Below are 72,089 nucleotides of genomic sequence, written 5' to 3' on the forward strand. Positions count from 1 at the left end.
ATCTCATTATTTACTGTTGTCCCTGGGTAGTATATCATTATTTACTGTGGTCCCTGGGTAGTATATCATTTTTTACAGCGGTCCCTGGGTATTATCTCATTATTTACTGTGGTCCCTGTGGAGAATATAATTATTTACAGTGGTCTCTGGGTAGTATATCCGTATCTACCATGGTCCCTGGGTAGTATCTCATTATTTACTGTGGTCCCTTGGTTGTATATCATTATTTACAGTGGTCCCTGGGTAGTATATCATTTTTTACAGTGGTCGCTGGGTATTATCTCATTATTTACTGTGGTCCCTTGGTTGTATATCATTATTTACTGCGGTCCCTGGGTAGTATATCACTTTTTACAGTGGTCCCTGGGTATTATCACATTATTTACTGCGGTCCCTGTGGAGAATATCATTATTTACAGTGGTCTCTGGGTAGTATATCCGTATCTACAATGGTCCCTGGGTAGTATCTCATTATTTACTGTGGTCCCTGGGTTGTATATCATTATTTCCAGTGGTCCCTGGGTAGAATATCATTACTTACAGTGGTCCCTGGGTAGTACGTCATTATTTACAGTGCTCCCAGGGTAGTATAATTATTTATTGTAATCCCTGTGAAGAATATGATTATTTACAGTGGTCCCAGGGTAGTATATCATTATTTACAGTGGCCGTGGTTAGTATATCATTATTTACAGTGGTCCCAGGGTAGTATATCATTATTTACAGTGGCCGTGGGTAGTATATCATTATTTACAGTTGCCATGGGTAGCATATCATTATTTACAGTGGTCCCCTGATAGTGGATGATTATTTCCAATGGTCCCGATGTAGTATTTCATTATTTACAGTTGTCCCTGGGTAGAATATCATTATTTGCAGAGCTCTCTGATTAGAATATTATTATTTGCAGTGGTCCCTGGGTAGAATATCAATATTTATAGTGGACCATAGGTCGAATATCATTATCTTCTGGTCCCTGGGTCGTTTGTTATTATTTACAGTGGTCCTTGGGTAGTATATGAATATTTGCAGTGGTCCCTGGGTAGAATATCATTATTTACAGTCGTCCCTGGGTAGTATCTCATTATTTACAGTGGACTCTGGGCGGTATATCATTATTTACAGTGGTCCCTGGGTACACTATCATTATTTACAGGGGTCCCTGGGTAGTATATCATTATTTACAGTGGTCCCTGGTTAGTATATCAAATTTACAGTGGTCCCTGGGTAGAATATCATTATTTACAGTGGTCCCTGGGTAGTAGATCAATATTTACAGTGGTCTCTGGGTAGAATATCATTATTTACAGTGGTCCCTGGGTATTTTATCATTGTTTACAGTGGTCCCTGTGTAGAATATCAGTATTTACAGGGGTCCCTGGGTAATATATCATTATTTACATTGGTTCCTGGGGAATGTCTCATTATTTACAGTGGACCCTGGGTAGAATATCATTATTTACAGTGGTCCCTGGGTAGAATATCATTATTTACAGTGGTCCCTGGGCGGTATATCATTAGTTACAGTGGTCCCTGGGTAGAAAATCATTATTTACAATGTACCCTGGGTAGCACATCATTATTTACCGTGATCCCTGGGTAGTATATCATTATTTACAGTGGTCCCTGTGTAGTATACCATTATTTACATTGGCTGTGGGCAGTTATCATCATTTACAGTGGTCACTGGATAGTATTTCATTATTTACAGTGGCGCCAGGGCAGTATATCATTATTTTCAGTGGACCGTGGGCAGTATATCTTTATTTATAGTGTTCCCTGGGGAGCATATCATTACTTACAGTGGACCATTGGTATCATGTCCAATATACAGTCGTCCCTGCGTTGTATATCATTATTTTCAGTGAGCCACTGGTAGTATTTCATTATTTACAGTGGTCCCTGAGCAGTATATCATTATTTACAGTTGTCCCTGGGTAGGATACCATTATTTACAGTTGTCCCTGGATAGTATATCTTTATTTACTGTAGCCCCTGTGTAGTATATCATTTTCAACAGTGGTCCCTGCGTAGTATATTGTTATTTACAGTGGTCCCAGGGTGGTATATCACGATTTACAGTGGACCCTGGACAGTATGTCATCAATTATAGTGTGCACTGTGCAGTACATCTTTATTCACAGTGGTCCATGGGCAGTATATCATTATTTACAGTGGTCACTGGGCAATATATCATTAAGCACAGTGGTCCCTGGGCAGTATACCATTATTTTCAGTGGTCCCTGTGTAGTATATCATTATTTACAGTGGTCCCTGGGCAATATATCATTAATCACAGTGGGCTCTGGGTAGTATATCATCATTGACCGCGGTTCCTGGGAAGTATATCATTATTTACAGTGGTCCCTGGGTAGTATGTTATTATTTACACAGGTCACTGGGTAGTATATCATCCTTTACAGTGGTCCCTGGATTGCTTATCATTATTTACAGTTGTCCCTTGGTGATATATAATTATTTGCAGTGGTCTCTGGACGGTATATCATTATTTATAGTGGTCCCTGGGAAACATATCATTATTTACAGTGGACCCAGTGTAGTGTAGTATTATCTACAGTGGTCCCAGAGTGATACATCATGATTTACAGTGGTCCCTGGATAGTATTTCATTACTGACAGTGGTCCCTCGGCAGTATATCATTATTTACAGTGGTCCCTTGATAGTGGATGATTATTTACAATGGTCCCTATGTAGTATATCATTATTTGCAGTGCTCTCTGATTAGAATATTGTTCTTTGCAGTGGTCCCTGGGTAGGATATCATTATCTACACTGGTCCCTGGGCCGTTTGTTGTTACTTACAGTGGTCCTTGGGTAGTATATGAATATTTACAGTGGTCCCTGGGGTGTATATCATTATTTACATTGAACCGTGGAATGTATATCATTATTTACGGTGGTCCCTGGGCAGTATACCATTATATACAGTAGTCCCTGGATAGTAAATCATTATTTACAGTGGTCCCTGTATAGTATATCATTATTTACAGTGGACCCTGTGTAGTATATCATTATTTACAGTGGTCTCTGGGGAGTATAACATTATTTACAGTGGACCCTGTATAGCAAATCATAATTTACAGTGGTCAAAGAACAAAGAACAAAGAACAAAGAAATGTACAGCACAGGAACAGGCCCTTCGGCCCTCCAAGCCCGTGCCGACCATACTGCCCGACTAAACTACGATCTTCTACACTTCCTGGGTCCGTATCCTTCTATTCCCATCCTATTCATATATTTGTCAAGATGCCCCTTAAATGTCCCTATCGTCCCTGCCTCCACTACCTCCTCCGGTAGTGAGTTCCAGGCACCCACTACCCTCTGCGTAAAAAACTTGCCTCGTACATCTACTCTAAACTTTGCCCCTCTCACCTTAAACCTATGCCCCCTAGTAATTGACCCCTCTACCCTGGGGAAAAGCCTCTGACTATCCACTCTGTCTATGCCCCTCATAATTTTGTATACCTCTATCAGGTCGCCCCTCAACCTCCTTCGTTCCAGTGAGAACAAACCAAGTTTATTCAATCGCTCCTCATAGCTTATGCCCTCCATACCAGGCAACATTCTGGTAAATCTCTTCTGCCCCCTCTCTAAAGCCTCCACATCCTTCTGGTAGTGTGGCGACCAGAATTGAACACTATACTCCAAGTGTGGCCTAACTAAGGTTCTATACAGCTGCAACATGACTTGCCAATTCTTATACTCAAAGCCCCGGCCAATGAAGGCAAGCATGCCGTATGCCTTCTTGACTACCTTCTCCACCTGTGTAGCCCCTTTCAGTGATCTGTGGACCTGTACTCCTAGATCTCTTTGACTTTCAATACTCTTGAGGGTTCTACCATTCACTGTATATTCCCTACCTGCATTAGCCCTTCCAAAATGCATTACCTCACATTTGTCCAGGTTAAACTCCATCTGCCATCTCTCCGCCCAAGTCTCCAGACAATCTAAATCCTGCTGTATCCTCAGACAGTCCTCATCGCTATCCGCAATTCCACCAACCTTTGTGTCGTCTGCAAACTTACTAATCAGACCAGTTACATTTTCCTCCAAATCATTTATATATACTACAAAGAGCAAAGGTCCCAGCACTGATCCCTGTGGAACACCACTGGTCACAGCCCTCCAATTAGAAAAGCATCCCTCCATTGCTACCCTCTGCCTTCTATGGCCTAGCCAGTTCTGTATCCACCTTGCCAGTTCACCCCTGATCCCGTGTGACTTCACCTTTTGTACTAGTCTACCATGAGGGACCTTGTCAAAGGCCTTACTGAAGTCCATATAGACAACATCTACTGCCCTACCTGCATCAATCATCTTAGTGACCTCCTCGAAAAACTCTATCAAGTTAGTGAGACACGACCTCCCCTTCACAAAAACGTGCTGCCTCTCACGAATACGTCCATTTGCTTCCAAATGGGAGTAGATCCTGTCTCGAAGAATTCTCTCCAATAATTTCCCTACCACTGAAGTAAGGCTCACCGGCCTGCAGTTCCCGGGATTATCCCTGCCACCCTTCTTAAACAGAGGAACAACATTGGCTATTCTCCAGTCCTCCGGGACATCCCCTGAAGACAGCGAGGATCCAAAGATTTCTGTCAAGGCCTCAGCAATTTCCTCTCCAGCCTCCTTCAGTATTCTGGGGTAGATCCCATCCGGCCCTGGGGACTTATCTACCTTAATATTTTTTAAGACACCCAACACCTCGTCTTTTTGGATCACAATGTGACCCAGGCTATCTACACCCCCTTCCTCCAGACTCAACATCTACCAATTCCTTCTCTTTGGTGAATACTGATGCAAAGTATTCATTTAGTACCTCGCCCATTTCCTCTGGCTCCACACATAGATTCCCTTGCCTATCCTTCAGTGGGCCAACCCTTTCCCTGGCTACCCTCTTGCTTTTTATGTAAGTGTAAAAAGCCTTGGGATTTTCCTTAACCCTATTTGCCAATGACTTTTCGTGACCCCTTCTAGCCCTCCTGACTCCTTGCTTAAGTTCCTTCCAACTTTCCTTATATGCCACACAGGCTTCGTCTGTTCCCAGCCTTTTAGCCCTGACAAATGCCTCCTTTTTCTTTTTGACGAGGCCTACAATATCACTCGTCATCCAAGGTTCCCGAAAATTGCCGTATTTATCTTTCTTCCTCACAGGAACATGCCTGTCCTGTATTCCTTTCAACTGACACTTGAAAGCCTCCCACATGTCAGATGTTGATTTGCCCTCAAACATCCGCCCCCAATCTATGTTCTTCAGTTCCCGCCTAATATTGTTATAATTAGCCTTCCCCCAATTTAGCACATTCATCCTCGGACCACTCTTATCCTTGTCCACCAGTACTTTAAAACTTACTGAATTGTGGTCACTGTTACCGAAATGCTCCCCTACTGAAACATCTATTAGCCTATTTGACTAATGGTAAAGTTATTGAAAGTGTGGATGAGCAGAGGGATCTAGGTGTCCATGTACATTGATCCCTGAAAGTTGCCACCCAGGTTGATAGGGTTGTGAAGAAGGCCTATGGAGTGTTGGCCTTTATTGGTAGAGGGATTGAGTTCCGGAGTCGGGAGGTCATGTTGCAGCTGTACAGAACTCTGGTCCGGCCACATTTGGAGTATTGCGTACAGTTCTGGTCACCGCATTATAGGAAGGACGTGGAGGCTTTGGAGCGGGTGCAGAGGAGATTTACCAGGATGTTGCCTGGTATGGATGGAAAATCTTATGAGGAAAGGCTGACGGACTTGAGGTTGTTTTCGTTGGAGAGAAGAAGGTTAAGAGGAGACTTAATAGAGGCATACAAAATGATCAGGGGGTTCGATAGGGTGGACAGTGAGAGCCTTCTCCCGCGGATGGATATGGCTGGCACGAGGGGACATAACTTTAAACTGAGGGGTAATAGATATAGGACAGAGGTCAGAGGTAGGTTCTTTACACAAAGAGTAGTGAGGCCGTGGAATGCCCTACCTGCTACAGTAGTGAACTCGCCAACATTGAGGGCATTTAAAAGTTTATTGGATAAACATATGGATGATAATGGCATAGTGTAGGTTAGATGGCTTTTGTTTCGGTGCAACATCGTGGGCCGAAGGGCCTGTACTGCGCTGTATTGTTCTATGTTCTATGTTCTATCTACCACCTGGCCGGGCTCATTCCCCAATACCAGGTCCAGTACCGCCCCTTCCCTAGTTGGACTGTTTACATATTGTTTTAAGAAGCCCTCCTGGATGCTCCTTACAAACTCTGCCCCGTCTAAGACCCTGGCAATAAATGAGTCCCAGTCAATATTGGGGAAGTTGAAGTCTCCCATCACCACAACCCTGTTGTTTTTACTCTTTTCCAAAATCTGTCTACCTATCTGCTCCTCTATCTCCCGCTGGCTGTTGGGAGGCCTGTAGTATACCCCCAACATTGTGACTGCACCCTTCTTATTCCTGATCTCTACCCATATAGCCTCACTGCCCTCTGAGGTGTCCTCTCGCTGTATAGCTGTGATACTCTCCTGAACAAGTAGCGCAACTCCGCCTCCCCTTTTACATCCCCCTCTATCCCGCCTGAAACATCTAAATCCTGGAACGTTTAGCTGCCAATCCTGCCCTTCCCTCAACCAGGTCTCTGTAATGGCAACAACATCATAGTTCTAAGTAGTAATCCAAGCTCTAAGTTCATCTGCCTTACCCGTAATGCTCCTTGCATTAAAACATATGCACTTCAGGCCACCAGACCCGCTGTGTTCAGCAACTTCTCCCCGTCTGCTCTGCCTCAGAGCCACACTATCCCTATTCCCTAGTTCTCCCTCAATGCTCTCACCTTCTGACCTATTGCTCCCGTGCCCACCCCCCTGCCATACTAGTTTAAACCCTCCCGTGTGACACTAGCAAATCTCGCGGCCAAGATATTTATGCCTCTCCGGTTTAGATGCAACCCGTCCATCTTATACAGGTCACACCTGCCCCGGAAGAGCTCCCAGTGGTCCAGATAACAGAAACCCTCCCTCCTACACCAGCTGTTTAGCCACGTGTTTGTCTGCTCTATCTTCCTATTTCTAGCCTCACTGGCACGTGGCACAGGGAGTAATCCCGAGATTACAACCCTCGAGGTCCTGTCTTTTAACTTTCTGCCTAGCTCCCTGAACTCCTGCTGCAGGACCTCATGCCCCTTCCTGCCTATGTCGTTAGTACCAATATGTACAACGACCTCTGCCTGTTTGCCCTCCCCCTTCAGGATTCCCTCTACCCGTTCGGAGACATCCTGGACCCTGGCACCAGGGAGGCAACATACCATCCTGGAGTCTCTTTCACGTCCACAGAAGCGCCTATCTGTGCCCCTGACTATAGAGTCCCCTATAACTATTACTCTTCTGCGCTTTGACCCTCCCTTCTGAACATCAGAGCCAGCCGTGGTGCCACTGCTCTGGCTGCTGCTGTTTTCCCCTGATAGGCTATCCCCCCCGCCAGTATCCAAAGGGGTATATCTGTTCGAGAGGGGGACAACCACAGGGGATTCCTGCACTGACTGCCTGCCCTTTCTGGTGGTCACCCATTTCTCTGCCTGCACCTTGGGTGTGACCACACTTACATAACTGCGATCTATGACGCTTTCCGCCACCTGCATGCTCCTAAGTGCATCCAATTGCTGCTCCAACCGAACCATGCGGTCTGTGAGGAGCTGCAGTTGGGTGCACTTTCTTCAGACGAAGCCATCCGGGACGCTGGAAGCCTCCCGGACCTGCCACATCTCACAGTCAGAGCACAGCACCCCTCTAACTGACATTGCGTCAATTAATTAAAATTAAAATTTGTCTTTTTTTTTTATAAATACTTTTTTTTTTAAATTACAAAGTTACTGTCAACTATCTGTTTCCTCGCACTAGATTTCTAATAGAAATGCGATAGCTAACTATAATATTCTCCGATCTCTGGCTTAGATATCCTCTAAATTATAATTAAGTTATTATGTTTAATTAGTTCCCAAATACTCAAAAAATTTTAGATTCGAATCCCAACCAGCCACTCAGGTCACAGCTTTTCTGTGATGTCACTTCAGTTTCCCCCCGACACACACAATTTGAAAAAAAGGTATAAAAGTAAAAATCACTTGCTTACCTTCTGAGATGTTCTCAGGTTCTCTCGCTGACAGAGACTGCTCCTCCACCTCCAATCCTTGACCTGCACAATGCTAATAATATAATAATATAATATGGCACTTACCTTACACCAATGGGTCTTATTATTAGGTTAGAGGAGGAGGGTGGGTGGGAGACACTACACGTGTAGTGTCTCGGGTTTCCTCTCCACCAGAATTTATTGGTTGGGGGGGGGGGGAACTTGCCAGAGGTCGAACTTCCGGTTCCCGCCGAAATCCAAAGGGCTGCTCCTGTAAAGGTAAGAATTTTAAAGTCGCTACTCACCTCCCAGAAGGCCCCTGCGCACCGCTGCCGCCGAAATCCAAAGGGCTGCTCCTGTAAAGGTAAGGTTTTTAAACACACTACTCACCTCCAAGAAGGCCCCTGCGCACCGCTGCCGCCGAAATCCAAAGGGCTGCTCCTGTAAAGGTAAGGTTTTTAAACACACTACTCACCTCCAAGAAGGCCCATGCGCACCGCTGCCGCCGAAATCCAAAGGGCTGCTCCTGTAAAGGTAAGTGGTTTTAAACTCACTACTCACCTCCAAGAAGGCCCCTGCGCACCGCTGCCGCCGAAATCCAAAGGGCTGCTCCTGTAAAGGTAAGTGGTTTTAAACTCACTACTCACCTCCAAGAAGGCCCCTGCGCACTGCTGCCGCCGAAATCCAAAGGGCTGCTCCTGTAAAGGTAAGGTTTTTAAACTCACTACTCACCTCCAAGAAGGCCCCTGCGCACCGCTGCCGCCGAAATCCAAAGGGCTGCTCCTGTAAAGGTAAGTGGTTTTAAACTCACTACTCACCTCCAAGAAGGCCCCTGCGCACTGCTGCCGCCGAAATCCAAAGGGCTGCTCCTGTAAAGGTAAGGTTTTTAAACACACTACTCACCTCCAAGAAGGCCCCTGCGCACCGCTGCCGCCGAAATCCAAAGGGCTGCTCCTGTAAAGGTAAGTGGTTTTAAACTCACTACTCACCTCCCAGAAGGCCCCTGCGCACCGCTGCCGCCGAAATCCAAAGGGCTGCTCCTGTAAAGGTAAGGTTTTTAAACACACTACTCACCTCCCAGAAGGCCCCTGCGCACCGCTGCCGCCGAAATCCGGCGTCCCTGGATAGTATATCATTATTTACTGTGGGCCCTAGGTTGTATATAATTATTTACAGTGGGACCCTGGTAGTGTTTCATTATTTACAGTAGTGCCTGGGGAGTATATCATTATTTACAGTGGTCCCTGTGTATAATCTCATTATTTACTGTGGTCCCTGGGTAGTATATCATTAAGCACAGTGGTCCCTGTGTATAATCTCATTATTTACTGTGGTCCCTGGGTAGTATATCATTATTTACAGTGGTCTCTGGGTATTATCCCATTATTTACTGTGGTCCCTGTGGAGAATATCATTGTTTTCAGTGGTCTCTGGGTAGTATATACGTATCTACTATGGTCCCTGGGAAGTATCTCATTATTTACTGTTGTCCCTGGGTAGTATATCATTATTTACTGTGGTCCCTGGGTAGTATATCATTTTTTACAGCGGTCCCTGGGTATTATCTCATTATTTACTGTGGTCCCTGTGGAGAATATAATTATTTACAGTGGTCTCTGGGTAGTATATCCGTATCTACCATGGTCCCTGGGTAGTATCTCATTATTTACTGTGGTCCCTTGGTTGTATATCATTATTTACAGTGGTCCCTGGGTAGTATATCATTTTTTACAGTGGTCGCTGGGTATTATCTCATTATTTACTGTGGTCCCTTGGTTGTATATCATTATTTACTGCGGTCCCTGGGTAGTATATCACTTTTTACAGTGGTCCCTGGGTATTATCACATTATTTACTGCGGTCCCTGTGGAGAATATCATTATTTACAGTGGTCTCTGGGTAGTATATCCGTATCTACAATGGTCCCTGGGTAGTATCTCATTATTTACTGTGGTCCCTGGGTTGTATATCATTATTTCCAGTGGTCCCTGGGTAGAATATCATTACTTACAGTGGTCCCTGGGTAGTACGTCATTATTTACAGTGCTCCCAGGGTAGTATAATTATTTATTGTAATCCCTGTGAAGAATATGATTATTTACAGTGGTCCCAGGGTAGTATATCATTATTTACAGTGGCCGTGGTTAGTATATCATTATTTACAGTGGTCCCAGGGTAGTATATCATTATTTACAGTGGCCGTGGGTAGTATATCATTATTTACAGTTGCCATGGGTAGCATATCATTATTTACAGTGGTCCCCTGATAGTGGATGATTATTTCCAATGGTCCCGATGTAGTATTTCATTATTTACAGTTGTCCCTGGGTAGAATATCATTATTTGCAGTGCTCTCTGATTAGAATATTATTATTTGCAGTGGTCCCTGGGTAGAATATCAATATTTATAGTGGACCATAGGTCGAATATCATTATCTTCTGGTCCCTGGGTCGTTTGTTATTATTTACAGTGGTCCTTGGGTAGTATATGAATATTTGCAGTGGTCCCTGGGTAGAATATCATTATTTACAGTCGTCCCTGGGTAGTATCTCATTATTTACAGTGGACTCTGGGCGGTATATCATTATTTACAGTGGTCCCTGGGTACACTATCATTATTTACAGGGGTCCCTGGGTAGTATATCATTATTTACAGTGGTCCCTGGTTAGTATATCAAATTTACAGTGGTCCCTGGGTAGAATATCATTATTTACAGTGGTCCCTGGGTAGTAGATCAATATTTACAGTGGTCTCTGGGTAGAATATCATTATTTACAGTGGTCCCTGGGTATTTTATCATTGTTTACAGTGGTCCCTGTGTAGAATATCAGTATTTACAGGGGTCCCTGGGTAATATATCATTATTTACATTGGTTCCTGGGGAATGTCTCATTATTTACAGTGGACCCTGGGTAGAATATCATTATTTACAGTGGTCCCTGGGTAGAATATCATTATTTACAGTGGTCCCTGGGCGGTATATCATTAGTTACAGTGGTCCCTGGGTAGAAAATCATTATTTACAATGTACCCTGGGTAGCACATCATTATTTACCGTGATCCCTGGGTAGTATATCATTATTTACAGTGGTCCCTGTGTAGTATACCATTATTTACATTGGCTGTGGGCAGTTATCATCATTTACAGTGGTCACTGGATAGTATTTCATTATTTACAGTGGCGCCAGGGCAGTATATCATTATTTTCAGTGGACCGTGGGCAGTATATCTTTATTTATAGTGTTCCCTGGGGAGCATATCATTACTTACAGTGGACCATTGGTATCATGTCCAATATACAGTCGTCCCTGCGTTGTATATCATTATTTTCAGTGAGCCACTGGTAGTATTTCATTATTTACAGTGGTCCCTGAGCAGTATATCATTATTTACAGTTGTCCCTGGGTAGGATACCATTATTTACAGTTGTCCCTGGATAGTATATCTTTATTTACTGTAGCCCCTGTGTAGTATATCATTTTCAACAGTGGTCCCTGCGTAGTATATTGTTATTTACAGTGGTCCCAGGGTGGTATATCACGATTTACAGTGGACCCTGGACAGTATGTCATCAATTATAGTGTGCACTGTGCAGTACATCTTTATTCACAGTGGTCCATGGGCAGTATATCATTATTTACAGTGGTCACTGGGCAATATATCATTAAGCACAGTGGTCCCTGGGCAGTATACCATTATTTTCAGTGGTCCCTGTGTAGTATATCATTATTTACAGTGGTCCCTGGGCAATATATCATTAATCACAGTGGGCTCTGGGTAGTATATCATCATTGACCGCGGTTCCTGGGAAGTATATCATTATTTACAGTGGTCCCTGGGTAGTATGTTATTATTTACACAGGTCACTGGGTAGTATATCATCCTTTACAGTGGTCCCTGGATTGCTTATCATTATTTACAGTTGTCCCTTGGTGATATATAATTATTTGCAGTGGTCTCTGGACGGTATATCATTATTTATAGTGGTCCCTGGGAAACATATCATTATTTACAGTGGACCCAGTGTAGTGTAGTATTATCTACAGTGGTCCCAGAGTGATACATCATGATTTACAGTGGTCCCTGGATAGTATTTCATTACTGACAGTGGTCCCTCGGCAGTATATCATTATTTACAGTGGTCCCTTGATAGTGGATGATTATTTACAATGGTCCCTATGTAGTATATCATTATTTGCAGTGCTCTCTGATTAGAATATTGTTCTTTGCAGTGGTCCCTGGGTAGGATATCATTATCTACACTGGTCCCTGGGCCGTTTGTTGTTACTTACAGTGGTCCTTGGGTAGTATATGAATATTTACAGTGGTCCCTGGGGTGTATATCATTATTTACATTGAACCGTGGAATGTATATCATTATTTACGGTGGTCCCTGGGCAGTATACCATTATATACAGTAGTCCCTGGATAGTAAATCATTATTTACAGTGGTCCCTGTATAGTATATCATTATTTACAGTGGACCCTGTGTAGTATATCATTATTTACAGTGGTCTCTGGGGAGTATAACATTATTTACAGTGGACCCTGTATAGCAAATCATAATTTACAGTGGTCAAAGAACAAAGAACAAAGAACAAAGAAATGTACAGCACAGGAACAGGCCCTTCGGCCCTCCAAGCCCGTGCCGACCATACTGCCCGACTAAACTACGATCTTCTACACTTCCTGGGTCCGTATCCTTCTATTCCCATCCTATTCATATATTTGTCAAGATGCCCCTTAAATGTCCCTATCGTCCCTGCCTCCACTACCTCCTCCGGTAGTGAGTTCCAGGCACCCACTACCCTCTGCGTAAAAAACTTGCCTCGTACATCTACTCTAAACTTTGCCCCTCTCACCTTAAACCTATGCCCCCTAGTAATTGACCCCTCTACCCTGGGGAAAAGCCTCTGACTATCCACTCTGTCTATGCCCCTCATAATTTTGTATACCTCTATCAGGTCGCCCCTCAACCTCCTTCGTTCCAGTGAGAACAAACCAAGTTTATTCAATCGCTCCTCATAGCTTATGCCCTCCATACCAGGCAACATTCTGGTAAATCTCTTCTGCCCCCTCTCTAAAGCCTCCACATCCTTCTGGTAGTGTGGCGACCAGAATTGAACACTATACTCCAAGTGTGGCCTAACTAAGGTTCTATACAGCTGCAACATGACTTGCCAATTCTTATACTCAAAGCCCCGGCCAATGAAGGCAAGCATGCCGTATGCCTTCTTGACTACCTTCTCCACCTGTGTAGCCCCTTTCAGTGATCTGTGGACCTGTACTCCTAGATCTCTTTGACTTTCAATACTCTTGAGGGTTCTACCATTCACTGTATATTCCCTACCTGCATTAGCCCTTCCAAAATGCATTACCTCACATTTGTCCAGGTTAAACTCCATCTGCCATCTCTCCGCCCAAGTCTCCAGACAATCTAAATCCTGCTGTATCCTCAGACAGTCCTCATCGCTATCCGCAATTCCACCAACCTTTGTGTCGTCTGCAAACTTACTAATCAGACCAGTTACATTTTCCTCCAAATCATTTATATATACTACAAAGAGCAAAGGTCCCAGCACTGATCCCTGTGGAACACCACTGGTCACAGCCCTCCAATTAGAAAAGCATCCCTCCATTGCTACCCTCTGCCTTCTATGGCCTAGCCAGTTCTGTATCCACCTTGCCAGTTCACCCCTGATCCCGTGTGACTTCACCTTTTGTACTAGTCTACCATGAGGGACCTTGTCAAAGGCCTTACTGAAGTCCATATAGACAACATCTACTGCCCTACCTGCATCAATCATCTTAGTGACCTCCTCGAAAAACTCTATCAAGTTAGTGAGACACGACCTCCCCTTCACAAAAACGTGCTGCCTCTCACGAATACGTCCATTTGCTTCCAAATGGGAGTAGATCCTGTCTCGAAGAATTCTCTCCAATAATTTCCCTACCACTGAAGTAAGGCTCACCGGCCTGCAGTTCCCGGGATTATCCCTGCCACCCTTCTTAAACAGAGGAACAACATTGGCTATTCTCCAGTCCTCCGGGACATCCCCTGAAGACAGCGAGGATCCAAAGATTTCTGTCAAGGCCTCAGCAATTTCCTCTCCAGCCTCCTTCAGTATTCTGGGGTAGATCCCATCCGGCCCTGGGGACTTATCTACCTTAATATTTTTTAAGACACCCAACACCTCGTCTTTTTGGATCACAATGTGACCCAGGCTATCTACACCCCCTTCCTCCAGACTCAACATCTACCAATTCCTTCTCTTTGGTGAATACTGATGCAAAGTATTCATTTAGTACCTCGCCCATTTCCTCTGGCTCCACACATAGATTCCCTTGCCTATCCTTCAGTGGGCCAACCCTTTCCCTGGCTACCCTCTTGCTTTTTATGTAAGTGTAAAAAGCCTTGGGATTTTCCTTAACCCTATTTGCCAATGACTTTTCGTGACCCCTTCTAGCCCTCCTGACTCCTTGCTTAAGTTCCTTCCAACTTTCCTTATATGCCACACAGGCTTCGTCTGTTCCCAGCCTTTTAGCCCTGACAAATGCCTCCTTTTTCTTTTTGACGAGGCCTACAATATCACTCGTCATCCAAGGTTCCCGAAAATTGCCGTATTTATCTTTCTTCCTCACAGGAACATGCCTGTCCTGTATTCCTTTCAACTGACACTTGAAAGCCTCCCACATGTCAGATGTTGATTTGCCCTCAAACATCCGCCCCCAATCTATGTTCTTCAGTTCCCGCCTAATATTGTTATAATTAGCCTTCCCCCAATTTAGCACATTCATCCTCGGACCACTCTTATCCTTGTCCACCAGTACTTTAAAACTTACTGAATTGTGGTCACTGTTACCGAAATGCTCCCCTACTGAAACATCTATTAGCCTATTTGACTAATGGTAAAGTTATTGAAAGTGTGGATGAGCAGAGGGATCTAGGTGTCCATGTACATTGATCCCTGAAAGTTGCCACCCAGGTTGATAGGGTTGTGAAGAAGGCCTATGGAGTGTTGGCCTTTATTGGTAGAGGGATTGAGTTCCGGAGTCGGGAGGTCATGTTGCAGCTGTACAGAACTCTGGTCCGGCCACATTTGGAGTATTGCGTACAGTTCTGGTCACCGCATTATAGGAAGGACGTGGAGGCTTTGGAGCGGGTGCAGAGGAGATTTACCAGGATGTTGCCTGGTATGGATGGAAAATCTTATGAGGAAAGGCTGACGGACTTGAGGTTGTTTTCGTTGGAGAGAAGAAGGTTAAGAGGAGACTTAATAGAGGCATACAAAATGATCAGGGGGTTCGATAGGGTGGACAGTGAGAGCCTTCTCCCGCGGATGGATATGGCTGGCACGAGGGGACATAACTTTAAACTGAGGGGTAATAGATATAGGACAGAGGTCAGAGGTAGGTTCTTTACACAAAGAGTAGTGAGGCCGTGGAATGCCCTACCTGCTACAGTAGTGAACTCGCCAACATTGAGGGCATTTAAAAGTTTATTGGATAAACATATGGATGATAATGGCATAGTGTAGGTTAGATGGCTTTTGTTTCGGTGCAACATCGTGGGCCGAAGGGCCTGTACTGCGCTGTATTGTTCTATGTTCTATGTTCTATCTACCACCTGGCCGGGCTCATTCCCCAATACCAGGTCCAGTACCGCCCCTTCCCTAGTTGGACTGTTTACATATTGTTTTAAGAAGCCCTCCTGGATGCTCCTTACAAACTCTGCCCCGTCTAAGACCCTGGCACTAAATGAGTCCCAGTCAATATTGGGGAAGTTGAAGTCTCCCATCACCACAACCCTGTTGTTTTTACTCTTTTCCAAAATCTGTCTACCTATCTGCTCCTCTATCTCCCGCTGGCTGTTGGGAGGCCTGTAGTATACCCCCAACATTGTGACTGCACCCTTCTTATTCCTGATCTCTACCCATATAGCCTCACTGCCCTCTGAGGTGTCCTCTCGCTGTATAGCTGTGATACTCTCCTGAACAAGTAGCGCAACTCCGCCTCCCCTTTTACATCCCCCTCTATCCCGCCTGAAACATCTAAATCCTGGAACGTTTAGCTGCCAATCCTGCCCTTCCCTCAACCAGGTCTCTGTAATGGCAACAACATCATAGTTCTAAGTAGTAATCCAAGCTCTAAGTTCATCTGCCTTACCCGTAATGCTCCTTGCATTAAAACATATGCACTTCAGGCCACCAGACCCGCTGTGTTCAGCAACTTCTCCCCGTCTGCTCTGCCTCAGAGCCACACTATCCCTATTCCCTAGTTCTCCCTCAATGCTCTCACCTTCTGACCTATTGCTCCCGTGCCCACCCCCCTGCCATACTAGTTTAAACCCTCCCGTGTGACACTAGCAAATCTCGCGGCCAAGATATTTATGCCTCTCCGGTTTAGATGCAACCCGTCCATCTTATACAGGTCACACCTGCCCCGGAAGAGCTCCCAGTGGTCCAGATAACAGAAACCCTCCCTCCTACACCAGCTGTTTAGCCACGTGTTTGTCTGCTCTATCTTCCTATTTCTAGCCTCACTGGCACGTGGCACAGGGAGTAATCCCGAGATTACAACCCTCGAGGTCCTGTCTTTTAACTTTCTGCCTAGCTCCCTGAACTCCTGCTGCAGGACCTCATGCCCCTTCCTGCCTATGTCGTTAGTACCAATATGTACAACGACCTCTGCCTGTTTGCCCTCCCCCTTCAGGATTCCCTCTACCCGTTCGGAGACATCCTGGACCCTGGCACCAGGGAGGCAACATACCATCCTGGAGTCTCTTTCACGTCCACAGAAGCGCCTATCTGTGCCCCTGACTATAGAGTCCCCTGTAACTATTACTCTTCTGCGCTTTGACCCTCCCTTCTGAACATCAGAGCCAGCCGTGGTGCCACTGCTCTGGCTGCTGCTGTTTTCCCCTGATAGGCTATCCCCCCCGCCAGTATCCAAAGGGGTATATCTGTTCGAGAGGGGGACAACCACAGGGGATTCCTGCACTGACTGCCTGCCCTTTCTGGTGGTCACCCATTTCTCTGCCTGCACCTTGGGTGTGACCACACTTACATAACTGCGATCTATGACGCTTTCCGCCACCTGCATGCTCCTAAGTGCATCCAATTGCTGCTCCAACCGAACCATGCGGTCTGTGAGGAGCTGCAGTTGGGTGCACTTTCTTCAGACGAAGCCATCCGGGACGCTGGAAGCCTCCCGGACCTGCCACATCTCACAGTCAGAGCACAGCACCCCTCTAACTGACATTGCGTCAATTAATTAAAATTAAAATTTGTCTTTTTTTTTTATAAATACTTTTTTTTTTAAATTACAAAGTTACTGTCAACTATCTGTTTCCTCGCACTAGATTTCTAATAGAAATGCGATAGCTAACTATAATATTCTCCGATCTCTGGCTTAGATATCCTCTAAATTATAATTAAGTTATTATGTTTAATTAGTTCCCAAATACTCAAAAAATTTTAGATTCGAATCCCAACCAGCCACTCAGGTCACAGCTTTTCTGTGATGTCACTTCAGTTTCCCCCCGACACACACAATTTGAAAAAAAGGTATAAAAGTAAAAATCACTTGCTTACCTTCTGAGATGTTCTCAGGTTCTCTCGCTGACAGAGACTGCTCCTCCACCTCCAATCCTTGACCTGCACAATGCTAATAATATAATAATATAATATGGCACTTACCTTACACCAATGGGTCTTATTATTAGGTTAGAGGAGGAGGGTGGGTGGGAGACACTACACGTGTAGTGTCTCGGGTTTCCTCTCCACCAGAATTTATTGGTTGGGGGGGGGGGGGGGAACTTGCCAGAGGTCGAACTTCCGGTTCCCGCCGAAATCCAAAGGGCTGCTCCTGTAAAGGTAAGAATTTTAAAGTCGAAACTCACCTCCCAGAAGGCCCCTGCGCACCGCTGCCGCCGAAATCCAAAGGGCTGCTCCTGTAAAGGTAAGGTTTTTAAACACACTACTCACCTCCAAGAAGGCCCCTGCGCACCGCTGCCGCCGAAATCCAAAGGGCTGCTCCTGTAAAGGTAAGGTTTTTAAACACACTACTCACCTCCAAGAAGGCCCATGCGCACCGCTGCCGCCGAAATCCAAAGGGCTGCTCCTGTAAAGGTAAGTGGTTTTAAACTCACTACTCACCTCCAAGAAGGCCCCTGCGCACCGCTGCCGCCGAAATCCAAAGGGCTGCTCCTGTAAAGGTAAGTAGTTTTAAACTCACTACTCACCTCCAAGAAGGCCCCTGCGCACTGCTGCCGCCGAAATCCAAAGGGCTGCTCCTGTAAAGGTAAGTGGTTTTAAACTCACTACTCACCTCCAAGAAGGCCCCTGCGCACTGCTGCCGCCGAAATCCAAAGGGCTGCTCCTGTAAAGGTAAGGTTTTTAAACTCACTACTCACCTCCAAGAAGGCCCCTGCGCACCGCTGCCGCCGAAATCCAAAGGGCTGCTCCTGTAAAGGTAAGTGGTTTTAAACTCACTACTCACCTCCAAGAAGGCCCCTGCGCACTGCTGCCGCCGAAATCCAAAGGGCTGCTCCTGTAAAGGTAAGTGGTTTTAAACTCACTACTCACCTCCAAGAAGGCCCCTGCGCACTGCTGCCGCCGAAATCCAAAGGGCTGCTCCTGTAAAGGTAAGTGGTTTTAAACTCACTACTCACCTCCAAGAAGGCCCCTGCGCACTGCTGCCGCCGAAATCCAAAGGGCTGCTCCTGTAAAGGTAAGGTTTTTAAACTCACTACTCACCTCCAAGAAGGCCCCTGCGCACCGCTGCCGCCGAAATCCAAAGGGCTGCTCCTGTAAAGGTAAGTGGTTTTAAACTCACTACTCACCTCCAAGAAGGCCCCTGCGCACTGCTGCCGCCGAAATCCAAAGGGCTGCTCCTGTAAAGGTAAGGTTTTTAAACACACTACTCACCTCCAAGAAGGCCCCTGCGCACCGCTGCCGCCGAAATCCAAAGGGCTGCTCCTGTAAAGGTAAGGTTTTTAAACACACTACTCACCTCCAAGAAGGCCCATGCGCACCGCTGCCGCCGAAATCCAAAGGGCTGCTCCTGTAAAGGTAAGTGGTTTTAAACTCACTACTCACCTCCAAGAAGGCCCCTGCGCACCGCTGCCGCCGAAATCCAAAGGGCTGCTCCTGTAAAGGTAAGTGGTTTTAAACTCACTACTCACCTCCAAGAAGGCCCCTGCGCACTGCTGCCGCCGAAATCCAAAGGGCTGCTCCTGTAAAGGTAAGTGGTTTTAAACTCACTACTCACCTCCAAGAAGGCCCCTGCGCACTGCTGCCGCCGAAATCCAAAGGGCTGCTCCTGTAAAGGTAAGGTTTTTAAACTCACTACTCACCTCCAAGAAGGCCCCTGCGCACCGCTGCCGCCGAAATCCAAAGGGCTGCTCCTGTAAAGGTAAGTGGTTTTAAACTCACTACTCACCTCCAAGAAGGCCCCTGCGCACTGCTGCCGCCGAAATCCAAAGGGCTGCTCCTGTAAAGGTAAGTGGTTTTAAACTCACTACTCACCTCCAAGAAGGCCCCTGCGCACTGCTGCCGCCGAAATCCAAAGGGCTGCTCCTGTAAAGGTAAGTGGTTTTAAACTCACTACTCACCTCCAAGAAGGCCCCTGCGCACTGCTGCCGCCGAAATCCAAAGGGCTGCTCCTGTAAAGGTAAGGTTTTTAAACTCACTACTCACCTCCAAGAAGGCCCCTGCGCACCGCTGCCGCCGAAATCCAAAGGGCTGCTCCTGTAAAGGTAAGTGGTTTTAAACTCACTACTCACCTCCAAGAAGGCCCCTGCGCACTGCTGCCGCCGAAATCCAAAGGGCTGCTCCTGTAAAGGTAAGGTTTTTAAACACACTACTCACCTCCAAGAAGGCCCCTGCGCACCGCTGCCGCCGAAATCCAAAGGGCTGCTCCTGTAAAGGTAAGTGGTTTTAAACTCACTACTCACCTCCCAGAAGGCCCCTGCGCACCGCTGCCGCCGAAATCCAAAGGGCTGCTCCTGTAAAGGTAAGGTTTTTAAACACACTACTCACCTCCCAGAAGGCCCCTGCGCACCGCTGCCGCCGAAATCCGGCGTCCCTGGATAGTATATCATTATTTACTGTGGGCCCTAGGTTGTATATAATTATTTACAGTGGGACCCTGGTAGTGTTTCATTATTTACAGTAGTGCCTGGGGAGTATATCATCATTTACAGTGGTCCCTGGGCAGTGAGTATTAACAGTGGTCCCTGGGCAGTATATATTTATTTACAGTGGTCCCTGAGTAGTATAAAATTATTTATCGTAGTCCCTGGTGAGTATATAATTATTTACAGAGGTCCCTGGGTAGTATATCAATATTTACAGTGGTCCCTGGGGAGTATATAATCTTTTAAAGTGGACCCTGGGCAGTAAGTCTTTATTTACAGTGGTCCCTGGGCAGTATATCTTTATTTACAGTGGTCCCTGAGTAGTATAACATTATTTATAGTAGTCCCTGGTGAGTATATAATTATTTACAGTGGTCCCTGGGCAGTCTGTCATTATTTACAGTGGTCCCTGTGTATAATATTATTCTTTACATTGGTCCCTCGGTAGTATATCATTATTTACAGTGGTCACTGGGCAGTATATCATTGTTTACAGTGGCCCCTGGGCAGTATATCATTATTTACAGTGGTTCCTTGGTAGAATATCATTAGTTACAGCGTTCCACGGGCACTTCACCATTATTAATAGTTTTCCATCGGTAGTATAATATTTTCTGCAGTGGCCCCTGGGTAGTAAATCATTATTTACTGTAGTCCCTGGTAGAATATCAGCATTTACAGTGGTCCCTGGTCAGAATGTCATTATCTACAGTTGTGCCTGGGTAGTCGATTATTATTTGCATTAGACTCTGGGTAGAATATCATTATTTACAGTGGTCCCTGGGCAGTTTATCATTATTTTCAGTGGTCTCTGTGCAGTATATCATTATTTACACTGGTCCCTGGGCAGAATATCATTATTTACAGTGGTCCCTGGTTAGAATACCATTATTTGCAGTGGTCCCTGGATAGAATATCATTATTTGTAGTGGACCCTAGGTCGAATATGAATATTTACAGTGGTCCCTGGGTAGAATAACATTATTTACAGTGGTCCCTGAGTAGTATCTCATTATTTACAGTGGTCTCTGGGCGGTATATCATTATTTACAGTGGTCCCTGGGGAGACTTTCATTATTTACAGTGGTCCCTGGGTGGTATATCATTATTTACATTGGTCCCTGGTTAGTATATCAATATTTACAGTGGTCCCTGGGTAGAATATCATTATTTACAGTGGTCCCTGGGTAGTAGATCAATATTTACAGTGGTCCCTGGGTAGAATATCATTATTTACAGTGGTCCCTGGGTATTTTATCATTGTTTACAGTGGTCCCTGTGTAGAATATCAGTATTTACAGTGGTCCCTGGGTAATATATCATTATTTACATTGGTTCCTGGGGAATGTCTCATTATTTACAGTGGGCCCTGGGTAGAATATCATTATTTACAGTGGTCCCTGGGTGGAATATCATTATTTACAGTGGTCCCTGGGCGGTATATCATTAGTCACAGTGGTCCCTGGGTAGAATATCATTATTTACAATGTACCCTGGGTAGCACATCATTATTTACCGTGAACCCTGGGTAGAATATCATTATTTACAGTGGTCCCTGAGTAAAATCTCATTATTTAAATTGCCTCTGTGCTGTATATCATTATTTTTAGTGTTCCCTGCATAGTTTAACATTATTTCCAGTGGTTTCTGGGCAATGTATCATTATTTACAGTGGTCCCTGAGTAGTCTATCATTATTTACATTCGTACCTGGGTCGTATATCATTATCTACAGTGGTCCCTGGGTAGTATATCATTCTTACAGTGGTCACTGGGTAGTAAATACTTATTTACAGTGGCCCCTGTGTAGTATGTCTTTATTTACAGTGGTCCCTGGGCAGTGTACCTTTATTTAAAGTGGTCCCTGGGTAGTATATCATTATTTACAGTGGTCCCTGGGTAGTATATCATTATTTACAGTGGTCCCTGGGGTGTATAATCATTATTTACAGTGGTCCCTGGGTAGTATATCATCATTTACAGTAGTGCCTGGGGAGTATATCATTATTTACAGTGGACCCTGGGCAGTAAGTCCCTGGGCAGTATATCTTTATTTACAGTGGTCCCTGAGTAGTATAACATTATTTATAGTAGTCCCTGGTGAGTACATAATTATTTACAGTGGTCCCTGGGCAGTCTGTCATTATTTACTGTAGTCCCTGGTAGAATATCAGCATTTACAGTGGTCCCTGGTCAGAATGTCATTATTTACAGTTGTGCCTGGGTAGTACGTTATTATTTGCATTTGACCCTGGATAGAATATCATTATTTACAGTTGTCCCTGCGTAAAATATCATTATTTAAATTGGTCCCTGTGCTGTATATCATTATTTTCAGTGTTCCCTGCATAGTTTAACATTATTTACAGTGGTTTCTGGGCAACGTACCATTATTTACAGTGGTCCCAGGGGAGTATATAATTTTTTTGCAGTGCGCCTGTGCAGTATATCACTGTTTGCTGTCGTCCCTGGGCAGTATATCTTTATTTACAGTGGTCCCTGAGTAGTCTATCATTATTTACATTCGTCCCTGGGTAGAATATCATTATTTACAGTGGTCCCTGGGTGGTATATAATTATTTACAGTGGTCACTGGGTGGTATATGATTATTTACAGTGGTCCCTGAGTAGTCTATCATTATTTACATTCGTCCCTGGGTAGAATATCATTATTTACAGTGGTCCCTGGGTGGTATATAATTATTTACAGTGGTCACTGGGTAGTATATCATTATTTACAGTGGTCCCTGGGTGGTATATAATTATTTACAGTGGTCACTGGGTGGTATATGATTATTTACAGTGGTCCCTGGGTTGTATATCTTTATTTACAATGGTCACTGGGTAGTATATCATTCTTTACAGTGGTCACTGGGTTGTATATCTTTATTTACAATGGTCCCTGGGAGTGTACCTCTATTAACAATGGTTCCTGGTAGTATATCATTCTTTACATTGGTCACTGGGTAGTAAATAATTATTTACAGTGGCCCCTGTGTAGTATGTCTTTATTTACAGTGGTCCCTGGGCAGTGTACCTTTATTTAAAGTGGTGCCTGGGTAGTATATCATTATTTACAGTGGTCCCTATGTAGTATGTCTTTATTTACAGTGGTTCCTGGTAGTATATCATTCATTACAGTGGTCCCATGATAGTATATCATTATTTAATGTAGTCCCTGGGTAGTGTATCATTATTTACAGTGGTCCCTGGGTAGTGTATCATTATTTACAGTGGTCCCTGGGTAGTTGATCATTATTTACAGCGGTCCCTGGGCAGTATTTTATTTTTACAGTGGTACCTGGGCAGTATGTCATAATTTACAGTGATCCCTGATCAGGATATCAGTGGTCCATGGGTAATATTTCATTATTTGCAGTTGTCTCTGGTTAGAATATCATTATTTACAGTGGTCACTGTGTAGTATATCATTATCTACAATAGTCCCTGGATAGTATGACTTTATTTACAGTGGTCCCTCGGCAGTATACCTTTATTATCTGGTAGTATCCCTGGTAGTATATCATTATTTACTATGGTCTCTGATTAGAATATCATTATTTACAGTGGGCACTGTGCAGTATATCTTATTTACAGTGGTTCCCGGGTTGTTTTTCATTATTTACAATGGTCTCTGGGTGGTATATCTTTATTTGCAGTGGTCCCTGGGTGGGATAACTTTATTTACAGTGGTCCCTGGGAAGTAAATCATTATACTGTATCATTTAGTGGGCAGCACGGTATATTATTATATCATTTAGCACCACTATATCATTTAGTGTGCAGCACGGTACCATAGTGGATAGCACAATTGTTTCACAGCTCCAGGGTCGCAGGTTTGATTCCCGGCTTGGGTCACTGTCTGTGCGGAGTCTGCACATCCTCCCCGTGTGTGCGTGGGTTTCCTCCTGCTGCTCCGGTTTTTCCCACAGTCCAAAGATGTGCAGTTTAGGTGAATTGTCCATCATAAATTGCCTTAGTGTCCAAAATTGCCTTTAGTGTTGGGTGGCATTACTCGCTTATGGGGATAGGGTGGAGATGTGGACTTGGATAGGGTGCTCTTTCCAAGAGCCGGGCAGACTCGATGGGCCGAATGGCCTCCTTCTGCACTGTAAATTCTATGATCTATGATTTACTGTGGTTCCTGGGTAGAGTATCATGATTTCCAGTGTTCACTCGGTGGTATATCATTATTTACAGTGGTACCTGGGTAGTATATCTTTATTTACAGTGGTACCTAGGTACTATGTCATTATTTACAGTGGTCCCTGCGTAGAATGTCATTATCTACAGTTGTCCCTGGATAGTATATCTTAATTTGCCGTTGTCCATGGGTAGTATATAATTATTTACAGTGCTCCATGGGTAGAATATCATTATTTACAGTGGTCCCTGGTAGTATCTCATTATTTACAGTGGTCCCTGTGTAGAAAGTCTTTATTTACAGAGTTCCCGGGCGGTATATCTTTATTTACAGTGGTCACTGGGTAGTATATCATTATTTACAGTGAATCCTGGATAGTATATCACTATTTGCAGTGGTCCCTGGGCAGTATATCTTTATCTACAGAGGTCACTGGGTAGTAAATCAGTATTTACAGTGACCCCTGTGTAGTACATCATTATTTGCAGTTGTCCCTTGGTTGAATATCATTATTTACAGTTGTGCCTCAGTATTATATCACTATTTACAGTGGTCCCTGGACAGTGTATAATTATTTACAGTGGTCCCTAGGCAGTATTACCTTATTTACAGTGGTCTCTGTGCAGTATATCTTTATTTTTAGTGGACCCTGGGTAGTATATCATTATTTACAGTGTGCCTTGGTAGTATATCATTATTTACAGTGTGCCCTGGGTAGTATGTCATTATTCACAGTGGTTGTGTGCAGTATATCATTATCTGCAGTGGTCCCTGGGTAGTATATCATTATTTACAATGATCACTGGAAAGTATATCATTATCTGCAGTGGTCCCTGGGTAGTATAATCATTATTTACAGTGGTGCTTGTATAGAAAGTCTTTAATTACAGTGGTTCCTGGGCGGGATACCTTTATTTACAGTGGTCACTGAGTTGTATATCATTATTTACAGTGGACACTGTGTAGTGTATCATTATTTACAATAGTCCCTGGGTGGTATACTTTTATTTACAGTGGTCCCTGGGTGGTATTTCTTTATTTACAGTGGTCACTGGCTGGTATATCAATATTTACAGTGGTTCCTGGGTAGGTTATTGTAATTTACAATGGTCCCTGGGTGGTATACCTTTATTTACAGTGGTCCCTGGTTGGTATTTCTTTATTTACAGTGGTCCCTGGGTTATTTATAAATATTAACAGAGGTCCCGGCGTACAATATCATTATATACAGTGGTCCCTGGGTAGAATATCATTATGTACTGTAGTCCTTGTGTAGAATATCATTGTTTACAGTGGTCACCGGGTGGAATATCAATATTTAAGTGGTCCCTGGTAGTCTATCATTATTTACAGTGGCTCTCTGCAGTATATCATTATTTACATTTGCTCTGTGCAGTATGTCATTATTTCCAATGATCACTGGGTAGTATATCATCATCTGCAGTGGTCCCTGGGTAGTATATCATTATTTCCAGTGGTCCTTGTGTAGAAAGTCTTTATTTACTGTGGTTCCTGGGCGGTATTCCTTTATTTACGGTGGTCACTGGGTAGTATATCATTATTTACAGTGAACCCTGGGTAGTATATCACTATTTCCAGTGGTCCCTGGGCAGTATATCTGTATTTACAGATGATGTGGAGATGCCGGCGTTGGACTGGGGTGAGCACAGTAAGAAGTCTTACAACACCAGGTTAAAGTCCAACAGGTTTGTTTCGATGTCACTAGCTTTCGGAGCGCTGCTCCTTCCTCAGGTGAATGAAGAGGTATGTTCCAGAAACATATATATAGACAAATTCAAAGATGCCAAACATTGCTTGGAATGCGAGCATTAGCAGGTGATTAAATCTTTACAGATCCAGAGATGGGGTAACCCCAGGTTAAAGAGGTGTGAATTGTACCAAGCCAGGACAGTTGGTAGGGCTTTGCAGGCCAGATGGTGGGGGATGAATGTAATGCGACATGAATCCCAGGTCCCGGTTGAGGCCGCACTCATGTGTGCGGAACTTGGCTGTAAGCTTCTGCTCGGAGATTCTGCATTGTCGCGCGTCCTGAAGGCCGCCTTGGAGAACGCTTACCCGGAGATCAGAGGCTGAATGCCCTTGACTGCTGAAGTGTTCCCCGACTGGAAGGGAACATTCCTGCCTGGCGATGGTTGCGCGATGTCCGTTCATTCGTTGTCGCAGCGTCTGCATGGCTCGCCAATGTACCACGCTTCGGGACACCCCTCCCCAGCAGCCGAGATCCCTCCCCCCTCCCCCAGCAGCCGTGGCCCCCCTCCACCTCGTCTAGCAGCCGCGGTCTCCCTCCACCTCCCAGCAACTGTGGCTCCCCTCCACCAGCAGCCGCGGCCCCCCCCTCCCCCTCCTCTAGCAGCTACGGCCCCCCTCCCCCTCCTCTAGCAGCCGCGGCCCCCCCTCCTCCTGCCCAAGCAGCCGCGGTCCCCCTCCCCCTCCCCCAGCAGCCGCGGTCCCCCTCCCCCTCCCCAGCAGCCGCGGTCCCCCTCCCCAGCAGCCGCGGTCCCCCTCCCCTCCCCCAGCAGCCGCGGTCCCCCTCCCCCAGCAGCCGCGGTCCCCCTCCCCCAGCAGCCGCGGTCCCCCACCCCCGCAGCCGCGGTCCCCCTCCCCCAGCAGCCGCGGTCCCCCTCCCCCAGCAGCCGCGGTCCCCCTCCCTTCCCCCAGCAGCCGCGGTCCCACTCCCCCTCCCCCAGCAGCCGCGGTCCCCCTCCCCCAGCAGCCGCGGTCCCCCACCCCCGCAGCCGCGGTCCCCCTCCCCCAGCAGCCGCGGTCCCCCTCCCCCAGCAGCCGCGGTCCCCCTCCCTTCCCCCAGCAGCCGCGGTCCCACTCCCCCTCCCCCAGCAGCCGCGGTCCCCCTCCCCCTCCCCCAGCAGCCGCGGTCCCCCTCCCCCAGCAGCCGCGCTCCCCCTCCCCCAGCAGCCGCGGTCCCCCTCCCCCAGCAGCCGCGGTCCCCCTCCCCCAGCAGCCGCGGTCCCCCTCCCCCAGCAGCCGCGGTGCCCCTCCCCCAGCCGCCGCGGTCCCCCCTCCCCCAGCAGCCGCGTTCCCCCTCCCCCAGCAGCCGCGGTCCCCCTGCCCCAGCAGACGCGGTCCCCCTCCCCCTCCCTCAGCAGCCGCGGTCTCCCTCCCCCAGCAGCCGTGGTCCCCCTCCACCAGCAGCCGCGGCCCACCTCCCCTCCCCCAGCAGCCGCGGTCCCCCTCCCCCAGCAGCCGCGGTCCCCCTCCCCCAGCAGCCGCGGTCCCCCTCCCCCAGCAGCCGCGGTCCCCCTCCCCCAGCAGCCGCGGTCCCCCTCCCCAGCAGCCGCGGTCCCCCTCCCCCAGCAGCCGCGGTCCCCCTCCCCCAGCAGCCGCAGTCCCCCTCCCCCAGCAGCCGCGGTCCCCCTCCCCCAGCAGCCGCGGTCCCCCTCCCCCAGCAGCCGCGGTCCCCCTCCCCCAGCAGCATTGTCTCGGGTCGGACAGTTTGATGGTGCTGTTTATTTGATGTCTGTATAATGTTTATTTGGATCTGTTTTCCCTGAGATTGCCTGTCCTGCCCGCTCTTCCCGCGGGCAGGGTGAGGCAGCGCCCGCCGCTGGCATTGGCCTGGAGCTGGGACACAACAAAGCAAAACAGACCAGAAGTAACTGATGGACAAAACAAAATGTGGGGAGTGCCCCAAACCGCGGGTGGAGCACAGCCCCAACAGAACAGGAAAAGAGACCAAACCTCACCCAATACCCGCCCAATGAAAGTGTGAGAATGGGGGTTGGTCCGGCAGCCCACCCCCTGCGGGGCCCAGCCAGCCCGGAAAGCTTCGAGTGTGCCCGTGGGCAGCGCCTGCCCCCGCTCCAGGGACCCCCGGCCGCCACCCAGCCCTTCCCACGGCACCCACAGCCCGGCCCTCCGCCACCCAGCCCTTCCCACGGCACCCGCAGCCCTCCGCTCCGCTATCCAGCCCTTCCCAAGGCACCCACAGCCCTCCCCACCCAGCCCTTCCCCCGGCACCCACAGCCCTCCGCCACCCAGCCCTTCCCACGGCACCCACAGCCCTCCACCACCCAGCCCTTCCCACGGCACCCACAGCCCCCCGTCACCCAGCCCTGCCCACGGCACCCACCGCCCTCCGCCACCCAGCCCTTCCCACGGCACCCACAGCCCTCCGCCACCCAGCCCTTCCCACGGCACCCACAGCCCGGCCCTCCGCCACCCAGCCCTTCCCACGGCACCCACAGCCCGGCCCTCCCACACCCAGCCCTTCCCACGGCACCCACAGCCCTCCGCCACCCAGCCCTTCCCACGGCACCCACAAACCTCCCCACCCAGCCCTGCCCACGGCACCCACAGCCCTCCGCCACCCACCCCTGCCCACGGCACCCACAGCCCTCCCCCACCCAGCCCTTCCCACGGCACCCACAGCCCTCCGCCACCCAGCCCTTCCCACGGCACCCACAGCCCTCTGCCACCCAGCCCTTCCCACGGCACCCACAGCCCGGCCCTCCGCCACCCAGCCCTTCCCCCGGCACCCACAGCCCTCCGCCACCCAGCCCTGCCCACGGCACCCACAGCCCGGCCCTCCGCCACCCAGCCCTGCCCACGGCACCCACAGCCCTCCCCCACCCAGCCCTTCCCACGGCACCCACAGCTCTCCGCCACCCAGCCCTTCCCACGGCACCCACAACCCTCCCCACCCAGCCCTGCCCACGGCACCCACAGCCCTCCGCCACCCACCCCTGCCCACGGCACCCACAGCCCTCCCCCACCCAGCCCTTCCCACGGCACCCACAGCCCTCCGCCACCCAGCCCTTCCCACGGCACCCACAGCCCTCCGCCACCCAGCCCTTCCCACGGCACCCACAGCCCGGCCCTCCGCCACCCAGCCCTTCCCCCGGCACCCACAGCCCTCCGCCACCCAGCCCTGCCCACGGCACCCACAGCCCGGCCCTCCGCCACCCAGCCCTGCCCACGGCACCCACAGCCCTCCCCCACCCAGCCCTTCCCACGGCACCCACAGCCCTCCGCCACCCAGCCCTTCCCCCGGCACCCACAGCCCTCCCCACCCAGCCCTTCCCACGGCACCCACAGCCCTCCCCCACCCAGCCCTTCCCACGGCACCCACAGCCCTCCCCACCCAGTCCTTCCCACGGCACCCACAGCCCGGCCCTCCGCCACCCAGCCCTTCCCACGGCACCCACCGCCCTCCGCTCCGCCAGCCACCCGAATGGAGATTGGCGGAGGTGCGGATTCCTGAGCAGCGCCTCCCTTACGACAGCCGCCACTCCTGACGGGGGAGAGCTCCGGCGCCTGGAGACCGTGTTCCAGACTTTGAGGAGGTCCTGCTACAAGACGGGCAGCGCCAACAGAGAGTTCCGAAGACCCTGCTGGCCCACAGACAGGAGCCGCACGTCGTAGTTCAGGCCGAGCCCCTGGGGGGAGAAACCCGTCGCCAGGGCCCCACCGTGGAGGAGGCTCAGCGTACAGGTAACGCTGCAGAGTCTGAGGGTGGAAAGTGGCAGTCTGGGTGCGGAGGCACACCAGCGCCTGACCGCCCTCCGCCATCGGGAGACTCCAGACCTCCGCAGCGACCCCGTGCAGTCGATTGTCCCGGAGGAACCGAAGCCGGGCTCTCTGGATGGTGGGACAAAGCCAGGGGGGGGAGTCAGTGACCAGCCGGGACCACAGCATGGAGGCGATCAGCTGGTTTATGACGAGAACTCGGCCCCTGGGGGACAGCACTCGGAGCCGTCCTGTCCAGCGTCCCAGGCCAGCGGTGACCTTGGTCTCCAGCTCCTGCCCGTTCGCTGGCCAGGCTCCCTCTGCCGGGCAAAGATGGACTCCCAGGTAGAGGCTGTTGGTCCGACTCCAGCTGAAGGGCCCGAGCTCCTCCGGGAGGGGGTCCACCTGCCACGAACCGACCAGGAGTCCGGAACATTTGGCCCAGTTGATCCGTGCGGAGGACGCGGCGGAGTAGACAGCTTGGCTGTCTCGCATCCTCCGGGGGTCCCCGGGGTCAGTGACCATGAGGAACACGGTATCAGCGTCCGCCGAGAGGACCACCCCCCCGTCCGGCTCGCGCAGAACCAGCCCCGTGAACCCCCTCCGCAGGAGGCACAGGAAAGGCCCCACGCAGAGGGAATAATGTTGGCCGGACAGGGGGCAGCCCTGACGCACTCCTCTCCCAAAGCGAAGGGGCGCCGTCAGGGACCCATTAACCTTAATCAGACTCTCCGAGGCGGCGGACAGTAACCGGATCCGGGCCACAAAATACCACCCGAACCCGACAGCTCGCAGAGTCCCGAGCAAATCCCCGGGCCCCACCCTGTCGAACGCCTTCTCCTGGTCAAGAGACAGGGAGGCGCTCGACATACCAGTCCTCTGGGTAAAGTGAATAATGTCCCGGGCCAGGTGGATATTGTCATAGATTGTGCGGTCCGGGACTGTGTAGGACTGGTCAGGGTGGATCATGTGGTCCAACTCGGGGCCAAGGCGTAAACACAGCACCTTGGCAAAGATTTTATAGTCCGTGCTGAGGAGGGAGACCGGTCGCCAGTTCTTAAGTCGGCGGTGATAACTTGAAAATATAGTTTGACCTGAATGCCCCTTCTTGGGCAGCAGGGCAATGAAGGCCCTGCGCCACGAAAGGGGCATCTCGCCGGTCGCGATACATTCCCCCAGGACCCCCGTATAGTCACTCCCCAGGACGTCCCAGCACGCCCTGACGAACTCCACGGTCAGCCCGTCCAGCCCTGGGGATTTGCCCCGTGGGAGGCTGTCCAGGGCGCCGGTCAGCTCTTGGAGGTTGATGGCATTATCGAGCTTCCCGGCGCCCTCCGGGCCCACCTGCGGCAGGTCCTCCCCCAGAACTCTGCAAGCGTCCTCGCTGGACGGACCCGGAGAGAAGAAGTCGGAGTAAAAATCCCTGATCAGGGTCCTGACCCCCTCCGGATCCGAGACGAGGGGCCGGTCGTCGGCCAGCAGCGTAGAAACCTGCCGACGAGCCCCGCGTCCTCTTTCCAGCGAGTAGAAGAAGCGGGAGCCGCGGTCCATGTCCGTTAGGAGACGGATCCGCGACCTCACGTCCTCGCCGCGGGACCCGGCCAGTTTCAGGTCCCGCAGTGCGCCCCTCTTCTCCCTGTACACCAGCCCCAGGGCCGGGCCTCATCGGGCTGAGCGAGACGTGACTCCAGATCGAGGAGTTCTTCAGCCAGGTTGGGAATCGTGGAGTTCCGCCCCGCCGTAGACCCCTCCGTGTACCCCTGACAGAAGGCACGGTTCTGGGCCTTGCCCACATCCCACCGTAGCCTCAAGGAGGGGAAGCCACCCCGCTTCCTTCTCCAGCCGGCCCAGAAACGGCAGAACGAGTCCAGGAACCGCTCGTCCTCCAGCAGCAGGTTGTTAAAGTGCCAGTACGCGGACCGTGTCTGAGCGCGGGACGGGGCGAGACCCGCCCACACCAGGTGGTGATCCGAGCTCGGCACCTGCTCCATGGAGGCCGTCGGAACGCTGGGCAAGTACGTCTTGGAAATGTAAAGACGGTCGATGCTGGACGCTCTGAACGGGGGCCGCACAGAGGTGCGCACCCGCAATTCAGGATGGAGAGTCCGCCAGACATCCACCAAGTCAAAGGACCTAACCAGGTCCCTCAACTCCACCACCGCAGCCAGGCCGCGCTGGACTCCGATGCGGTCCTTGTCCTGAAGGGTGCAGTTGAAATCCCCTCCGAGGACGATGCACTCGCCCGCCGGGATGGTGCTAAGAAGAGTGGACACCTTTTGGAAGAAAGTCGCCTGCTGCGGTCCGGCCACGGGAGCGGATACATTTACAAAGTGAATCACCGCTGCCCCGAAACGGACCTTTAGGTGCAGCAGACGGACTGGCACCGGCTCCTTGACCCCCAAGATCTCCGGCTGAAAATGTGGAGCCAACAAGATAGCCACCCCGCCCGAACATGGGGCCAGGTGACTCATGAAGACTCCTCCTTGCCCCTCCAGGGTCCACTGAGCTTCGTCACCCGGATGGCCTGGGTTTCCTGCAGGAAGCACACCCCGTACTTTCCGTCCCGGAGGATAGACAGGAACTGGAGATGGTGGTGCGCGTGGCTGCTGCTGTTGATGTTGAGGCTGGCCATGGTTACCTCCATGTCAGCAGCAATAGTTATCCATCACCTTCAGTGCTCAGAGTGGGGGTACCGCCCCCTCCACTCCCTCAGGAGTCCCACAAGGAACTGAGCAGCTTGGCGCTGCTCCTCCTGGTCTTGATCGAACTCCCGGGCCTCTCTGACATAGGCCCGGGCGGAGCCAAGGAGCAGCCCCAGGTTTCCCCAGCTGCCCAGGGCCAGCCGCACACAGTCCGGGTGACCATGGTGCGTTCCCAGAAATGTCCGGAGTTCCCCAGGGGGGACGAGGGGAGACTCGGTGCCGGGTGTGAGGGTGCCCTCTGCCTCGCTGCAGAGCGCGTCTAAATCCTCCTCCTCACCCGCCACCGAGCAGCCTTCCTCCTCCGAACGGTCACCTCCCGAGCTCGAGTCCCCCGCCACATGGAGAGTGGGCGGCACGGGCCCACCGGCTAACCCTTGGCCCGAGTCGACCCCACCCCCCAGGGTCGTCCTCAGGCAGGTCCCTCGCAGGCTCCTCCCGCGGCTCAGGGCCCGTGGACGGCGCCTCCACCCACGCCGGCGACTCCGGGACCTCGGAGAGGCCCCCCCCGGAAACATGTCCGGCTTGAAAACAGGGCTCTCCGGCGTCGCCCGCCCGGGTGTAGAGGGCGGGGAGCCTTCCCTGTCCTCCCCCGTCCACAGCCCACAGTGGCACGATGAGCGGTCGCTGCTGCTGCCGGCCCCCGGCGATGGTGAAGAGGAGGCGTCCGGGGAGGAAACTTGCACCGGGCGGGACGGGCCCCCAGGGGCTTCGACTCCGCTCGACCCCGGGTCCTCCTGCTCGGGGGGCGACAGCAGCTCGAGTGGCTCGGGGGCCTCGGAGCCCCCCCCGGCCTTGCTTCTCTTCATTGTGTGCCCCGGGCCAGGCGTCAGGGGGATGGGCACCAACACGGGAGACCCCCCCCCCTCCTCGCCTGGGGAGGGGGCAGGAACCCCCCCCCCCCCTTGCCCGGGCAGGCGGCGCTTGCGGGGAGGGGGCGGCTCGGGATCGCCCTGCTGCACGGCCTCCATGGCGGGAGAGGCCCCGGCAGCATCCCCCTCCCCCTCCTCCTCACCCACTCCAGCGGCCGAGGGGGGTCTGGGGCCGGCCGCTGGGCAGAGGAGAGGGGGGCAGTGCTGGCAGCTGGCAGGGGGGGGGGGGGGGCAGTGGCGCCGGAGGTGCCCCAGCCCTTTGCAGGCGTGGCCGCGCAGGACGTCCGCCGACCAGAACACTTTATGGGCCTCCCCCTGATGGGAGACCACGAAACCTCCTCGGTGACCTCCTCCCGGCTCAGGCAGAGGGGCGGGGGGACAGGGTCCGCAGTCCCCAATGGTCCCACTACCACCTCAGGCAGAGGGGTGGGAGGACAGGGTCCGCAGTCCCCGATGGTCCCACTCCCACCTCAGGCAGAGGGGTGGGAGGACAGGGTCCGCAGTCCCCAATGGTCCCACTCACACCTCAGGCAGAGGGGTGGGAAGACAGGGTCCGCAGTCCCGATGGTCCCACTCCCACCTCAGGCAGAGGGGTGGGAGGACAGAGTCCGCAGTCCCCAATGGTCCCACTCCCACCTCAGGCAGAGGGGTGGGAGGACAGGGTCCGCAGTCCCCAATGGTCCCACTCCCACCTCAGGCAGAGGGGTGGGAGGACAGGGTCCGCAGTCCACAATGGTCCCACTCCCACCTCAGGCAGAGGGGTGGGAGGACAGGGTCCGCAGTCCCCAATGGTCCCACTCCCACCTCAGGTAGAGGGGTGGGAGGACAGGAGGCTGGGCCTGCAGCCTGGATGGTCCCACTCCCCCCTCAGGCAGAGGGGTGGGAGGACAGGGTCCGCAGTCCCTGATGGTCCCACTCCCACCTCAGGCAGAGGGGTGGGAGGACAGGGTCCCCAGCCCCCGATGGTCCCACTCCCACCTCAGGCAGAGGGGTGGGAGTACAGAGTCCGCAGACCCCGATGGTCCCACCCACCTCAGGCAGACGGGTGGGAGGACAGGAGGCTGGGCCTGCAGCCCTGGATGATCCCACTCCCACCTCAGGCAGAGGGGTGGGAGGACAGGAGGCTGGGCCTGCAGCCCTGGATGATCCCACTCCCACCTCAGGCAGAGGGGTGGGAGGACAGGAGGCTGGGCCTGCAGCCCTGGATGGTCCCAGTCCCACCTCAGGCAGAGGGGTGGGATGACAGGAGGCCGGGCCTGCAGCCCTGGATGCTCCCGCTCCCACCTCAGGCAGAGGGGTGGGAGGACAGGAGGCTGGGCCTGCGGCCTGGATGGTCCCACTCACACCTCAGGCAGAGGGGTGGGAGGACAGGAGGCCGGGCCTGCAGCCCTGGATGGTCTCACCCCCACCTCAGGCAGAGGGATTGGAAGACAGAAGGCCGGACCTGCAGCCCTGGATGGTCCCACTCCCACCAGACACAACACAAGCTGGGGCAGGTAGGATCGGGGAACTCCACTTCCTCACGCCACCAACAGCTCTCACTTCAAGCTCTCTCACTTCACACTGAAGCTCCACTCAGCAACACACACAGACACACACTGAACAAGAGGGGCAATGTTTTCAGTGAAGTGGGAGGATTGGTCCCTCAGACTCAGATTTATCCTCAGTGAGCTGTGAGCAAACTCCAGCCCCAGTCTCTGACACGTGTGGAATGTCTGTCTCTGAGGACAGCTCACTATTGACATGTAAATGACTGACAAGAGATACCAATCTCCTTACTGTTGATAAATGACACAGCATTGGATCCAGCAACTGCTGTCTTTACACAATCCTCCCACAGGGACCACATTTCTGTCTCACAGAATTGAAGCATAAGTTAAAATTCGATTGGGAAATGATTAGAAACAGTATTGGTTGAGATCTCCTCAGAGATCTGTGTGCAGACCTACCCCCTGACTTTCTGTCATGAATGTTTTCAGTCTGTCCGCTGTGATTATTCACTAAAGATGTGTCTTCAAAGGAGAGGCCAGAGGCATTTGTCCTGTCTGTGGTTATATCAATTCAGGGCACAGCAACAGATCTAGCAATGTCCTGTGCTTTCTTCAGTCTTGATGTTAATATTTATTTCCTCCTGAGTTTCTGACTAGTTTGGGATGTCTATTCGTCTGTCTCCCAAGGACAGCTTTCTATACTCTGAGTAAAGACCGGCAAGGAACCCCAGGACGTTGCTGTCGTGGGAGTCTTTGACGGGGACAATCTTATTCTGTTTCTCACAGACAGATTTCCTCAGTGAGCTGCTCTATAAATTGGGATTCAATTTGATTTTTCCCACTGGGAGATTTAAAGTTTATTCCTGAATAAATACAGGGTCATCGGCAACAACATCATTTTAATAGACAGAGGGGTTCAATGGGATTTTTCACTGAATTCCTCTGATGTCAATTTCTGAGATTAGAATTTATAATGAAACAATTTAGATTTAATGAAAACGGTCAGTTTGATAACCCCAACTGATTTATGTTAACTCGCCCCTCACGTTCCTCCCTCTCCTTTTTTTAATTTGGGGAATTCTGCAGGCAGCTTGTGCACAGGAAGAGCCCAAAAATGGGGCACTTTCAGAATTAAGTTCAGAGTCTCTGAAGATGGATTTCTTTCTCTCTTTCTACTCGAAGGTGTACAAACTGACAGCACGCAGATTGATTGCACAGTAAGATTCCACAGTCAGAAATGTGATCATGGTGCAAAATTCCCCACAGGGCTATGGGGAGAGCGGGATTAGTTTGGGGATTTACCCTAGGCTGTGGGGAGAGTGGGATTAGTTTGGGAATGACCCAAGGCTATGGGAGAGTGGGATTCGTTTGGGGATTCACACAGGGCTGTGGGGAGAGTGGGATTCGTTTAGGAATGACCCAGGGCTTTGGGAGAGTGGGATTAGTTTGGGGATTGACACAGGGCTGTGGGGATTAGTTTGGGAATGACCCAGGGCTATGGGAGAGTGGGATTAGTTTAGGGATTGACACAGGGCTGTGGGGATTAGTTTGGGAATGACCCAGGCCTATGGGAGAGTGGGATTAGTTTGGGGATTGACACAGGGCTGTGGGGAGAGTGGGATTAGTTTGGGGATGACACAGGGCTGTGGGGAGAGTGGGATTAGTATTGGGGATTGACCAGGGCAGTGGGGAGAGTGGGATCAGTTTGGGATTGATCCGGGACTGTGGGGATAGTTGCATTAGTTTGGGGATTGCCACAGGGCTGTGGAGAGAGTGGGATTAGTATTGGAGATTCACCCAGGGCTGTGGGGAGAGTGGGATTAGTTTGGGGATTGATACAGGGCTGTGGGGAGAGTGGGATTAGTTTGGGGATTGACACAGGGCTATGGTGAGAGTGGGATTAGTTTGGGGATTGACACAGGGCTATGTGGAGAGCGTGGGGCAGTGGGATTAGTTTGGGGATTGATACAGGGTTACATGGAGAGAGTGGGGCAGAGCAATTAGTCTGGGGATTGATACAGGGATATGGGGAGAGAGTTGGGCAGTGGAATTAGTTTGGGGATTGATGCAGGGCTATGGGAAGAGAGTGGGGCAGTGGAATTAGTTTGGGATTGATACAGGGCTATGGGGACAGAGCCGGGCAGTGGGATTAGTTTGGGGATTGATACAGAGTTACAGGGAGAGTGTGGGGCAGTGGGATTAGTTTGGGGATTGATACAGATTTCCAGGGAGAGTGTGGGGCAGTGGGATTCGTTTGGGGATTGATGCAGGACTTTGGGGAGAGAGTGGGGCAGTGGGATTAGTTTGGGGATTGATACAGATTTACAGGGAGAGCGTGGGGCAGTGGGATTCGTTTGGGGATTGATGCAGTACTTTGGGGAGAGAGTGGGGCAGTGGGATTCGTTTGGGGATTGATACAGGGTTATGTGGAGAGAGCGGGGTAGTGGGATTAGTTTGGAGATTGATACAGGGCTATGGGGAGAGAGTGGGACAGTGTGATTAGTTTGGGATTGATACAGGGCTATGGGGAGAGTGGGGCTGTGGGATTAGTTTGGGATTGATACAGGGCTATGGGGAGAAAGCGGGGCAGTGGGATTAGTTTGGGAATGATACAGGGCTATGGGGAGACAGTGGGGCAGTGAGATTAGTTTGGGGATTGATACAGGGCTATGGGGAGATAGCGGGGCAGTGGGATTAGTTTGGGAATGATACAGGGCTATGGGGAGAGAGTGGGACAGTGTGATTAGTTTGGGATTGATACAGGGCTATGGGGAGAGAGCGGGGCAGTGGGATTAGTTTGGGATTGATACAGGGCTATGGGGAGAAAGCGGGGCAGTGGGATTAGTTTGGGAATGATACAGGGCTATGGGGAGAGAGCGGGGCAGTGGGATGAGTTTGGGGTTGATACAGGGCTATGGGGAGACAGTGGGGCAGTGAGATTAGTTTGGGGATTGATACAGGGCTATGGGGAGATAGCGGGGCAGTGGGATTAGTTTGGGAATGATACAGGGCTATGGGGAGAGAGTGGGACAGTGTGATTAGTTTGGGGATTGATACAAGGCTATGGGGAGAGAGTGGGGCTGTGGGATTAGTTTGGGGATTGATACAGGGCTATGGGGAGAGAGTGGGGCTGTGGGATTAGTTTGGGATTGATACAGGGCTATGGGGAGATAGCGGGGCAGTGGGATTAGTTTGGGAATGATATAGGGCTATGGGGAGAGAGTGGGGCAGTGAGATTAGTTTGGGAATGATACAGGACTATGGGGAGACAGTGGGGCTGTTGGATTAGTTTGGGGATTGATACAGGGCTATGGGGAGAGAGTGGGGCAATGGGATTAGTTTGGGGATTGATACAGGGCTTTGGGGTGAGAGTGGGGCAGTGGGATTAGTTTGGGAATCATACAGGGCTATGGGGTGAGAGTGGGGCAGTGGAATTTGTTTGGGATTGATGCAGGTCTATGGGGAGAAAGGGGGGCAGTGGGATTAGTTTGGGAATGATACAGGGCTATGGGGTGAGAGTGGGGCAGTGGGATTAGTTTGGGATTGATACAGCTCTGTGGGGAGAAAGAGGGGCAGTGGGATTAGTTTGGGAATGATACAGGGCTATGGGGAGAGAGTTGGGCAGTGGGATTAGTTTGGGATTGATACAGGTCAATGGGGAGAAAGAGGGGCAGTGGGATTAGTTTGGGAATGATACAGGGCTATGGGGAGAGAGTGGGGCAGTGGGATTAGTTTGGGAATGATACAGGGCTATGGGGAGAGAGTGGGGCAGTGGGATTAGTTTGGGATTGATACAGGGCTATGGGGAGACAGTGGGGCTGTGGGATTAGTTTGGGATTGATACAGGGCTATGGGGAGAGAGTGGGGCAGTGGGATTAGTTTGGGGATTGATACAGGGCTATGGGGAGAGAGTGGGGCAGTGGGATTAGTTTGGGGATTGATACAGGGCTATGGGGAGAGAGTGGGGCAGTGGGATTAGTTTGGGGATTGATACAGGGCTATGGGGTGAGAGTGGGGCAGTGGGATTAGTTTCGGATTGATACAGGGCTATGGGGAGACAGTGGGGCAGTGGGATTAGTTTGGGAATGATACAGGGCTATGGGGTGAGAGTGGGGCAGTGGGATTAGTTTGGGGATTGATACAGGGCTATGGGGAGAGAGTGGGGCAGTAGGATTAGTTTGGGGATTGATACAGGGCTATGGGGAGAGAATGGGGCAGTGGGATTAGTTTGGGATTGATACAGGGCTATGGGGAGATTGGGGAAGTGGGATTAGTTTGGGGTTGATACAGGGCTATGGGGTGAGAGTGGGGCAGTAGGATTAGTTTGGGGACGGATACAGGGCTATGGGGAGAGAGTGGGGCAGTGGGATTAGTTTGGGGATTGATACAGGGCTATGGGGAGAGAGTGGGGCAGTAGGATTAGTTTGGGGATTGATACAGGGCTATGGGGAGAGAGTGGGGCTGTGGGATTAGTTTGGGAATGATACAGGGCTATGGGGAGACAGTGGGGCAGTGGGTTTAGTTTGGGGTTTGATACAGGACTATGGGGAGAGAGTGGGGCTGTGGGATTAGTGTGGGGATTGATACAGGGCTATGGGGAAAGAGCGGGGCAGTGGGATTAGTTTGGGGATTGATACAAGGCGATGGGGAGAGAGCGGGGCAGTGGGATTAGTTTGGGATTGATGCAGGGCTATGGGGAGAGAGTGGGGCTGTGGGATTAGTGTGGGGATTGATACAGGGCTATGGGGAGAGAGTGGGGCTGTGGGATTAGTTTGGGGATTGATACAGGGCTATGGGGAGAGAGTGGGGCTGTGGGATTAGTTTGGGGATTGATACAGGGCTATGGGGAGAGAGTGGGGCTGTGGGATTCGTTTGGGAATGATACAGGGCTATGGGGAGACAGTGGGGCAGTGGGTTTAGTTTGGGGATTGATACAGGACTATGGGGAGAGAGTGGGGCTGTGGGATTAGTGTGGGGATTGATACAGGGCTATGGGGAAAGAGCGGGGCAGTGGGATTAGTTTGGGGATTGATACAAGGCGATGGGGAGAGAGCGGGGCAGTGGGATTAGTTTGGGAATGATACAGGGCTATGGGGAGAGAGTGGGGCAGTGGGATTAGTTTGGGAATGATACAGGGCTATGGGGTGAGAGTGGGGCAGTGGGATTAGTTTGGGATTGATACAGGTCTACGGGGAGAAAGTGGGGCAGTGGGATTAGTTTGGGAATAATACAGGGCTATGGGGAGAGAGTGGGGCAGTGGAATTAGTTTGGGGTTGTTACAGGGCTATGGGGTGAGAGTGGGGCAGTGGGATTAGTTTGGGGATTGATACAGGGCTATGGGGAGAGAGTTGGGCAGTGGGATTAGTTTGGGATTGATACAGGGCTATGGGGAGATTGGGGAAGTGGGATTAGTTTGGGGTTGATACAGGGCTATGGGGTGAGAGTGGGGCAGTAGGATTAGTTTGGGGACGGATACAGGGCTATGGGGAGAGAGTGGGGCAGTGGGATTAGTTTGGGGATTGATACAGGGCTATGGGGAGAGAGTGGGGCAGTAGGATTAGTTTGGGGATTGATACAGGGCTATGGGGAGAGAATGGGGCAGTGGGTTTAGTTTGGGGATTGATACAGGACTATGGGGAGAGAGTGGGGCTGTGGGATTAGTGTGGGGATTGATACAGGGCTATGGGGAAAGAGCGGGGCAGTGGGATTAGTTTGGGGATTGATACAGGGCTATGGGGAGAGAGTGGGGCTGTGGGATTAGTTTGGGAATGATACAGGGCTATGGGGAGACAGTGGGGCAGTGGGTTTAGTTTGGGGATTGATACAGGACTATGGGGAGAGAGTGGGGCTGTGGGATTAGTGTGGGGATTGATACAGGGCTATGGGGAAAGAGCGGGGCAGTGGGATTAGTTTGGGGATTGATACAAGGCGATGGGGAGAGAGCGGCGCAGTGGGATTAGTTTGGGATTGATACAGGGCTATGGGGAGAGAGTGGGGCTGTGGGATTAGTGTGGGGATTGATACAGGGCTATGGGGAGAGAGTGGGGCTGTGGGATTAGTTTGGGGATTGATACAGGGCTATGGGGAGAGAGTGGGGCTGTGGGATTAGTTTGGGGATTGATACAGGGCTATGGGGAGAGAGTGGGGCTGTGGGATTAGTTTGGGAATGATACAGGGCTATGGGGAGACAGTGGGGCAGTGGGTTTAGTTTGGGGATTGATACAGGACTATGGGGAGAGAGTGGGGCTGTGGGATTAGTGTGGGGATTGATACAGGGCTATGGGGAAAGAGCGGGGCAGTGGGATTAGTTTGGGGATTGATACAAGGCGATGGGGAGAGAGCGGGGCAGTGGGATTAGTTTGGGATTGATACAGGGCTATGGGGAGAGAGTGGGGCTGTGGGATTAGTGTGGGGATTGATACAGGGCTATGGGGAGAGAGTGGGGCTGTGGAATTAGTTTGGGGATTGATACAGGGCTATGGGGAGAGAGTGGGGCTGTGGGATTAGTTTGGGGATTGATACAGGGCTATGGGGAGAGAGTGGGGCTGTGGGATTAGTTTGGGATTGATACAGGGCTATGGGGAGAGAGTGGGACAGTGGGATTAGTTTGGGAATAATACAGGGCTATGGGGAGAGAGTGGGGCAGTGGGATTAGTTTGGTGATTGATACAGGGCTATGGGGAGATAGCGGGACAGTGGGATTAGTTTGGGAATAATACAGGGCTATGGGGAGAGAGTGGGGCGGTGGGATTAGTTTGGTGATTGATACAGGGCTATGGGGAGAGAGTGGGACAGTGGGATTAGTTTGGGGATTGATATAGGGCTTTGGGGAGACAGTGGGGATGTGGGATTAGTTTGAGGATTGATACAGGGCTATGGGGAGAGAGTGGGGCAGTGGGATTAGTTTGGGAATGATACAGGGCTATGGGGAGAGAGTGGGGCAGTGGGATTAGTTTTTTGGATTGATACAGGGCTATGGGGAGAGAGTGGGGCAGTGGGATTAGTTTGGGGATTGATACAGGTCTATGGGGAGACAGTGGGGCTGTGGGATTAGTTTGAGGATTGATACAGGGCTATGGGGAGAGAGTGGGGCAGTGGGATTAGTTTGGGAATGATACAGGGCTATGGGGAGAGAGTGGGGCAGTGGGATTAGTTTTTGGGATTGATACAGGGCTATGAGGAGAGAGTGGGGCAGTGGGATTAGTTTGGTGATTGATACAGGGCTATGGGGAGAGAGTGGGGCAGTGGGATTAGTTTGGTGATTGGCAGAGTGGAGGATGCCCCCAAGGTGCCGGCCATGCCCACCCCTGGTACCACCCGCCCGTGTAAAAAGGCAAAGGACAGGGGAGGTGGCAGCCTAAATGCAGTGGCCACAAGGGAAGGCGCCGCAGGGCAATAGCAGAGCGAGGCAGCGTCCTTCAGCCCTGGAGGGGCCTAAAGTAATGTCCAAAGCTGCCCCACACCCCCCGCAGGTGGCAAAGCGGCCGGACGGCACTCTTCAGCCCTGCCAGAGCCCAAAATAAAGTATCTCGCTCCAGCCCCATGTGGTCCCACTCCCACCTCAGGCAGAGGGGTGGGAGGACAGAGTCCGCAGTCCCCAATGGTCCCACTCCCACCTCAGGCAGAGGGGTGGGAGGACAGAGTCCGCAGTCCCCAATGGTCCCACTCCCACCTCAGGCAGAGGGGTGGGGGGACAGGCGGCCGGGCCTGCAGCCCTGGATGGTCCCAGTCCCACCTCAGGCAGAGGGGTGGGAGGACAGGAGGCTGGGCCTGCAGCCCTGGATGGTCCCATTCCCACCTCAGGCAGAGGGGTGGGAGGACAGGAGGCCGGGCCTGCAGCCCTGGATGGTTCCACTCCCACCTCAGGCAGAGGGGTGGGAGGACAGGATGCCGGGCCTGCAGCCCTGGATGGTCCCACTCCCACCTCAGGCAGAGGGGTGGGAGGACAGGAGGCTGGGCCTGCAGCCCTGGATGGTCCCACTCCCACCTCAGGCAGAGGGGTGGGAGGACAGGAGGCCGGGCCTGCAGCCCTGGATGGTCCCACTCCCACCTCAGGCAGAGGGGTGGGAGGACAGGAGGCCGGGCCTGCTGCCCTGGATGGTCCCACTCCCACCTCAGGCAGAGGGCTGGGAGGACAGGAGGCTGGGCCTGCATCCCTGGATGGTCCCACTCCCACCTCAGGCAGAGGGGTGGGAGGACAGGAGGTCGGGCCTGCAGCCCTGGATGGTCCCACTCCCACCTCAGGCAGAGGGGTAGGGGACAGGAGGCCGGGCCTGCAGCCCTGGATGGCCCCACGCCCACCTCAGGCAGAGGGGTGGGAGGACAGGAAGCTAGGCCTGCAGCCCTGGATGGTCACACTCCTACCTCAGGCAGAGGGGTGATCAAACCGTGATCTTTATCAATGATGAGAAGGCAGAAACAGTGGAAGTTTAAACTGGACAGATATCTCACAGCTGGATTCACACAATACAGACAGCAATGTGTCGTAGATTGTGGAAGTGCCACAAATGTTGTCAAATGCAGGACGTGGGGTCCCTCAATGTTTCAATCTTGCTGAGAGACTGTCAGCCCACAGGGACAACATTTCTGTTTAATAGGACTGATGGACAAGTTAAAATAGTTCCGTTTCAAAGTTTAAAATAACCAGTCATTGCTATGTGCAGCTTTCGGAATCTGTCAGTGGAATGTACTTCACACAGGCAAGTTTAACAAGTGTATGGGGAACTGATTAGAAGTTTTGATGGAGATATTCCTGCATTATGGAAATGTGTGAGATCTATTTCGGGTTGGGAAATGGATTGAGGATCAAAGGAAGCAGTTGTTTTTTAACTACATTAGATTGAGAGCCTTGACGATTCACAACTTCCATGTGCTGTGAGAAAGGATTGATTAACCAAGGCCTATTATTCAAATACTTCAGACAAGTGAATAAGCTACAGGAACATTGAATATACAGACAGAGACAAGCAGACACCTGTAATCGGAGCTTAAACTTCACGTTTGAATGTGAAGGGCTGAAATAAACAAGAGTCCACCTTGGGATTCGGTGCAATTTAAGTTCTGCTTTTCCAAAAAATAAAAATAACTATCTGCAATGAAAAATTCCTTGGACAGGACAGAGGGATTTTGACTCTGTATTTAACCCCAGACAGTATTTGTGTTGTGAGTGTTTGATGGGCAGTGTAGATGAAGCTTTACTCTGAAACACTGGAATTCAGTCTCAGGGCTGATTTAATCAAAATGCTTCAGAATAATAATTGATATTGTACATCTCGTGTGTGTCTCAGTGACAGCTGTGAAACATGTACAGCACAATCTCATCCTGTTTCTGTGTCTCTCTCTCTGAAATTAGCTGGTCCATTTCCTAAATTACGACCTTTCAAAAGGGCTCCATTGCCTGTGAAGCAGTTTGTGATACCAAAGGTTATGAAAAGTGCTTTAGAAAAGTCTGTCCCCAAGCTGCTGTGAGGATGTTCAGAGTCAGTGTGTGTCTTGGGTCACACACAGGCCAGATACACCTCTTCAAGTTAAAGGTGGAGAATGGATCTCGCTCCATTTGAAAGATGTATTGACCCAGTCTGTCTGAGTTTGAGTATCTGTGTTTCTGTACACGTGTGTGTGTGTTGGGGTGGGGGGCGTTTATGTGTGGCATTCTTTACGCGGCACTGGAAGTTACACGGTAGCACAGTGGGTAGCACTGCGGTCTCACAGCTCCAGAGCCCCAGGTTCGAATCCCGGCTTGGGTCGCAGTCTGTGCGGAGTCTGCACGTTCTCCCCTTGTCCGCGTGGGCTTCTCCCGGGTGCTCCGGTTTCCCCCCTGACGTCCCGAAGGACGTGCTGTTTGGTGAATTTGACATTTTGTATTCTCCCTCAGTGTACCCGAACAGGCGCCAGAGTTTGGCGACAAGGGACTTTTCTCAGTAACTTCATTGCAGTCTGTGTGTGTCTGTGTGTGTGTCTGTGTGTGTGTGTGTGTGTATCTGTGTGTCTCAGTTTGACTTTGTTTAGTACTGATTGAAGATAATGAGATAGAAAGTTTGATAGAAAGTTTGGCAGCATTGTAGGTGTAAACAATAATGACAGAGACAGTGTTAACCCTGAAGAGAGCGCCATACCTGGGCCCACTCCCCTACCCCGTCGCTGTCACCCCACCTAACCTGAACATCTTTAGATTCTGTGGGCAATTTGGATTTATCACGGCCAACCCACCTAACCTGCACGTCTTTGGACGGTGGGAGGAAACCGGAGCACCCGGAGGAAACCCACGCAGACACGGGGAGGACGTCCAGACTCCGCACAGACAGTGACCTAAGCCGGGAATCGAACCTGGGACCCTGTAGCTGTGAGGCAGCAGTGCTAACCACTGTTTAGTCCCGGCTCTGGGTCACTGTCCGTGTGGAGTTTGCACATTCTCCCCGTGTTTGCGTGGGTCTCACCCCCACAACCCAAAGATGTGCAGGGCAGGTGGATGGGCCGCGCTAAGTTGCCCCTGAATTGGAAAAACTGAACTGGGCTCTGAATTTATTGAAAAAATCGTTTTATTGCCATTTTCACAATTCTGTGCATTGCGGCTAGTTTACATTTCTCAGAGAGTGAAAAGGCTTTCTCTTGCGTTTCTATAGTTACAAACTGTTGCCGTTCAGTTCGGCGTGTCTGCCCCCCCCCCCCCCGAACCCACCTTTCCCTAACCCTTCCCCTCTCTCCCCCGCAGACCCTCCGTGATGCCCTTCCTGGCCGACCTGGTGTGTGACCCCCTGCTCCTTGTTTACCCCCTTACCCCCCCCCCCTTCTTTTCTCCCTCCATCGGTTTCAGCCGTCTTCTTTCAGTGGATATGGGGGGGGGGATTCTCCCTCTCCATCTCTCTAGGTGGGGGGGGTTCCCCCTCTCCATTTCTCTCGGTGGGGGTGTCCCCCCCTCTCCATCTATCTCGGTGGGGGGGGTCCCCCCTGTCCATCTCTCTCGGTGGTGGGGGGGTTCCCCCCTCTCCATCTCTCTCGGTGTAGGGGGGGTTCCCACTCTCCATTTCTCTTGGTGTGGGTGGTTTCCCCCCTCTCCATTTCTCTCGGTGGGTGGGGGGGGTCCCCCATCTCCATCTCTCTAGGTGGGGGTCCCCCCTCTCCATCTCTCTCGGTGGGGGTGGGTCTCCTTGACCATCTCTCGTTGGTTGGGGGGGGCTTCCCCCTCTCCATCTGGGGGGTCCCCCCTCTCCATCTCTCTCGGTGGGGGGGGGGTCCCCTTGACCATCTCTCTCGGTGGGTGGGGGGGGGGGTTCCCCCTCTCCATCTGGGGGGGTTCCCCCTCTCCATCTCTCTCGGTGGGGGGGGCTTCCCCCCTCCCCATCTATCTCATAGAACATAGAACATTACAACGCAGTACAGGCCCTTCGGCCCTCGATGTTGCGCCGACCTGTGAAACCACTCTAAAGCCCATCTACACTATTCCCTTATCGTCCATTTGTCTACCCAATGACCATTTGAATGCCCTTAGTGTTGGAGAGTCCACTACTGTTTCAGGCAGGGCATTCCACACCCTTACTACTCTCTGAGTAAAGAACCTACCTCTGACATCTGTCTTATATCTATCTCCCCTCAATTTAAAGCTATGTCCCCTCGTGCTAGACATCACTATCCGAGGAAAAAGGCTCTCACTGTCCACCCTATCCAATCCTCTGATCATCTTGTATGCCTCAATTAAGTCACCTCTTAACCTTCTTCTCTCTAACGAAAACAGCCTCAAGTCCCTCAGCCTTTCCTCATAAGATCTTCCCTCCATACCAGGCAACATTCTGGTAAATCTCCTCTGCACCCTTTCCAATGCTTCCACATCCTTCATATAATGCGGCGACCAGAATTGCACGCAATACTCCAAATGCGGCCGCACCAGAGTTTTCTACAGCTGCAATATGACCTAATGGCTCCAAAACTCAGTCCCTCTACCAATAAAAGCTAACACACCATACGCCTTCTTAACAACCCTCTCAACCTGATTGGCAAATTTCAGGGATCTATGTACATGGACACCGAGTTCTCTCTGCTCATCCACACTGCCAAGAATCTTTCCATTAGCCCAGCACTCTGTCTTCCTGTTATTCCTTCAAAAATGAATCACCTCACACTTTTCTGCATTAAACTCCATTTGCCACCTCTCAGCCCAGCGCTGCAGCTTATCTATGTCTCTCTGTAACTTGTAACATCCTTCCGCACTGTCTACAACTCCACCAACTTTAGTGTCATCTGCAAATTTACTCACCCATTCTTCTACGCCCTCCTCCAGGTCATTTATAAAAATGACAAACAGCAGTGGCCCCAAAACAGATCCTTGTGGTACACCACTAGTAACTGGACTCCAGTCTGAACACTTCCCATCAACCACCACCCTTTCTCTTCTTCCAGCTAACCAATTTCTGATCCAAACTGCTAAATCACCCTGAATCCCATGCCTCCGTATTTTCTGCCTACCGTGGGGAACCTTATCAAACGTTTTACTGAAATCCATATACACCACATCAACTGCTTTACCCTCATCCACCTGTTTGGTCACCTTCTCAAAGAACTCAATAAGGTTTGTGAGGCACGAACTACCCTTCACAAAACCGTGTTGACTATCTCGAATAAAATTATTCCTTTCCAGATGATTATACACCCTATCTCTTATAAACCTTCCCAAGATTTTGCCCACAACAGAAGTTAGGCTCACTGGTCTATAGTTACCGGGGTTGTCTCTAATCCCCTTCTTGAACAAGGGGACAACATTTGCTATCCTCCAGTCTTCTGGCACTATTCCTGTAGACAAAGATGACTTAAAGATCAAGGCCAAAGGCTCAGCAATCTCCTCCCTAGCTTCCCAGAGAATCCTAGGATAAACCCCATCCGGCCGAGGGGACTTATCTATTTTCACACTTTCCAGAATTGCTAACACCTCCTCCTTATGAACCTCAAGCCCTTCTAGTCTAGTAGCCTGAATCTCAGTATTCTCCTCGTCAACATTGTCTTTTTCCTGTGTGAATACTGACGAAAAATATTCATTTAGCACCTCTCCTATCTCCTCGGACTCCAAGCACAACTTCCCACTACTGTCCTTGACTGGCCCTACTCTTACCCTAGTCATCCGTTTATTCCTGACATATCTATAGAAAGCTCGAGGGTTATCCTTGATCCTACCTGCCAAAGACTTCTCATGTCCCCTCCTGGCTCTTCTTAGCTCTCTCTTTAGACCCTTCCTAGCTAACTTGTAACTCTCGAGCGCTCTAACTGAACCTTCATGTCTCATCTTTACATAAGCCATGGGCAGCACGGTAGCATTGTGGATAGCGCAATTGCTTCACAGCTCCAGGGTCCCATGTTCGATTCCGACTTCGGTCACTGTCTGTGCGGAGTCTGCACATACTCCTCGTGTGTGCGTGGGTTTCCTCCGGGTGTTCCGGTTTCCTCCCACAGTCCAAAGTGTGCAGGTTAGGAGGATTGGCCATGATAAATTGCCCTTAGTGTCCAAAATTGCCCTTAGTATTGGGTGGGGATACTGTGTTATGGGGACAGGGTGGAGGTGTTGATCTTGGGTAGGGTGCTCTTTCCAAGAGCCGGTGAAGACTCGATGGGGCGAATAGCCTCCTTCTGCACTGTAAATTCTATGATAAGCTTCCTTCTTCCTATTGACAAGTGTTTCGACTGCTTTAGTAAACCTCGGTTCCCTTGCTCGACCACTTCCTCCCTGCCTGACAGGTACATACTTATCAAAGACACGCAGTAGCTGTTCCTTGAACAAGCTCCAAATTTCCATTGTGCCCATCCCCTGCTTTCCTCTCCATCTCTCTCGGTGGGGGCGGGGTTCCCCCCGCTCCATCTCTCTCGGTGGGGGAGGGGTTCCCCCCTCGCCATCTCTCTCGGTGGGGGGGGATTCACCCTCTCCATCTCTCTCGGTGGGTGGGGGGTTCCCCCCTCGCCATCTCTCTCGGTGGGGGGTTCTACCCTCTCCATCTCTCTCGGTGGGGGGGGAATTACCCCCTCTCCATCTCTCTCGGTGGGTGGGGGGTTCCCCCCTCGCCATCTCTCTCGGTGGGGGGGGGGTTCTACCCTCTCCATCTCTCTCGGTGGGGGGGGGGGAATTACCCCCTCTCCATCTCTCTCGGTTTTGGGGGGGTTCCCTTCTCCATCTCGCTTGGTGGGGGACCCCTTTTCCATCTCACTCGGTGTGGGGGGGTCCCCTCGATGGGGGTCCCCTTCTCCATCTCTCTCGGTTGGGTGGGTTCCTCCCTCTCGATCTACCTCGGTGAGGTGGGGGGGGGCGGTCGCCCCTCTCCATCTCTCTCAGTCTCTGCGTCTCTCCGTCTCTCTCTGCGAATCTGTCAAAACAAAATCCACAATCAGCAGTCGGCCATTTAATGTCAGTTCACAGTGGCCATTTTATGTCACGTCATGGTGGCCATTTTATGTCAGTTCACGGTGGCCATTTTATGTCAGATCACGGTGGCCATTTTATGTCAGTTCACGGTGGCCATTTTATGTCACATCACAGTGGCCATTTTATATCAGTTCACGGTGGCCATTTTATGTCAGTTCACGGGGGCCATTTTATATCAGTTCACGGTGGCCATTTTATGTCAGCTCACGGCAGCCATTATATGTCAGTTCACAGTGGCCATTTTATGTCACTTCACGGTGGCCATTTTATGACAGTTCACTGTGGCCATTTTACATCAGCCCACGGCAGCCATTTTATGTCAGTTCATGTGGTCATTTTATGTCCGTTCACAGTGGCCATTTTATGTCAGTTCACAGTGTCCATTTTATGTCAGTTCACAGTGGTCATTTTATGTCTGTTCACAGTGGCCATTTTATGTCAGTTCACGGTGGCCATATTATGTCAGATCACGGTGGCCATTTTATGTCTGTTCACAGTGGACTTTTTATGTCAGTTCACGGCAGCCATTTTATGTCAGTTCATGGTGGCCATTTTATGTCACATCACAGTGGCCATTTTATATCAGTTCACGGTGGCCATTTTATGTCAGTTCACGGTGGCCATTTTATATCAGTTCACGGTGGCCATTTTATGTCAGCTCACGGCAGCCATTATATGTCAGTTCACAGTGGCCATTTTATGTCACTTCACGGTGGCCATTTTATGACAGTTCACTGTGGCCATTTTACATCAGCCCACGGCAGCCATTTTATGTCAGTTCATGGTGGTCATTTTATGTCCGTTCACAGTGGCCATTTTATATCAGTTCACAGTGGCCATTTTATATCAGATCACGGTGGCCATTTTATGTCAGTTCACGGTGGCCATTTTTATCAGTTCACGGTGGCCATTTTATGTCAGCTCACGGCAGCCATTTTATGACAGTTCACTGTGGCCATTTTAAAACCGCTACACGGCAGCCATTTTATGTCAGTTCATGGTGGCCATTTTATGTCAGTTCACAGTGGCCATTTTATGTCAGTTCACAGTGTCCATTTTATGTCAGTTCACGGTGGACATTTTATGTCAGTTCACGGTGGTCATTTTATGTCAGTTCACGGTGGCTTTTTATGTCAGTTCACGGTGGCCATTTTATGTCAGTTCACGGCGGCCATTTTATGTCAGTTCACGGTGGACATTTTATGTCAGTTCACGGCAGCCATTTTATGTCAGTTCATGGTGGCCATTTTATGTCAGTTCACAGCAGCAATTTTATGTCAGTTCACGGGAACCATTTTAAGTCAGTTCATGGTGGCCATTTTATGTCGGTTCACGGGGCCATTTTGTGTCAGTTCACGGTGGCCATTTAATGTTAGTTCACTGGGGCCATTTTATGTCAGTTCATGGTGGCTATTGTATGTCAGTTCACAATGGCCATTTTATGTCAGTTCACCGGGGCCATTTTATGTCAGTTCACGGAGGTCATTTTATGTCGGTTGACGGGGGCCATTTTATGACAGCTCGCAATGGCCATTTTATGTCAGTTCACGGTGGCCATTGTATTTCAGTTCATGGTGGCCATTTTATGTCAGATCACGGTGGCTATTTTATGTTAGCTCATGTGGCCATTTTATGTCAGTTCACAATGGCCATTTTATGTCAGTTCACGGTGGCCATTTTATATCAGTTCACAGTGGCCATTTAGGTCAGTTCACGGGGTCCATTTTATGTCAATTCACAATGGCCATTTTATGTCAGTTCACAGTGGCCATTTTATCTCAGTTCACAATGGCCATTTTATGTCAGTTCACGGAGGCCTTTTTATGTCAGGTCGCAATGGCCATTTTATGTCAGTTCACGGGGGCCATTGTATGTCAGTTCACAATGGCCATTGTATGTCAGTTCACAATGGCCATTTTATGTCAGTTCACAGTGGCCATTTTATGTCAGTTCATGGTGGCCATTTTATGACACTTCACGGTGGCCATTTTAAATCAGCTCACGGTGGACATTTTATGTCAGTTCACGGCAGCCATTTTATGTCAGTTCATGGTGGCCATTTTATGTCAGTTCATGGTGGCCATTTTATATCAGATCACGGTGGCCATTTTATGTCAGTTCACGGTGGCCATTTTTTATCAGTTCACGGTGGCCATTTTATGTCACCTCACGGCAGCCATTTTATGACAGTTCACTGTGGCCATTTAAAATCAGCTCACGGCAGCCATTTTATGTCAGTTCATGGTGGCCATTTTATGTCATTTCACTGTGGCCATTTTATGTCAGTTCACAGTGTCTATTTTATGTCAGTTCACGGTGGACATTTTATGTCAGTTCACGGTGGTCATTTTATGTCAGTTCACGGTGGCTTTTTATGTCAGTTCACGGTGGACATTTTATGTCAGTTTTTCGGTGGTCATTTTATGTCAGTTCACGGTGGCTTTTTATGTCAGTTCACGGTGGCCATTTTATGTCAGTTTACGGTGGCCATTTTATGTCAGTTCCCGGAGGATATTTTATGTGAGTTCACGGCAGCCATTTTATGTCAGTTCATGGTGGCCATTTTATGTCAGTTCACGGCAGCCATTTTATGTCAGTTCACGGCAACCATTTTATGTCAGTTCATGGTGGCCATTTTATGTCGGTTCACGGTGGCCATTTTATGTCAGTTCACGGTGGCCATTTTATGTCAGTTCACGGGGGCCCTTTTATGTCAGTTCACGGTGGCTATTGTATGTCAGTTCACAATGGCCATTTTATGTCAGTTCACGGTGGCCATTTTTATCTCAGTTCACAGTGGCCATTTTCTGTCAGTTCACCGGGGCGGCCATTTTATTCAGTTGCTGGTGGCCATTTTATGTCTGTACACGGTGGCCATTTTATGTCAGTTCACGGAGGTCATTTTATGTCGGTTGACGGGGGCCATTTTATGACAGCTCGCAGTGGCCTTTTTATGTCAGTTCACGGTGGCCATTGTATGTCAGTTCATGGAGGCCATTTTATGTCAGGTCACGGTGGCTATTTTATGTTAGCTCATGTGGCCATTTTATGTCAGTTCACAATGGCCATTTTATGTCAGTTCACAGTGTCCATTTTATATCAGTTCACAGTGGCCATTTTATGTCAGTTCACGGGGTCCATTTTATGTCAGTTCACAATGGCCATTTTATGTCAGTTCACAGTGGCCATTTTATCTCAGTTCACAATGGGCATTTTATGTCAGTTCACAGTGGCCATTTTATGTCAGTTCACAATGGGCATTTTATGTCAGTTCTCAATGGCCATTTTATGTCTCTTCACATTGGCCATTTTATGTCAGTTCACGGGGGCCATTGTATGTCAGTTCACAATGGCCATTGTATGTCAGTTCACAATGGCCATTTTATGTCAATTTGCAATGGCCATTTTATGTCAGTTCACGGGGGCCATTTTATCTCAGTTCACAATGGGCATTTTATGTCAGTTCACAGTTGCCATTTTATGTCAGTTCACAACGGACAGTTTATGTCAGTTCACAGGGGCCTTTGCATGTCATATCGCAAAGGCCATTTTATGTTAGTTCACGGTAGCCAATGTATATCAGTTCACGGTGGCCATTTTATGTCTGTTCACAATGGCCATTTTATGTCAGTTCACGGTGGCCATTTTATGTCAGTTCACAATGGCCATTTTATGTCAGTTCACGGGTTCCATTTTATGTCAGTTCACAATTGCCATTTTATGTCAGTTCACGGTGGCCATTGTATATCCGTTCACAGTGGCCATTTTATGTCAGTTCACGGGGTCCATTTTATGTCAGTTCACGGTGGCCATTTTATGTCGGTTCATGGTGGCCATTGTATGTCAATTGACAGTGGTCATTTTATGTCTGTTCACAATGGCCATTTTATGTCAGTTCATGGTGACCATTGTATGTCAGTTCACAGTGTCCATTTTATGTCAGTTTGCAATGGCCATTTTATCTCAGTTGACGGTGGCCATTTTAATTCAGTTCATGATGGCCATTTTTATCGGTTTGCAATGGCCATTTTTTCTCAGTTGACGGTGGCCATTTTATGTCAGTTCATGGTGGCCATTGTATGTCAGTTCACAATGGCCATTGTATGTCAGTTCACAATGGCATTTTATGTCAGTTTGCAATGGCCATTTTAACTCATTTGCGGTGGCCAGTTCATGTCGGTTCAAGGGGGCCATTTTATGTCAGTTCACGGTGGCCATTTTATGTCAGTTCACGGGGGCCATTTTATTCAGTTGAAGGGGCCATTTTATGTCAGTACACGGTGGCCATTTTATGTCAGTTCACGGTGGTCATTTTATGTCGGTTGAAGGGGGCCATTTCTGGCAATTCTGTAAGGTTTTCGGGCAATTCGGCCCTTTTTGGACTGCTCAAGAATAAAACCAAGAGACTGTAAACTGGACACTTTTCAGCCAAAGGAACGTAACCAAATTTCCCAGCAGGCTTGGTCCGCTGAGCTGAGTAGGGGCATAGGTATTTACAAACCCCCCCCCAGGAGCTACAAGGAAGAAGGAGCCAGACAACTAGATAAGATTAAACACAGAGACAAAGGGGCATGGTAATGCTGTAAGGGGCCTGCCTGCAAGCAGGACAATGGGATGGTCATAGCCCCATGCAGATGTAAATGACTTGGCCTCCACCAGAGCAGAATCCAATCAACACCCCATCAACATAGCAGTGATCTCCAGAGCAGATGGAAGGCTTTGAAAATCTTCACAAGGGAGCTTAACCTCGTTATCTCAAAAAGCAGACTGGAGGCGGACCTAGGGGAGGTACTCCTATCTTGACAGGTCTGACAGGCTCAAAGGGGGCAGGACCAGCGGGAACTTTAAACCTTATGGATTCAATGCAAAAGGGGCTGGCCGAACACAGGAAAAAGCCAGGTAAAAACGGATATAAAAGGGGCTGTGTTTCGATTGAGGGTCTCTTGGCTTGACCTCTCCACTTTTGACTTGACCTCCTGCAGCCTGTGACTGTAAGTACCCTGCAGCAGCTTGCGAAACTCCCTTGACTTTGATAGTGGTTGAGGCTTTGGGGAAGGGGACTTGATTTGTGTTCTGTGTCATTGCTAAAACTGTGTAACAATGAGATTTTACGTTGTGTCCGTTATAGTACTTTCTGAATAGACTTAGTTTGTGTTAGAGTTTAAGATTTTATTATAATTTCTTCTGTTGATGATTTTGACCTGGGTTTTGCAATAAACCTGGATTTGCTGATAATTGGAGTCGTTTAAATTCTTCAATCTCTCACCAGCGATCTCTGACCAAGTCATTGTTAAGATAGTCCTCACCTTAATTCCGGGTTCGAGAATCTAGGGTCATCTTGAACGATTCACTCAGGACAGGCTGCTGGTTAGGTAATAAACAGCAGTGTCCTATTCTCTCTCTTGGGAAAGCTACTCCAGCGAAGTAGGAACCGGGTGGGTGTTGCACCACCGGCAAGAGAGAGAATCACCTGGGCATTGGTGGGGGTCTGGATATCTGTGTGATATAAGCCTTAGGCTTCCGGTTAGCGATAAACGGCAGGCTTGATTCAGTGCTCTCTCCCGCGGAGGTGTCCCAGTGCGGCATCCCCTGGCCTCTGAAGTTTCAGTGCCAGCTGGAGAGAGACACACACAGATACTCAAACCCCAGATATCGGCCCAGTAGTGGAGTAGCAGAGATGGAACCCTCTACAGCTCCTACCACACAGACAGCACTGTCAGTGCTTCCCCCACACAGCCAGCACTGTCAGTGCTCCTCCACACAGCCAACACTGTCAGTGCTCCCCTACACAGCCAGCACTGTCAGTGCTCCTCCCACACAGCCAGCACTGTCAGTGCTCCTCCACACAGCCAACACTGTCAGTGCTCTCCCCACACAGTCAGCACTGTCAGTGCTTCCCCCACACAGCCAGCACTGTCAGTGCTCCTCCACACAGCCAACACTGTCAGTGCTCCCCTACACAGCCAGCACTGTCAGTGCTCCCTCAGACAGCCAGCACTGTCAGTGCCCCCACCACACAGCCAGCACTGACAGTGCTACCCCACACAGCTAGCACTGTCAGTGCTCCCACACACAGCCAGCACTGTCAGTGCTCCCCCCACACAGCCAGCACTGTCAGTGCTCCCCCCTCACAGCCAGCACTGTCAGTGCTCCCACACACAGCCAGCACTGTCAGTGCTCCCCCCACACAGCCAGCACTGTCAGTGCTCCCCACACACAGCCAGCACTGTCAGTGCTCGCTCACACAGCCAGCACTGTCAGTGCTCCCACCACACAGCCAGCACTGTCAGTGCTCCCTCCACACAGCCAGCACTGTCAGTGCTCCCACCACACAGCCAGCAGTGTCAGTGCTCCCACCACACAGCCAGCACTCTCAGAACTCCCCCACACAGCCAGCACTGTCAGTGCTCCCACCACACAGTCAGCAGTGTCAGTGCTCCCACCACACAGCCAGCACTGTCAGTGCTCCCCCACACAGCCAGTACTGTCAGTGCTCCCACCACACAGCCAGCAGTGTCAGTGCTCCCACCACACAGCCAGCACTGTCAGTGCTCCCCCACACAGCCAGTACTGTCAGTGCTCCCACCACACAGCCAGCACTGTCAGTGCTCCCCACACAGCCAGCACTGTCAGTGCTCCCCCGACACAGCCAGCACTGTAAGTGCTCCCCCCACACAGCCAACACTGTCAGTTCTCCCACCACACAGCCAGCACTGTCAGTGCTCCCACCACACAGCCAGCACTGGCAGTGCTCCCCCCACACAGCCAGCACTGTCAGTGCACCCCACACACAGCCAGCACTGTCAGTGATCCCCCAACACAGGCAGCACTGTCCGTGCTCCCCCACACAGCCAGCACTGTCAGTGCTCCCACCACACAGCCAGCACTGTCCGTGCTCGCCCAACAAAGCCAGCACTGTCAGTGCTCCCCCAATCAGCTAGCACTGTCAGTGCTCCCACCACACAGCCAGCACTGTCAGTGCTCCCCCCACACAGCCAGCACTGTCTGTGCTCCCCCACACAGCCAGCACTGTCCGTGCTCGCCCCACATAGCCAGCACTGACAGTGATCCCCCCACACTGCCAGCACTGTCAGTGCTCCCCCACACAGCCAGCCGTGTCAGAGCTCCCCCCACACAGCCAGCACTGTCAGTGCTCCCACACACAGCCAGAACTGGCAGTGCTCCCCCACACAGCCAGCACTGCCAGTGCTCTCCTACACAGCCAGCACTGTCAGTGCACCCCCCACACAGCCAGCACTGTCAGTGCTCCCACCACACAGCCAGCACTGTCAGTGCTCCCACACACAGCCAGCACTGTCAGTGCTCCCCACACAGCCAGCACTGTCGGTGCTCTCACCACACAGCCAGTACTGTCCGTGCTCCCCACACAGCCAGCACTGTCAGTGCTCCCCCCAATCAGCTAGCACTGTCAGTGCTCCCACCAAACAGCCAGCATTGTCAGTGCTCCCCCACACAGCCAGCACTGTCAGTGCACCCCCACACAGCCAGCACTGTCACTGCTCCCACCACGCAGCCAGCACTGTCAGTGCTCCCACCACACAGCCAGCACTGTCAGTGCTATCCCCACACTGCCAGCAGTGTCAGTGCTCCCCCCACACAACCAGCATGTCAGTGCTCCACTCACTCAGCCAGCACTGTCAATTCTCCCCCACATATCCAGCACTGTCAGTGCTCCCACCACACAGCCAGCACTGTCAGTGCTCCCACCACACAGCCATCTCTGTCAGTGCTCCCCCACACAGCCAGCACTGTCAGTGCTCCCACCACAGAGACAGCACTGACAGTGCTCCCCCACACAGCCAGCACTGCCAGTTCTCCCACCACACAGCCAACACTGTCAGTGCTCCCACCACACAGCCAGCCCTGTCAGTGCTCCCCCACACAGCCAGCACTGGCAGTGCTACCCCCACACAGCCAGCACTGTCAGTGCTCCCCCACACAGCCAACACTGTCAGTGCTCCCCCCGCACAGCCAGCACTGTCAGTGCTCCCACCACACAGCCAGCACTGTCAGTGCTCCCACCACACAGCCAGCACAGTCAGTGCTCCCTCACACAGCCAGCACTGTCAGTTCTCACCCCACACAGCCAGCACAGTCAGTGCTCCCTCACACAGCCAGCACTGTCAGTGCTCCCACCACACAGCCAGCACAGTCAGTGCTCCCTCACACAGCCAGCACAGTCAGTGCTCCCTCACACAGCCAGCACTGTCAGTGCTCCCCACACAGCCAGCACTGTCAGTGCTCCCACCAAACAGCCAGCAGTGTCAGTGCTCCCCCACACAGCCAGCACTGTCAGTGCTCCCACCAAACAGCCAGCCCTGTCAGTGCTCCCACAACACACCAGCACTGTCAGTGCTACCACCGCACAGCCAGAACTGTCATTGCTCCCACCACACAGCCAGCACTGTCAGTGCTCCCCCACACAACCAGCACTGTCAGTGCTCCCCCACACAGCCAGCACTGTAAGTGCTCCCCCCACACAGCCAACACTGTCAGTGCTCCCATCACACAGCCAGCACTGTCAGTGCTCCCGCCACACAACCAGCACTGTCAGTGCTCCCACCACACAGCCAGCACTGTCCGAGCTCGCCCCACACAGCCAGAACTGTGAGTGCTCCTCACAATCAGCAAGCACTGTCAGTGCACCCCCACACAGCCAGCACTGACAGTGCTCCCCCCACACAGCCAGCACTGTCAGTGCTCCCACCACGCAGCCAGCACTGTCAGTGCCCCCACCACACAGCCAGCACTGTCAGTGCTCTCCCCACACTGCCAGCAGTGTCAGTGCTCCCCCCACACAGCCAGCATGTCAGTGCTCCACTCACTCAGCCAGCACTGTCAGTTCTCTCCCACATATCCAGCACTGTCAGTGCTCCCCCACACAGCCAGCACTTTCAGTGCTCCCACCACAGAGCCAGCACTGCCAGTGCTCCCACCACACAGCCAACACTCAGTGCTCCCACCACATAGCCAGCACTGTCAGTGCTCCCTCCACACAGCCAGCACTGTCAGTGCTCCCACCACACAGCCAGCAGTGTCAGTGCTCCCCCACTAAGCCAGCCCTGTCAGTGCTCCCACAACACAGCCAGCACTGTCAGTGGTACCACCACACAGCCAGCACTGTCATTGCTCCCACCACACAGCCAGTACTGTCAGTGCTCCCCCACACAGCCAGCACTGTCAGTGCTCCCCCACACAGCCAGCACTGTAAGTGCTCCCCCCACACAGCCAACCCTGTCAGTGCTCCCACCACACAGCCGGCACTGTCAGTGCTCCCGCCACACAACCAGCACTGTCAGTGCTCCCACCACACAGCCAGCACTGTCCGAGCTCGCCCCACACAGCCAGCATTGTCAGTGCTCCCCCACACAGCCAGCACTGTCAGTGAACCCCCACACAGCCAGCACTGTCAGTGCTCCCACCACACAGCCAGCACTGTCATTGCTCCCCCCACACAGCCAGCACTGTCAGTGGTTGTCAGCGCTCCCACCACACAGCCAGCACTGTCATTGCTCCCCCCACACAGCCAGCACTGTCAGTGCTCCAACCACGCATCCAGCGCTGTCAGTGCTCCCACCACACAGCCAGCACTGTCAGTGCTCTCCCCACACTGCCAGCAGTGTCAGTGCCCCCCCACACAGCCAGCATGTCAGTGCTCCACTCACTCAGCCAGCACTGTCAGTTCTCTCCCACATATCCAGCACTGTCAGTGCTCCCAAAACACAGCCAGCACTGTCACTGCTCCCACCACACAGCCATCTCTGTCAGTGCTCCCCCACACAGCCAGCACTTTCAGTGCTCCCACCACAGAGCCAGCACTGACAGTGCTCCCCCACACAATCAGCACTGCCAGTGCTCCCACCACACAGCCAACACTGTCAGTGCTCCCACCACACAGCCAGCACTGTCAGTGCTCCCCCCACACAGCCAGCACTGTCAGTGCCACCCCCACACAGCCAGCACTGTCAGTACTACCCACACACAGCCAGCACTATCAGTGCTCCCAGCACACAGCCAGCACTGTCAGTGCTCCCCCACACAGCCAGCACTGTCAGTGCTCCACCCACACAGCCAGCACTGCCAGTGCTCCCACCACACATCCAGCACTGTCAGTGCTCCGCCACACAGCCAGCACTGTCAGTGCTCCCCCACACAGCCAGCACTGTCAGTGCTCCCCCACACAGCCAGCACTGTCAGTGTTCCCACCACACAGCCAGCACTGTCCGTGCTCCCCCCACACAGCCAGCACTGTCAGTGCTCCCCCACACAGCCAGTACTGTCAGTGCTCCCCCACACAGCCAGCACTGTCAGTGCTCCCACCACACAGCCAGCACCGTCAGATCTCCCACCACACAGCCAGCACTGTCAGTGCTTCCACCACACAGCCAGCACTGTCAGTGCTACCACCACACAGCCAGCCCTGTCAGTGCTCCCACCACACAGCCAGCACTGTCAGTGCCGCCGCCCCAAAATAGCCAGCACTGCCAGTGCTCCCCCGACACAGCCAGCACTGTCATTGCTCCCCCACACAGCCAGCACTGTCAGTGCTCCCACCACACAGCCAGCACTGTCAGTGCTCCCCACAAAGCCAGCACTGTCAGTGCTCCCACCACACAGCCAGCAGTGTCAGTGCTCCCACCACACAGCCAGCACTGTCAGTGCTCCCCAAAAAGCCAGCACTGGCAGTGCTCCCCCCACACAGCCTGCACTGTCAGTGCTCCCCCCACAAAGCCAGCACTGTCAGTGCTCCCCATACAGCCAGCGCTGACAGTGCTCCCCCCACACAGCCAGCACTGCCAGTGCTCCCACCACACAGCCAACACTGTCAGTGCTCCCACCACACAGCCAGCCCTGTCAGTGCTCCCCCACGCAGCCAGCACTGGCAGTGCTACCCCCACACAGCCAGCACCGTCAGTGCTCCCCCACACAGCCAACACTGTCAGTGCTCCCCCCGCACAGCCAGCACTGTCAGCGCTCCCACCACACAGCCAGCACTGTCAGTGCTCCCACCACACAGCCAGCACAGTCAGTGCTCCCTCACACAGCCAGCACTGTCAGTGCTCCCCCCACACAGCCAGCACTGTCAGTGCTCCCCCCAGACAAACAGCACTGTCAGTGCTCCCCCACACAGCCAGCACTGTCAGTGCTCACCCACACAGCCAGCACTGTCAGTGCTCCCACCACACAGCCAGCAGTGTCAGTGCTCCCCCACACAGCCAGCACTGTCAGTGCTCCCACCAAACAGCCAGCCCTGTCAGTGCTCCCACAACACAGCCAGCACTGTCAGTGCTACCACCACACAGCCAGAACTGTCATTGCTCCCACCACACAGCCAGCACTGTCAGTGCTCCCCCACACAGCCAGCACTGTCAGTGCTCCCCCACACAGCCAGCACTGTAAGTGCTCCCCCCACACAGCCAACACTGTCAGTGCTCCCACCACACAGCCAGCACTGTCAGTGCTCCCGCCACACAACCAGCACTGGCAGTTCTCCCACCACACAGCCAGCACTGTCCGAGCTCGCCCCACACAGCCAGAACTGTCAGTGCTCCTCACAATCAGCAAGCACTGTCAGTGCTCCCCCACACAGCCAGCACTGTCAGTGCACCCCCACACAGCCAGCACTGTCAGTGCTCCCACCACACAGCCAGCACTGTCATTGCTCCCCCCACACAGCCAGCACTGTCAGTGCTCCCACCACGCAGCCAGCACTGTCAGTGCCCCCACCACACAGCCAGCACTGTCAGTGCTCTCCCCACACTGCCAGCAGTGTCAGTGCTCCCCCCACACAGCCAGCATGTCAGTGCTCCACTCACTCAGCCAGCACTGTCAGTTCTTTCCCACATATCCAGCACTGTCAGTGCTCCCACCACATAGCCAGCACTGTCAGTGCTCCCACAGCACAGCCATCTCTGTCAGTGCTCCCCCACACAGCCAGCACTTTCAGTGCTCCCACCACAGAGCCAGCACTGACAGTGCTCCCCACACAGCCAGCACTGCCAGTGCTCCCACCACACAGCCAACACTGTCAGTGCTCCCACCACATAGCCAGCACTGTCAGTGCTCCCCCCACTCAGCCAGCACTGTCAGTGCTCCCACCACACAGCCAGCAATGTCAGTGCTCCCCCACACAGCCAGCACTGTCAGTGCTCCCACCAAACAGCCAGCCCTGTCAGGGCTCCCACAACACAGCCAGCACTGTCAGTGGTACCACCACACAGCCAGCACTGTCAGTGCTCCCCCAGACAGCCAGCACTGTCAGTGCTCCCCCACACAGCCACCACTGTAAGTGCTCCCCCCACACAGCCAACCCTGTCAGTGCTCCCACCACACAGCCAGCACTGTCAGTGCTCCCTCAATCAGCAAGCATTGTCAGTGCTCCCCCACACAGCCAGCACTGTCAGTGCACCCCCACACAGCCAGCACTGTCAGTGCTCCCACCACACAGCCAGCACTGTCATTGCTCCCCCCACACAGCCAGCACTGTCAGTGCTCCAACCACGCATCCAGCGCTGTCAGTGCTCCCACCACACAGCCAGCACTGTCAGTGCTCTCCCCACACTGCCAGCAGTGTCAGTGCTCCCCCCACACAGCCAGCATGTCAGTGCTCCACTCAATCAGCCAGCACTGTCAGTTCTCTCCCACATATCCAGCACTGTCAGTGCTCCCCCACACAGCCAGCACTTTCAGTGCTCCCACCACAGAGCCAGCACTGACAGTGCTCCCCCACACAGCCAGCTCTGCCAGTGCTCCCACCACACAGCCAACACTGTCAGTGCTCCCACCACACAGCCAGCACTGTCAGTGCTCCCCCACACAGCCAGCACTGTCAGTGCTACCCCCACACAGCCAGCACTGTCAGTACTACCCACACACAGCCAGCACTATCAGTGCTCCCAGCACACAGCCAGCACTGTCAGTGCTCCCCCACACAGCCAGCACTGTCAGTGCTCCACCCACACAGCCAGCACTGCCAGTGCTCCCACCACACAGCCAGCACTGTCAGTGCTCCGCAACACAGCCAGCACTGTCAGTGCTCCCCCACACAGCCAGCACTGTCAGTGCTCCCCCACACAGCCAGCACTGTCAGTGTTCCCACCACACAGCCAGCACTGTCCGTGCTCCCCCCACACAGCCAGCACTGTCAGTGCTCCCCCACACAGCCAGTACTGTCAGTGCTCCCCCACACAGCCAGCACTGTCAGTGCTTCCACCACACAGCCAGCACTGTCAGTGCTATCACCACACAGCCAGCCCTGTCAGTGCTCCCACCACACAGCCAGCACTGTCAGTGCCCCCCGCCAACATAGTCAGCACTGCCAGTGCTCCCACGACACAGCCAGCACTGTCAGTGCTCCCCCACATAGCCAGCACTGTCAGTGCTCCCACCACACAGCCAGCACCGTCAGTGCTCCCACCACACAGCCAGCACTGTCAGTGCTCCCCACACAGCCAGCACTGTCAGTGCTCCCACCACATAGCCAGCGTTGTCAGTGCTCCCACCACACAGCCAGCCGTGTCAGTGCTCCCTCCACACAGCCAGCACTGTCAGTGCTCCCACCACACAGCCAGCACTGTTAGTTCTCCCACCACACAGCCAGCACTGTGAGTGCTCCCCCACACAGCCAGCACTGTCAGTGCTCCCACCACACAGCCAGCAGTGTCAGTGCTCCCCTACACAGGCAGCACTGTCAGTACTCCCACCACACAGCCAGCCCTGTCAGTGCTCCCACAACACAGCCAGCACTGACAGTGCTCCCACCACACAGCCAGCACTGTCAGTGCTCCCACATCACAGCCAGCATTGTCAGTGCTCCCACCACACAGCCAGCCCTGTCAGTGCTCCCACCACACAGCCAGCACTGTCATTGCTCCCCCACACAGCCATCACTGTCAGTGCTCCCTCACACAGCCAGCTCTGTAAGTGCTCCCCCCACACAGCCAACACTGTCAGTGCTCCCACCACACAGCCAGCACTGTCAGTGCTCCCACCACACAACCAGCACTGTCAATGCTCCCCCACACAGCCAGCACTGGTAGTGCTCCCCCACACAGGCAGCACTGTCAGTGCTCCCCACAAACAGCCAGCACTGTCAGTGATCCCCCCACACAGGCAGCACTCTCCGTGCTCCCCCCACACAGCCAGCACTGTCAGTGCTCCCACCACACAGCCAGCACTGTCCGTGCTCGCCCCACACAGCCAGCACTGTCAGTGCTCCCCCACACAGTCAGCACTGTCAGTGCTCCAACCACAAAACCAGCACTGTCAGCATTCCCACCACACAGCCAGCACTGTCAGTGCTTCCCCCACACAGTCAGCACTGTCAGTGCTCCCCCTCACAGCCAGCACTGTCAGTGCTCCCACCACACAGCCAGCACTGTCAGCGCTCCCCCAACATAGCCAGCACTGGCAGGGCGACCCGACACAGCCAGCACTGTCAGTGCTTCCACCACAACGCCAGCACTATCAGTGCTCCCCCACACAGCCAGCACTGGCAGTGCGACCCGACACAGCCAGCACTGTCAGTGCTCCCCCCACACAGCCAGCACTCTCAGTGCTCCCCCCAAACAGCCAGCACTGTCAGTGCTCCCGCCACACAGCCAGCACTGTCAGTGCTCCCACCACACAGCCAGCACTGTCAGTGCTCCCCCAAACAGCCAGCACTGTCAGTGCTCCCACCACACAGCCAGCACTGTCAGTGCTCTCCCCACACAGCCAGCACAGTCAGTGCTCCCGCACACACATCCAGCACTGTCAGTGCTCCCCCACACAGCCAGCACTGTCAGTGCTCCCCCATACAGCCAGCACTGTCAGTGCCCCCCCACACAGCCAGCACTGTCAGTGCTCTTCCACGCAGACAGCACTGTCAATGCACCCCCCGCACAGCCAGCACTGTCAGTGCTCCCACCACACAGCCAACACTGTCAGTGCTCCCACCACACAGCCAGCGCTATCAGTGCTCCCACCACACAGCCAGCACCGTAAATGCTCCCACCACACAGCCAGCACTGTCAGTGCTCCCCACACAGCCAGCACTGTCAGTGCTCCCACATCACAGCCAGCACTGTCAGTGCCCCCCCACACAGCCAGCACTGTCAGTGCTCTTCCACGCAGACAGCACTGTCAATGCACCCCCCGCACAGCCAGCACTGTCAGTGCTCCCACCACACAGCCAACACTGTCAGTGCTCCCACCACACAGGCAGCACTGTCAGTACTCCCACCACACAGCCAGCCCTGTCAGTGCTCCCACAACACAGCCAGCACTGACAGTGCTCCCACCACACAGCCAGCACTGTCAGTGCTCCCACATCACAGCCAGCATTGTCAGTGCTCCCACCACACAGCCAGCCCTGTCAGTGCTCCCACCACACAGCCAGCACTGTCATTGCTCCCCCACACAGCCATCACTGTCAGTGCTCCCTCACACAGCCAGCTCTGTAAGTGCTCCCCCCACACAGCCAACACTGTCAGTGCTCCCACCACACAGCCAGCACTGTCAGTGCTCCCACCACACAACCAGCACTGTCAATGCTCCCCCACACAGCCAGCACTGGTAGTGCTCCCCCACACAGGCAGCACTGTCAGTGCTCCCCACAAACAGCCAGCACTGTCAGTGATCCCCCCACACAGGCAGCACTCTCCGTGCTCCCCCCACACAGCCAGCACTGTCAGTGCTCCCACCACACAGCCAGCACTGTCCGTGCTCGCCCCACACAGCCAGCACTGTCAGTGCTCCCCCACACAGTCAGCACTGTCAGTGCTCCAACCACAAAACCAGCACTGTCAGCATTCCCACCACACAGCCAGCACTGTCAGTGCTTCCCCCACACAGTCAGCACTGTCAGTGCTCCCCCTCACAGCCAGCACTGTCAGTGCTCCCACCACACAGCCAGCACTGTCAGCGCTCCCCCAACATAGCCAGCACTGGCAGGGCGACCCGACACAGCCAGCACTGTCAGTGCTTCCACCACAACGCCAGCACTATCAGTGCTCCCCCACACAGCCAGCACTGGCAGTGCGACCCGACACAGCCAGCACTGTCAGTGCTCCCCCCACACAGCCAGCACTCTCAGTGCTCCCCCCAAACAGCCAGCACTGTCAGTGCTCCCGCCACACAGCCAGCACTGTCAGTGCTCCCACCACACAGCCAGCACTGTCAGTGCTCCCCCAAACAGCCAGCACTGTCAGTGCTCCCACCACACAGCCAGCACTGTCAGTGCTCTCCCCACACAGCCAGCACAGTCAGTGCTCCCGCACACACATCCAGCACTGTCAGTGCTCCCCCACACAGCCAGCACTGTCAGTGCTCCCCCATACAGCCAGCACTGTCAGTGCCCCCCCACACAGCCAGCACTGTCAGTGCTCTTCCACGCAGACAGCACTGTCAATGCACCCCCCGCACAGCCAGCACTGTCAGTGCTCCCACCACACAGCCAACACTGTCAGTGCTCCCACCACACAGCCAGCGCTATCAGTGCTCCCACCACACAGCCAGCACCGTAAATGCTCCCACCACACAGCCAGCACTGTCAGTGCTCCCCACACAGCCAGCACTGTCAGTGCTCCCACCACAAAGCCAGCACTGTCAGCGCTCCCACCACACAGCCAGCACTGTCAGTGCTTCCCCCACACAGCCAGCACTGTCAGTGCTCCTCCACACAGCCAACACTGTCAGTGCTCCCCTACACAGCCAGCACTGTCAGTGCTCCCCCAGACAGCCAGCACTGTCAGTGCTCCCACCACACAGCCAGCACTGTCAGTGCTACCCCACACAGCCAGCACTGTCAGTGCTCCCACACACAGCCAGCACTGTCAGTGCTCCCACAACACAGCCAGCACTGTCAGTGCTCCCACCACACAGCCAGCACTGTCAGTGCTCCCAACACACAGCCAGCACTGTCAGTGCTCCCACACACAGCCAGCACTGGCAGTGCTCCCCTGACACAGCCAGCACTGTAAGTGCTCCCCCCATACAGCCAACACTGTCAGTTATCCCACCACCCAGCCAGCACTGTCAGTGCTCCCACCACACAGCCAGCACTGGCAGTGCTCCCCCCACACAGCCAGCACTGTCAGTGCTCCCCACACACAGCCAGCACTGTCAGTGATCCCCCAACACAGGCAGCACTGTCCGTGCTCCCCCACACAGCCAGCACTGTCAGTGCTCCCACCACACAGCCAGCACTGTCCGTGCTCGCCCCACAAAGCCAGCACTGTCAGTGCTCCCCCAATCTGCTCGCACTATCAGTGCTCCCACCACACAGCCAGCACTGTCAGTGCTCCCCCCACACAGCCAGCACTGTCTGTGCTCCCCCACACAGCCAGCACTGTCCGTGCTCGCCCCACACAGCCAGCACTGTCAGTGATCCCCCCACACTGCCAGCACTGTCAGTGCTCCCCCAAACAGCCAGCCGTGTCAGTGCTCCCTCCACACAGCCAGCACTGTCAGTGCTCCCACACACAGCCGGAACTGCCAGTGCTCCCCCACACAGCCAGCACTGCCAGTGCTCCCCTACACAGCCAGCACTGTCAGTGCTCCCCCCACACAGCCAGCACTGTCAGTGCTCCCACCACACAGCCAGCACTGTCAGTGCTCCCACACACAGCCAGCACTGTCAGTGCTCCCCACACAGCCAGCACTGTCAGTGCTCTCACCACACAGCCAGTACTGTCAGTGCTCCCCACACAGCCAGCACTATCAGTGCTCCCACACAGCCAGCACTGTAAGTGCTCCCCCCAATCAGCTAGCACTGTCAGTGCTCCCACCATACAGCCAGCATTGTCAGTGCTCCCCCACACAGCGAGCACTGTAAGTGCTTCCCCCAATCAGCTAGCACTGTCAGTGCTCCCACCACACAGCCATCTCTGTCAGTGCTCCCCCACACAGCCAGCACTGTCAGTGCTCCCACCACAGAGCCAGCACTGACAGTGCTCCCCCATACAGCCAGCCCTGCCAGTGCTCCCACCACACAGCCAACACTGTCAGTGCTCCCACCACACAGCCAGCCCTGTCAGTGCTCCCCACACAGCCAGCACTGGCAGTGCCAACCCCACACAGCCAGCACTGTCAGTGCTCCCCCACACAGCCAGCACTGTCAGTGCTCCCCCCGCACAGCCAGCACTGTCAGTGCTCCCACCACACAGCCAGCACTGCCAGTGCTCCCACCACACAGCCAGCACAGTCAGTGCTCCCTCACACAGCCAGCACTGTCAGTGCTCCCCCCACACAGCCACCACTGTCAGTTCTCCCACCACACAACCAGCACTGTCAGTGCTCCCCCACACAGCCAGCACTGTCAGTGCTCCCACCACACAGCCAGCAGTGTCAGTGCTCCCCCACACAGCCAGCACTGTCAGTGCTCCCACCAAACAGCCAGCCCTGTCAGTGCTCCCACAACACAGCCAGCACTGTCAGTGCTACCACCACACAGCCAGAACTGTCATTGCTCCCACCACACAACCAGCACTGTCAGTGCTCCCCCACACAGCCAGCACTGTAAGTGCTCCCCCACACAGCCAACACTGTCAGTGCTCCACTCACTCAGCCAGCACTGTCAGTTCTCTCCCACATATCCAGCACTGTCAGTGCTCCCACCACATAGCCAGCACTGTCAGTGCTCCCACCACACAGCCATCTCTGTCATTACTCCCCCACATAGCCAGCACTTTCAGTGCTCTCACCACAGAGCCAGCACTGACAGTGCTCCCCACACAGCCAGCACTGCCAGTGCTCCCACCACACAGCCAACACTGTCAGTGCTCCCACCACACAGCCAGCAGTGTCAGTGCTCCCCCACACAGCCAGCACTGTCAGTGCTCCCACCAAACAGCCAGCCCTGTCAGTGCTCCCACAACACAGCCAGCACTGGCAGTGGTACCACCACACATCCAGCACTGTCATTGCTCCCAGCACACAGCCAGCACTGTCAGTGCTCCCCCACACAGCCAGCACTGTCAGTGCTCCCCACACAGCCAGCACTGTAAGTGCTCCCCCCACACAGCCAACCCTGTCAGTGCTCCCACCACACAGCCAGCACTGTCAGTGCTCCCGCCACACAACCAGAACTGTCAGTGCTCCCACCACACAGCCAGCACTGTCCGAGCTCGCCCCACACAGCCAGAACTGTCAGTGCTCCCCCCAATCAGCAAGCATTGTCAGTGCTCCCCCACACAGCCAGCACTGTCAGTGCACCCCCACACAGCCAGCACTGTCAGTGCTCCCACAACACAGCCAGCACTGTCATTGCTCCCCCACACAGCCAGCACTGTCAGTGCTCCCACCATGCATCCAGCACTGTCAGTGCTCCCACCACACAGCCAGCACTGTCAGTGCTCTCCCCACACTGCAAGCAGTGTCAGTGCTCCACCCACACAGCCAGCATGTCAGTGCTCCGCTCACTCAGCCAGCACTGTCAGTTCTCTCCCACATATCCAGCACTGTCAGTGCTCCCGCAACACAGCCAGCACTGTCAGTGCTCCCACCACACAGCCATCTCTGTCAGTGCTCCCCCACACAGCCAGCACTTTCAGTGCTCCCACCACAGAGCCAGCACTGACAGTGCTCCCCCACACAGCCAGCACTGCCAGTGCTCCCACCACACAGCCAACACTGTCAGTGCTCCCACCACACAGCCAGCACTGTCAATGCTCCCCCACACAGCCAGAACTGTCAGTGCTACCCCCTCACAGCCAGCACTGTCAGTACTACCCACACACAGCCAGCACTATCAGTGCTCCCAGCACACAGCCAGCACTGTCAGTGCTCCCCCACACAGCCAGCACTGTCAGTGCTCCACCCACACAGCCAGCACTGCCAGTGCTCCCACCACACAGCTAGCACTGTCAGTGCTCCGCCACACAGCCAGCACTGTCAGTGCTCCCCCCACACAGTCAGCACTGTCAGTGCTCCCCCACACAACCAGCACTGTCAGTGTGCCCACCACACAGCCAGCACTGTCCGTGCTCCCCCCACACAGCCAGCACTGTCAGTGCTCCCACCACACAGCCAGCACTGTCATTGCTCCCCCCACACAGCCAGCACTGTCAGTGCTCCCACCACGCATCCAGCACTGTCAGTGCTCCCACCACACAGCCAGCACTGTCAGTGCTCTCCCCACACTGCCAGCAGTGTCAGTGCTCCACCCACACAGCCAGCATGTCAGTGCTCCACTCACTCAGCCAGCACTGTCAGTTCTCTCCCACATATCCAGCACTGTCAGTGCTTCCGCAACACAGCCAGCACTGTCAGTGCTCCCACCACACAGCCATCTCTGTCAGTGCTACCACCACACAGCCAGAACTGTCATTGCTCCCACCACACAGCCAGCACTGTCAGTGCTCCCCCACACAGCCAGCACTGTCAGTGCTCCCCCACACAGCCAGCACTGTAAGTGCTCCCCCCACACAGCCAACACTGTCAGTGCTCCCACCACACAGCCAGCACTGTCAGTGCTCCCGGCACACAACCAGCACTGTCAGTGCTCCCACCACACATCCAGCACTGTCCGAGCTCGCCCCACACAGCCAGAACTGTCAGTGCTCCTCACAATCAGCAAGCACTGTCAGTGCTCCCCCACACAGCCAGCACTGTCAGTGCACCCCCACACAGCCAGCACTGTCAGTGCTCCCACCACACAGCCAGCACTGTCATTGCTCCCCCAACACAGCCAGCACTGTCAGTGCTCCCACCACGCAGCCAGCACTGTCAGTGCCCCCACCACACAGCCAGCACTGTCAGTGCTCTCCCCACACTGCCAGCAGTGTCAGTGTTCCCCCCACACAGCCAGCATGTCAGTGCTCCACTCACTCAGCCAGCACTGTCAGTTCTCTCCCACATTTCCAGCACTGTCAGTGCTCCCACCACATAGCCAGCACTGTCAGTGCTCCCACCACACAGCCATCTCTGTCAGTACTCCCCCACACAGCCAGCACCTTCAGTGCTCCCACCACAGAGCCAGCACTGACAGTGCTCCCCCACACAGTCAGCACTGCCAGTGCTCCCACCACACAGCCAACACTGTCAGTGCTCCCACCACATAGCCAGCACTGTCAGTGCTCCCCCCACACAGCCAGCACTGTCAGTGCTCCCACCACATAGCCAGCAGTGTCAGTGCTCCCCCACACAGCCAGCACTGTCAGTGCTCCCACCAAACAGCCAGCCCTGTCAGTGCTCCCACAACACAGCCAGCACTGGCAGTGGTACCACCACACAGCCAGCACTGTCATTGCTCCCACCACACAGCCAGCACTGTCAGTGCTCCCCCACACAGCCAGCACTGTCAGTGCTCCCCCACACAGCCAGCACTGTAAGTGCTCCCCCCACACAGCCAACCCTGTCAGTGCTCCCACCACACAGCCAGCACTGTCAGTGCTCCCGCCACACAACCAGCACTGTCAGTGCTCCCACCACACAGCCAGCACTGTCCGAGCTCGCCCCACATAGCCAGAACTGTCAGTGCTCCCCCCAATCAGCAAGCATTGTCAGTGCTCCCCCACACAGCCAGCACTGTCAGTGCACCCCCACACAGCCAGCACTGTCAGTGCTCCCACCACACAGCCAGCACTGTCATTGCTCCCCCCACACAGCCAGCACTGTCAGTGCTCCCACCACACAGCCAGCACTGACAGTGCTCTCCCCACACTGCCAGCAGTGTCAGTGCTCCACCCACACAGCCAGCATGTCAGTGCTCCACTCACTCAGCCAGCACTGTCAGTTCTCTCCCACATATCAAGCACTGTCAGTGCTCCCGCAACACAGCCAGCACTGTCAGTGCTCCCACCACACAGCCATCTCTGTCAGTGCTCCCCCACACAGCCAGCACTTTCAGTGCTCCCACCACAGAGCCAGCACTGACAGTGCTCCCCCACACAGCCAGCACTGCCAGTGCTCCCACCACACAGCCAACACTGTCAGTGCTCCCACCACACAGCCAGCACTGTCAGTGCTCCCCCCACACAGCCAGAACTGTCAGTGCTACCCCCTCACAGCCAGCACTGTCAGTACTACCCACACACAGCCAGCACTGTCAGTGCTCTCCCCACACTGCCAGCAGTGTCAGTGCTCCACCCACACAGCCAGCATGTCAGTGCTCCACTCACTCAGCCAGCACTGTCAGTTCTCTCCCACATATCCAGCACTGTCAGTGCTCCCGCAACACAGCCAGCACTGTCAGTGCTCCCACCACACAGCCATCTCTGTCAGTGCTCCCCCACACAGCCAGCACTTTCAGTGCTCCCACCACAGAGCCAGCACTGACAGTGCTCCCCCACACAGCCAGCACTGCCAGTGCTCCCACCACACAGCCAACACTGTCAGTGCTCCCACCACACTGCCAGCACTGTCAGAGCTCCCCCCACACAGCCAGAACTGTCAGTGCTACCCCCTCACAGCCAGCACTGTCAGTACTACCCACACACAGCCAGCACTATCAGTGCTCCCAGCACACAGCCAGCACTGTCAGTGCTCCCCCACACAGCCAGCACTGTCAGTGCTCCACCCACACAGCCAGCACTGCCAGTGCTCCCACCACACAGCCAGCACTGTCAGTGCTCCGCCACACAGACAGCACTGTCAGTGCTCCACCCACACAGTCAGCACTGTCAGTGCTCTCCCACACAGCCAGCACTGTCAGTGTTCCCACCACACAGCCAGCACTGTTCGTGCTCCCCCCACACAGCCAGCACTGTCAGTGCTCCCCCCACACAGCCAGTACTG

This window comes from Scyliorhinus torazame, chromosome 5, assembly GCF_047496885.1.
Source record: "Scyliorhinus torazame isolate Kashiwa2021f chromosome 5, sScyTor2.1, whole genome shotgun sequence".
Lineage (NCBI taxonomy): Eukaryota > Metazoa > Chordata > Chondrichthyes > Carcharhiniformes > Scyliorhinidae > Scyliorhinus > Scyliorhinus torazame.